Raw genomic sequence first — 72,089 nt, forward strand, 5'->3', positions numbered from 1 at the left:
CAGATTTAAAGACTTAAACTATCAGAGAAGTGATGAATGACTTACTTAAATTGTTAAATACTAACTGACCTGTTGTTCCAGCAAAAACAAACTTTATTAAACTTCAACTAAAGCCTCTGACCAGACTGAGAAACACTTTAACACCAGAGTAACGATTTAATAAATATCGTGTGGCTAAGGTTTAAATCTGCAGCTTCCGTCTCAAACCGCTGCTGCAGCCACGAGAGCGAGGCCGTCCTGCACACGCCCACAGCACCTATAGTTCCTCAAACATTTCTTGGAATCCGCGTGTTTTACTTGGCAGCCGTGTCACTCCACACGATCCTTGCCAAAGTAAGAGTGGAACTAATTTATTTGGGAGCATCTGTTGGCCTCCGCTGGACTGAAATGCAGCCGTGAACAGTGCAGAGCGGCGGAGAGGCAACGCGCTCTCTTCCTCCAGAGTGGAGCGACTGCCTGGATGTGGTCCAAGATCATTATCAATTACTATAATGTCTGAAGTGGCTGGAGTGAAGCTTTAAGAGGTGCCACAGAGTCATTTGGCATCTTCAGCGTTAATAGCAGCGTGTATCCTCCTCTCTGCTGGGAAACGCGCTCGTCAAAAGGTTTATTTTAGCAGCAATAAGTTGTTTGTTTGGTTGTGTTACAGCGGGAATCTCTTCTTCTGGTGTGTGACGCCTCCCACCAGCGAGAACCACATGCTAACCTCTACCCGGATCAGGTTCTGTCCTCTGGAGGGATTCAGACTGGATTTGAGGCTCTGCGATGCGATACAAGTTTGTGGTGGGACTGTATGTGTGTGTGTGTGTATGCATATGTCCATTAGTGTATTTACGTGTGCGAATGTGAGTTGGTAACTGAGGCCGAGTGTGTGTTTGTGTGTGAGATTTGTTCCAGTGGCTAAACACTGCTCCCATAGAGGTGTCTCCGAAGCTGCGCTGCTGATCCCCGGGCCAGACCACATGCTTCCTGAGGCCTGCGTGGATGAAAAATATCCCCGATACGCAAACACACACAGACACACACACATACACACAGACACACACACACACAGATCTGTGGAAAGCCCATTTGTCTGCCTGGAAAACCCTCGACTCCTGTGGGACTGGATTCCCTCAGAAAACACACTGCAGCTCTCACAGTGTGGGCAGTGTGTTACGTCTGCCCTGGATCAACCCGCTGAGGAAGAGGAGGAAGGACGGACAGCTTCTTCGTCCTTTAACTGCAAACAATGTCCGGAAGCGTGCCCCCCCACTCAACTGTAACCACATCCCACTTGTAGTAGAAGAAGAGCAGCGAAAGATTGGACAAGCAAGTTCCTGCGATCTACAAATCAAAGCGAACATGTCAGCAGAGCATTGTGCGTTTTTCCCTTTAGGCCCTAATATGTAAATAAAGATGGACGACACGAAGCGTCCGCAAAAGTGAAGCCAAAGCATCTTCATCGCCCCCTGGTGTCTGGCTGCAGGTCATAAACCCCCACAAGTGTTCGTATCTCTAATAAGTGTCATTTTCATTTATTTGACGCTATAAAAACGAGCTGAAACTTCATAACTGACAGCTGAGATTGACTTGTGATTGGTCGAGCATGGATATTGGCTGGACTTCGATACCGCAACGCAGACTATGGGATATTTTTGCTTCCTTTCTGGAGGACGCGTCGTCCATCTGTATTTACAGTCGACCCCCTCAAGCTTTCCAACATCCCTGACACTCGGTTTGACGCCTGAACGCATCTTTACAGCGATTATGGGGGAAGTTTGAGGTCAGAAAGGTGTTTGGTCGCGTGTCACTCAGAGAAAAGTGTGTGTTTATGTGTGTGTTTGTGTGTGTTTGTGTGAGGGGCGGATCAATCAGAGATGTCCGATTAAGAGGAAGACGGCAGGTTCCCATTTCCCTTCCGAACCAAAGGCAATCCTGCTCCATGTAGATTGGGTGTCATTCACCCAGGGGCTGCCACTGACTTGTGTACATGGACAAACACATTAACCGGCGGAGCCAGTTGCCGTAATGACAGTAATAGAGCCAGCCCGATGACAGACAACAGAATAGCACTCTGGCCGCGGCTGACAGTGAAGGAAATAAGGAAAAAGATTTGCAGCCGTTTTTTAAGGGTGTCTCTTTTCCCCCTCAGCTAAAGGTGCTCATTTGCCGAGGTGAAACGGTTGCGACACCGCGAGCAAGGGGGCAATTTCCCTCCCATCAAGTGTGCCTTTAATTTTCCTCCTCCCTCTTTTTACCCGTCTCTCAGGGCAGCTTGTGCGTGAAGGCTACAATTGATGTTAACATCTCACTTGATTGTACAATCTCGCGGCCGCCGGCCATCTCTCTGCCATTAAAAGTAATCCTTAAGCATAAACAGGGTTTGCTGGTCAAACTTTGTCGGGGGCTGAATGGAGGAAGAGACAACACGACAACAGACACACACAAATACTGTGAAACATTTTGAAGGGATTCAACACAAACACACACCTTTATAAACCAGGTGTGAAGGTCTGACCTCCACCTCTGCAGGGACTCACACCTCTGATCAACACATATCAATCAACACCACAGGTCGACAACACAAACTTTACTATTAAAGTCCCAACAGTTGTTTTGCACACTGTGTCTGTGGATTCACAGGATTCAGCTGCAGCTTCCTGTCGTCAGTCAGTCAGTCGTAAGTGTCTGTGGCGTCTGACGCAGCTTTGATTTCACCGCAGATCTGATCGGACATGACAGAGCGAGGGTGTTAATCAACATTCCTCCCAAATCTTTCTGTGTTCACGGATTATACCAGAATCAACACGTTCCTCTCTTCGCCCCGACAACAGCCACACGTGTGCAACGCAGCATCTGCATTTATGCAAACCTACAAATCCTCGGCAGCAGCGGGGGGTCCAAACCGAGGCCGATATTCCCCTTTGATTTCTTCCGAGGGAGGCCTGCTCGGATTTGACTCGACAAAGTGCGACTGGAGAGGCTAGTTGGGAGGAAGTGGGAGACGAGGCGGCGTTCTGCGTGTTGTAATATATCAGGAAGGATGTTTGCACGTGAGAGGCAGTAATCTCTGTCGCTCTCCTCGGTGTCTCTACCCTTATGTCTTTTTATCTCTTCCCCTGCTCAGATTCAACACGCAGCCCGGCAGGAGGAAAAACAAATATCAAAGCAGCACCGTTGACTAGTTATGCAAAATCAGCTGAGTATAGTATTTGTAAACCTGTGCGAGCTGTTCAAACAAAGCGTGATTATGTATCTCGCCTCCACGTTCTCCACTGTCCTCCTTTCCCCATTTTTCCAGGTGAGAAGATTATGTGGCTGGGTTGTGTCATTTTGCTCAAATTGCACACACCTGACATCCCGGGGAGCGTGTGGATGTGCAGCCGCCGCCGCCGTCGCGCTGCATGTTTGCATATCCGCCCGAGTTGTGTGAGAGCGTGTGGGCAACTGTGGGTGTGTTTGTTTTCGCGACCACTAACGGGAGCGCTGGCGGTGAAAGGTTGGCCCTCGGTGTCGGTGGACCTCTAATTTGTTCCGCCACGGCAGAAGTCAGCTAATGCAGCACACCTGCTATCCCTGTACCATCATTAGCCGGTGCAGAACGGCAAAAAGGTCAAACATAAACAGAGAGATCACAGAGCGGGAGAGGGAAACACAGACAGAATGAGAAAGAAGAAAAGAGAGTGTGTGTGTGTGTGTGTGCATGAGCGAGATAGCGGGAGAGAGATGAACACTAATGTGGGGATGATGAGTGGGTGTGGGCTGCCCAGGCATGGAGCGATGCATGATGGGAACACTTCACACACCCGGGGCGCCTGCCTCTGATCTTTGGCAAACAAGCCCCAACACGTAGGCATTATTGCCGCACAAGAGCGCGGCGGCGGCGGCTGCGGGAAAAAAAAAATAAAACACACCGACAAACTACTCACAAACAAACTGACTCGCCTGCATCACCTTGTGAGAACTGTGAGGAATCCTCCACCCTCATGTCGTCTATTCCCATTCATTCTGACAGAAAGTAAAGACGCAGCACTGACGGCCGAGTAAATAAAAAAAACACCTCATCCATCAGGGAAACCGTCCGCTTTGTAACCGCGTCCGAGAGAAGAAGGGGGGGGGGGAGGCTGTGAACTACATCTCCCTTCATTCCCTTCAAGGTCACGTGACGACAATCAACCGAGATGGGAATCCAAGCTCTTTGGTGAACAATCAAGAAAGTTTGAGAAATCTTAAATACGTTATTTATGTTGGCGTTCAATTAATGCAACTTTCACCCTCCTTTAAAATAAGATATATATTGCTAAGATTAAAGTTTGGATTTGTAACGTCTCCTTGTGTTGCAGTTCTTTCTTTATAATATTATAATTGATCGTCTACTATTCCTTTGAATCGGTCATATTTAATTTTCTTCTGTGGTCTTGAAACGTCTGAAATTCCACATGTTGAAACCTGCAGAAGTCCTGCTTCCTTCCCGACCTGAGTCACAACCATCCACCAAGTTTCATGGAAATCCTCTCAGCAGCTTTCTGCGTCGTCCTCCCGACAAACCAACAAACCCGGGGGTGAAATTGGAGCTAACAAACGTGGCTCAAGCGTTTTACTTGATCTGTGTATAAGTGAACGTTTCCAGATGCCAGTGGGTCACACGAGCGTCGTGCCGCTCTCACCCTGACCCGGCCGATGACACGGCATCATTATTCTGCCCTCGTTCATTTCCTCCAGGAGAGCAGAGGTCAGCCTCGGACCAGTCTGCTGCTAAACACCAGACACTTCCATGCTGGGACTGACTCTATCTGTAATTGTGTCTCTGTGCTCCAGTCAGTCTGTTACACGGGTTCACACACGCTTGCTGAAGGTTTTCAGCTACTTTCAAGGTCAGGCTGAGCTTCTAATCAGTGATGTTTGTCTCAGGAAGAAATTATTTTACTCACATCGAGTCCAACAATTAAATATTAAACATATCTCTGTTAAAATGTTAGTTTCCCTTCTTATTGACTTCAGTAGATGAAATGCACCGCAGCAGTTAGTATCAGGGGCTAATCACGTGGATTAGGAGTTCTCGCGTTAAAAGCCTCAGACTAATGAAGCTACAGCTCTTAATTGGAAAAAAAAACAAAAAACGAGGCTTGTTTTTATATGTAGATACAAGGTGTTAAACAAACTGAGTTACAACCACAAACATCAGAAGAAATGCACAGAAAACCCCAGAAAGTGCCGCGGCAGCTAATTGAAACGTATTCCCAATTAGACCTCACCGCAAACAGCCGTCTCCGGGCGTGTTTCTCCGTCTCTCCTGCAACCGGTTCCTCCGCGGCCGCCGAGCGCAGATCCCAGCGCTGCTTCCCTGTGGGAAGATTTAAGCTGTGGTGAGTTAATGTAGCTTAAACAACCAAACTAATTGTCCCTGTCTCTGTCATATCTGTGTGCTTGTTCACTCCTAAATACCACAGCCATTAATTACCTGACATCCAGGTACGTGGAGATGCTGCCACAGCTTTTTGTGGGTGCGCATGAGACAGCATCTATCACTTGTGTGTGTCCTACTCGTGTGTGTCTGTGTGTGTGTGTGTAGTCAGGGGAGAGTTTGTCCCTGGGTACTACACTATACATTAGAGAATATTGGGTCGTGCACGTAAATCTACTCATGGATCTGGTACTTTAAAGTCTGTAAGTTTCACCGTAAAAGACTCGGTATCAGGAAGAGAATAACGGAACTGGAACATCTTTAAAAACCATAGTTATTCAGTAACACTGTCATTTGTTGGACCAAACACTCATATAACATCTCTGTTTCCATTTTCTGTCGAGGAACAGGACTTTGAACCCCCCCCGTGTGAGGGTAAAATGGTTTTGTCCACTGGTCTGCGTTGACCCTGGCAGTCGGCCACTTATCGAAATGGGGGGCGAGAGGAATTTTTAAAAAAAGGGACCCGTGCCAAGTCCTCCAAAAAAAGTAAGCAACCACGGCGCAGCACTCGGAACAACAAAACAATGATTGCTCTCTTGTCCGTGTTGCCGGTGCGACGAGGCAGCGGTGCCAAGACTCTTGTGGAAAATTCAAATCAAGTGGGTGTTTGACAAGTAGCAACAAACACATTAACGCCAAGGTGGGAGAAATGGTAGCTGAGGGGCTGAGTGGCGGTCAGCGCGTTTAAACCTGTTTTTGTGCCATTGTGCTTTTGATCGGTCTGGAACGAGCTGGTAATTCCGCCTGTCTTTTCCATAAATATAGAGAAAAACTCACATAAAACATGGTGCAATTTGTTAATTTGACAACTTTATAAGCTGTTACCTGCAAAAAAGTCTAACTACCTGATAATTAGGCTGTCAGCAACACCGCAATTGTGTTGCTTCACCCGCGATAACAGAGACGTTCCAGCGGTTTGGTGATTTTAGAGGACGTGAAGGAGAGGCTGTCAGCACAGCAGTTATTTATTCATCTGGCCCGTCGTGTTGGACGAGGTTTCACTTCTCGTGTCCTCTGCACTCGCTCCTCTTCCAGGGAACAAGGAGCGCTAAGGGACGAGCTCAGAGAACGAGATCAAGGAGGAGAGCAGAGGGAGAAAAGCCCGGATTGATGGTGAGAGTGACAGAAAGAAAGCAGATGAGGGAGGTGAAGCAGAAGGAAGCAGGAGGCCGAGTCATGCTTCAGCCTCCAGCTCCTCCTCTCTACATCCAGGCCTCAAACCCTGCAGCCAGGAGGTGCCGGCACCTGCAAATTTGTATTCACCAACTGTATTTCTGAAGATCGTGTGATCATCAGACTTCCTCTGCACCTCCAGCCCCCCCCTCAACCTCCTCAGACGTTCTGCTCCCTTCTGGCCCCACCTTCAAATCTCTACATCCCCCCCCCCCCCCCGGCTCAGCCTCTCTCTGGGCTAGGGGCGACTCAGCAGGAGGGGTGGGTGGGTGCTGGAGCTGGGCAGGTATCTGCAGTGCAGCGTGGAGCTCGGGGCGGCTCTCCGGGGCGAAGAGCCGGCAGGGCTCTGATGAACTCAGGTGTCATCTTCAGCTTCCACCGCCCGGCAAAATGAAAGGACCGAGAAACAGAAAGAGAGAGAGAGAGGAAATGGAGGGAGGAAATGGAGGGAGGGAGAGAGAGGGGGTGGTTGAGTAAATAGGCGTGCGGTGTAAATCTTCACAGCGGCTACATGCAACCGTGGAGAAGGGAGGGTGACGAGTGGGTGATGGAGGACGGCAGGCAGGAGGAAGAAGGGAGAGGGAGAGCTGGTGCAGAATGGGAAGCGGATTTGCCTCACTCACTTAATGCACTGCTTATGACAGCTAAAGGGGAAAGTGCGCTGGAAATTGGTGAGGAGGAATTACCAATGTTATACCGCTTGCCATCTTACAAATGAATACCGTTTAGCCTCGGCATATAAACGAGTGGATTTTTGCTCTGAGAGGAAAAGAGAACGAGAAAGGGAGAAGTGGAATGAGAGAAAGAGGAAGGCAAAGTGGCGGCGCAAGCAATCAGTGGCCGGCATGTTTTGCGGAGGTGTGCGTGTGTGTGCGTTTGTGCACATGAAGGTGTGTTTGTGTGCGTGACTGCGGGCGTGAGTGGCTCAGTGTGAGGCTCTGTGCCGAGCCAGCCGCCTGAAATTATGCAAGCAAGTAACAATGAGCAAATTGAACCTCCGCACGCTGACACACAAACACACACGCACACACACAGCACAAGGTCAGGCTCAAAGACAAGGGAGTAGGGGCGTTTTAGCAGTGGGTGGGAGCGAAAAACAGATCATGATAAATTGGCTCACATTTTACAAAACGCTGCCCTTAATGCACCTCAGCTAGCCATGCCCGCTAGCCCGGCGCTGAGGCTGCGTTAATAGCAGTAGCTAGCCATTTGTGATATATGAAAACCAGGCTGTGGCACTAATTGCGCAATTACAAAGTGGAAGCGGCAGCGTGTTGTGGCAGCGTGGGGAGGAGAGACGGGGAAGAGAGGAGAGGAGTCGAGGATCGTGCACAATAACATCCCTCTCTCTTCATCCTCTCCCTCTTCCTTGTTAATCCTGCCTCCTCTCTCCGTCTCTCCTCCTTCCATCTCCCCTTCGCTGAGGCCTCTGGCCAACTGAGCTGCGCCCCTGGCATCCCTGCAGTTTACTGCGAGGCAGAGCGAGTGTGCCAGTTTCACTGAACCACAGGGAGCAGAGGAACTGGGAGTGAGCATGGTGGAAGTGAGGACGAGGGTGAGAGGAGAGGAGGGAGGGAGGGAGAGAAGGCAAAATTTGTCTTGCGCGTCGATGAAAGGACAATTTATTAGGAGCTGCTCAGGGAGACAGAATATTTTGCCCCAGTGCTTTACAGACTGTCTAGATGAGGAATGGGAGCATATTAGCGCAGTGCCGGGCCCGGGCCTGGGACGGGCTGGGGCAGCGGCAACCTGGCACCGCACCATCACCGTGTGCAAACAGCCCTGGGGGTCGGGGATCAGGGGCACGCCGGGGGGGGGGGGGGGGGGGGGGGGGGGGTGGGGGGGGGGGGGGTGGGGGGGTGTAATCCACATAACAAGGATCATCACATGATTCTGAATTTAAAGCTGTAAAAAGTTTATCTTCACCCCCGACATGATTTCAAACTTTACCATCCAAGCTACAGGTGAAACATCGGATTTAACAAAAACTTATTTGTATAACGGGTTAAAGTTCATACATTACAAGTTATATCAGTTAAAGCATCAGGATGAAAGTATTGGCTGAGACATGTTACTGCTGCTGCAAGTGGAGACGTTTGAACTACTTCCTCTGTAGTGTTCAATCTAAAGGTGTCAAATTTAAAGGTGTTAAATGTATAGGTGTTAAATATAAAGGTGTTAAATGCAGCAACACCAGGGAGGGAAAATCTGTTGGTGGATTTTCTCTAATCGTTGATTTTCGAACAGATACTGGATCAATTGAACTTTTTGACTCTTTACTAATGTGCTGTATTTTGAAAGTAACGAGCACCATAAGTTTTCAGATAAATCAAGTAGAGGAGAAAGTACAACGGAGTGGAAATATGTAGTAGCATATATGAAAAATACGTAAATACAAGCACAGTAATAGAGTAAATATACTTTCCACCACTGGTCTCAATCATCAACACAAAGCACTAACTAGTCCAAACATCAGAATAAAGTCTGTTTACATGAAGTATGTGTGTTTGCTCGCTCCTGCAGCGGCGTGTCAGGCGGGGGGGAGAGACAACACCTGTGCACGTCACGGTGGACACTCGTCCCCGGGTGGAAGCATTAGGATGCTGCTGGAAACACGAAGCGAGCAGGTGTCTTATCCTTCATTATCAGCGACCGTGCTCTCGTTGTTTCAGTGAAAACACAAAGAAACCAGTGTATTCGCCCGTTGGAAAAGCATTACAGGTACGAGGTAATACTGGAAAAGCATTTATACATTTATAGGACGGAGCATTGTGTCAAACAACAAAGTACCACATTGTGATTCCTTCCAAATAACGCGTTCCTTCCCACTTTTAAACGGAGATACGGATCTTTGCGGTGTGATGGAGGAGAAACAGACGAAGCAGGAACGCACCAAAGCAGGAAGGTTAAAACCATAATTGTTTTTTGGTTAATTTTTCCTGCTTCTTGAATAAATGTGGAACAAGTAAAAAACAGATGGTAACAGAAACAAAAGGATTCTCCTCTGTAACTCATCTCCCGGTCCCCTGGCGTCGACGTGCAGACGCCGGCCGTCCGCACGTCTCCGCCGCGACCAGCCGAGCACACTTCGTATTTATCTCCCTGTTCAGCTTTAGCTAGCACGGCTGGCGTGACCTCCGCTGGGCGCACATTAATTTCACCTCTCCGTTTCTGTGGCGTCGATTAATAAAAAGTGACGAGGTTTCCAGCAAATGAACACACGCTGATAAATGAGGGCCCGGCACCTAATTGCTTGGTAAATTAAGAGCTCACAATAGTGACGACGCCGTGTGCTGCTTTTAATATTTAAAAACTCATTAGGTGCGGGAGCGTCTCGCTCAGCTGGGCAGGGGACTCGTACCGACACCTTTAGGGGCCATTAACGGCCGTGTGACATGTCAGGGTCTCACGCTGGAGGCGGAGCAACTCGTCTGGTCACAGCTGCTTCAAGACGACTCTGACGTCCAGTTTGCTGCTTTCTGCGTTAACACATCTCCTCACACACCTACACACACACACAGGAATCCCACGCACACACATATATACACACACAAGCACTGTCTTACACACACTTCGATCCACACGTGCCTGTGAAGGATGTAAAACCACACACAGTGTTTGTTATTGTACCACAGAGATGTGTGTGTGCGTGTGTGTGTGAGCATACAAAACTACTCAAATATCATCACACTTGAAATCACATACAAAAACGCACATAAACCCACACAAACAATCTCTCATCACACATTCTCATGCAAAAAAACACACACACACACAGAGTTGTGTGTCTACATTTACAATACAAGATCCCTGGTATAACACACACATTATCTCTATAAACACACACACACACAAACACTTCTTGTACACGTAACAAACTGTAAAACACTAAAACACACAATAACTGCCTTATACACACTTAATGATCCACATCCCCTCATTCACTCATGCAAGCAGACACACACACACACACACACAAACAAATATCACTGCCTTATACACACTTGGGTTCATACATCACACCACAGATGTGTGAGAGTTGTGTGTGTGTGTGTGTGCGCGCCGAGCAGACACACAACTCAAATATCATCAAATCCCTCCTCACACAATCTAGTCCAACACACTCGCATGTTTCTACATTTACAATAATAAAATCCCTGGTATTACACACAAATTCTCTCCAAACACACACAAACACACACTTCTTTTACTCTGGCACATGTACCACATGCTGACACACTCAACACACACACACACACACACACACAACCCAAATGTCATGCACCATTTGGAATCTGGAGAGCAGAGACGAGCGAGCGCCGGCAAATATTGAAAGTATTTATTTCTCTCCACAGATGACGGGACGTAATCCTCCAAATATATTTAGTCGTGTTATGGATTTGTTGTCGCTTAATTTGCATGACAACACACCTTTCACGGGCGCACACAGCGGCAATTGCGGCGCTGATATGATCTTTATTATTATTGAGCCGTAATGTGGCGCTACACAGAGGAGGGGAAATTGAGCAAGTTAAGCCCGGAGTCGACGCCGACACTCGGCTCACGGTGATGGATCGTTTTCAGTAATTTCTCTTTATTATGATTGGCCAAGATCAATATTTTAACAGTTCGGTTACGGCCTTCAGTACAGTGCTTAATATGTATTATTCACGACCTTTATCAGCGTGGAGGGAGGCATGGGGGGGGGGGGGGGGGGCTGACATTTTTCAGACGGAGGCAGGGAGAGGGCCTGCTCTATCTGGGACGCGAACACGAACGTGTAATGGCCACAGATGAAAATGGGCTGTGGGGATGTGGACACGTGTGGCTGCAGGAGCACGTCCACGCGGTTAAAAGGTCGGGCCACAGAATGTGGCTCCCGGAGCATCGAACCTGCGGATGGTTTTCTCTTTGTCCGGGTTTGGGACGACTGCCACCGGGACCCCGACACAGCGAGGGGACTTAAAGTCGAGAAAAGTGATGTCTCTTTCCGTCAAGGAGAAAATACCTAAGAAAATAAAATCCTACAAAAGGTGTGTGTGTGTGTGTGTGAGACTTCTTATACCAATAACCACAGATTGTACAATAAAAATATGTAAATATAAAGATGGACGACATGCTGGACTCCCATGGGACACAGAGCAAACTTAAAAATCAAAGTACACTGCAAATACCTTTTTCTAAAGATGGTTTCTGTCATTTCAGGTGGTTTTATCTCCCTGACGTTTGCTCAAGTGTTCACGTGTTGGTTATAATTAGTTGTTTGATGATGTGAGAAGGGCTGAGACGTCATGATTGACATCGTGGCTCCATCCGCTGACTCTGACGTCATCGGCACAAGATGGCAGCTGTCGCATCCATGAATATGTTTTGTTAATTTCATGGAGAGACATTTGAAACAGCTAAAATCTCATTCTGGTTCCAGAGACTCTCTTCATACGACGAGAGCCACACGAGAATAAGTGATGTTTTCCAATATGTTGGAACTGATCCCTAAAAGTCACTTTTTGTGAGTTTCTCCTGACATTAATTTGTTAATCCTCTAATCCTCGCTGGTGTGTGTGGTTTCCAAAGATCTCACTGCAGACAAACCTGTAACATGGACGAACATATGTCACCTGGATAATGTTACGCTATCTTATCCTCGATTTCAAATTCTGGGTCAGGCCCAGAAAAAAAGAAACAGAGGGAGCAGGGTTCAGGAGGATGATACCGGGGGGGGGGGGGGGTGGGGCCTTCTTATTGTAGAGCCCGCATCAGATAAAACACGCCACACTCGCCGCGGTTTGTGAAGCCGTGAGAGAGGCGTCTGGGATTAAGAGCTGTGACATATTCATATCTGACCAGACTTAAAGCCGCTGCCACACGGGAGGGTCTGTCGCTATCAAAGCCGCGGGAAATCAGCCAGAGAGGAGAGGGAGCAGGGGGAGAGATAGGGATGAAGAGATACAGAGGTACAGTGAGGGAGAGGGAGAGTGCAGTCGGAGCGAGGGAGAGGATTTCTTACAAAGCTCCTCTAACCGTCTCTCAAAAGGAAAATCCTTTGTACCCCTCTCTTCCAAACCCGCCGCCCTCCCTCACCTCGGCCCCCTCGTATTTTAAGTCCCCGTGTGGAGCGAATGGGGAGCGAGCCCTGGAAAAGTTTGCGTCGGGAAGGCCGGGTCGCTGTGCAGCTGATTATATCAGTTTCAGCGGCGGACTGGTAATAGGCTCCTCTTCGAGCAGCCGCTAACCCCGGCTCTCCCCTGGCAGCCGCCGAGAGTGGAATTAATCAGGCCTACTGGGAGCCTCCTCCATCCCCTCTCCGCAGGCGAGCCACTCCGCAGTCATTTACCAGCCAATCCCACTGTCAACCCACTGTCATTCAGGCCCTTTTCATTACCCCCCCTCCCCCTCCCCGCTGCACACACAGCCTCACTCTTTCCGTCTCACTTTGGATCTGAAAAAATGGAAATGGGTGACAGATTAGCCTAATGCTGGGTACTTTTTATAGACGGCCTATTATGATCAGCATCCCTTTGTATCAGAAACACGGAGTCGGCGGCTGCACATCCACCAAAACACCAGGAAATGGACCAAACGCAACCGATACAGACATCGAGGAATGAGCCATTTTCCACAGACTTGACTTCTCTGTGTAATTAGGAACTTGTTAATGAGCCCATGTCATTCCCAGCCTGGGATTGAACATGTCGTCGGCCTAAATGTGACATTATATGGCCAACTTTGTTCATTGCCTTTAAAAACCTGGGGCCATAACCACCAATTACCGTGGCTAGGTGTCCCTGGGGTGCAGGGCGCTCATATCAGACCGGCCTCGCCCGCTAAGCCTGCTTAAGTGACCTATTTTGGGCTGGGAGGCAGTTTGTAAAACACCTCCAAGGTTAGATTATCCCGTGATGAAATACAAGGCTTCCCTGCCACAAATTACCCACAAATGAAGCGCCACCAGGTCACTCCTACACCGCGCTGATGGCCTCTCCTCTTTTTCCTCCTCCATCTCCTCCTCTCTCTCTCTCTCTCTCTCTCTCTCTCTCTCAACAAGGCAGAAAAATATTCATGAGTAAACAAAAGGAGTGATTTGAAAAATGGCTGGAGGAAAAAGAGATTAATAAAAAGCATGAATAGTGCATTATGGAAGAGCTGAGGAGCCCCGCCGTCTCATTGGGGTTAGAGGGAGATTGCATTTGGGCTTTATTAAGAGCGCTGCTGCCCCCGGTCGGAGTCCAGCCCCGGAGAGGAGGCGGCGCTCGGACGTCTGACTCACAGCTAAGACTAAATTCTACCGTTCTTAACGAGGAATTTAAAAAGTTTCTGCTTGTGCACCTCACGATGTTTTCTCAGATAAAGTTTGACATCTAGAAGAGGTCTCGTCTGCGACAACCACAAAACGAGGCTGTGTCGGGCGGCGGCAGACGAGAAGCAGACGCTGTGCGACCGTAGTCGGCGCAGAGCCGGACCCTCCTCTGAGACCAGACCAATTACGATAAGAGGCAGTTAACAGGAAGTGCTTGTTTGACATCCTGTCACGTTAACGAGGACAACCGTAATTGGACTTGTGTATTTAACAGTAGGAGTAAAACACAGCGAGTTGTCAGCACGTTTCCGAGAAGAGGAATTTCTTTGCTTCGTGTAAACATGAGGGCAAATATCAGGACTTTCAAGACCTTTCCACACGACAAATGGGGATTTAAAAGATCCTTAACCAAACAATAATCTCCTTTACAATAAAATAATTAAAATACCGAGTAAATCCCTGCACCGATTGTCCACAGACCATCTCAGCTGGGACATTCCTTCACTGCTTGTCAGCAGATTTCAGCCGCTCCAATCTCACAAACATAAACCCCGGCTGGCTGAACCTGGAGCCGGTAAGTCCAGTGTAACACTATGCAGGTGCAGGGCTCAAGGGGAGCTGCCCTATATGTCGGAGTTCCTGTTTGTTTGGGCTCGGCCCCCTCTTTCAAGCCCCCCCCCCCCCCCGGAGGAAGTGAGCTGGCCAAGGTTCTGCTCGGGATCAAACCTGGGCCTCGAGCTGGAGAAAGGAGAAAAAAAAGCAATGGCTGGTGTTTATTGTAGCTGTGGTTGCCTGGAAGTGACTGGCAGCGAGCACGCACGGTTTGTCAAAACGAACAGAGGCCAGAGGCACAACACAGACGAGCTCTTCATACGAGCGAGATGACTGGGACCACACTTACTGCAGCCGGAGAATTACACAAACACTATCAATGTCGGGGATGGATTCCCATACATGCGTGTATATCCAGAATCTATTAAAAATCCCATTCGGGGTTGACTCGGAATTAATTCTCCCGTATAAACTCGTGTCGACGTTTGAATGTGCATGAATGAGATAATGATGCGCAGCCTGTGTAAACACGGACGCTAAATATTTGAAAATGCAAGTCACTCATCGGTGGAATTATAGTGCTGAATTGTGCTTCTCTGCTGGCTTTGCGATAACCAGGACATTCTTTAACCTGAGCACCTCCAATTAGAGGATTGGAGAAAGAGGGGGGCACGGGGGACGGGGACGGGGGGGGTGGGGGGTGGAGAGGGAGGGCTGCGCGCTATTGCTTTGACCCGCCCGCTTTACTCGGAGGCGCACTCGAGAGGTAGAGATGTGGCGGCAGGATATCGCAGAGGAAAAACAGGCTCAGCCTCAGATGGCCAGGGGCTGCCTGTGCCGCTCTATCAATGTGAAACAGACGACTTCCCTGGGCAAAGAGGACGTTTCACTTTTTATAAGCCTCTCTTATTTATTTTTTTTCTGGGCTTACATTAATTTTGAAAACAGAGGCAGAGAAACGACGGCAAAGACACAGAGAGAGAGAGAGAGACACAGACAGAAAGGGAAGAGACAGGGAAGAGAGAGGGGGGGGGGGGGGGGGGAGATGAAAAGCGTCTTCAGGACGCCGGAAACATCTGGTTTCATATTCGGAGGCCGAAAAGGAAATTGCAAATAGACAAAACTCTTATGTTTTGATTTATTTTATTATGTGACGGCCGGGTGACGCCAGCCGTGCAGGAGAAGCCTCTGGTCGTAAAGACAATACAGGAGCGGAGCGACGTGACGGAGCATTAGGGACGTCTCCTTACTGTCCCCACGCTGAGTGATACCGCCTCCAATAACATCCATGACCAGCGTTCTGTTCTGAATTACACAAAACTGAAGGGCTATTGTTAATTGGATGAATGGACGAGTGGGGGGGGAATGGAAATGCAGACATGAGGAGGAGAAGAGAGGATGAAGGGAGAAGGAACGAGGTTAAGATACATGAGATAGAGGAGAAACATCTTTAAAGATATTTAATGAGGTTGCTTCACGTTTAGTCAGCAGACGAACACGGTTTCCACTCGGGCCGTAAACAGCCCGTGTTTTAATCAGATCTCACCAAGCGATTTCCATTTGGAAGTCAAACAACGCTGATACGTAACACATGAGTAGGAAGTTGATTTTATTTATCGTTTCTGTGTCTGAGGAAGAGCATTCGAAAGGTATCTGAGAGGAAAATTGGAAGAAACCCCTGTGCATCTTGTAGTGATTACACATTTATGGGCTTTTTTTTTGTATCTAATTCTGTGAGCTTGCAGCTGAAATGAAGTCTTTACATATACACTGCTGCAACAAGTGGGCACTGCCCAGCTGAGCTGCTTGGAAATCCAGCCCCAACGGCATGGCTATAACATGTGGTGGTATCTTGACCCTCAGAGCCATCCACTGTGGAGGAGGTGCAGTATATGTTTCATTGCCAAAACCTCCCAATGCAACTGTGCAAAGCTGCGGCTCCTAATATAGTGCTGAGGCGTGGGATAACCTATGAACTGGCCTCCAACCAAGAACACAAGTAGGTGGATTTGTGTCCGAAGAACACTCAGGTCACTCAAACGCGGAGCTGTCTCCGCCACAGAGATGAGATAAAGATCTCGGCAAGAAAAAGAAAATCTGTACATGTACATGTTATTCATTTAACTTGATTTGGCAGGCGCCGGAATGAGGCAGCGCAGAGATTGAAAGTTCAGCAGTTTGTGCAAAAGCAGAAGGAAGAAAAAAACCTGTGAAATCAGCACAGACGCCGCTTCCCAGCAAAACAGCACGTTGACCAGTGTGACCATTTGCTCACTAATGGGTGAGTGTAAGGAACTCTCCGCCAACATCATCAAAACATCAAGTATCTTTTCAAACTCCAGTTCTGCAGCGGCGGAGTTGGAGAAGCGTGTTGGTTCATCACCTTCCGAAAACACTCAAAACTGTGGGTTTATCATCCGCCTGCGTGTTTGTTCAGAAAGAAAATGACCAGTTCTAACATTTTCTGTTTCTGTTTACACGGCCAGTCACAAGCAGTTATTGTTCCACGCCGAACCGCTGCAGACGGACTTCATTACAACACAACAACGTCCACAAGGAAGCGTGTGATGTGGCAGGAAGACGAGCAGCGTCTGGCGCTTCTCCTGCTAACTCCTACTAACATGTCTCACAAAGACAGTTTTAAAGAAATGCTCGGCCCGACCACCTGACCCCCTCCTCAGTGGAATTAACAGGAGGCTGAGACCCCCCCCCCCCCCCCCCCCCCCCCCCCCCCCCAAAAGGGATCTGACATGTTGCTCAAGCCCACAACATGAAGAACGAGTGTTTTGTGCAAATGCAGCCCGAGCCGACAGATGGGAAGTGGCGAGCTGCGGTCGTCCACCGGGCCATTCTCGCCTGCCTCCCCGGTCGGGAGAGGAAAGATTTACAGCGGCAGCGTTGGGAGAAAAAAAAAAGGCGGCGTGTAACATCTGGAGACGTGTGACGCCGAGGCACGGTTGGCGGTGACAGTGGCTAATTTAAAGGTAGTAAAAGTGTTAGCGGAGACACGGGAGCGGGTGATGGACAGCTGGTTTCCCCCGGCTGACCAGCGCCGCGAAGACATTGCGGCGCAGGAAACAAGGCCCCGAACAGGCTGGAGGTCTCACCGGGGCCCGGACTATTCCCTGAAGTTTGAGATTCATTAGCCTGGAGAACGAGCGGCAGAGAAAAAGAGAGGTGGAAGGAGGGAGGCGAGACGAGACAAAGGAAAAGATAAAACAAGACAGGCAGTGAAAGGGAGAGGAGAGTGATTTAGAGAGAGAGGGAGAGGATCAATCAGGAGGCACAACAATAATGGGTGGTGGTGGTGGTGGTGGTGGGGGGGGGTGACACCCCAATCACAGAGAAAATCTCGCTGTAATTCTGTTTGCTTGCCTCACAATGTGAGCGTAATTGCCACGATCATTTACCGGCGATGACAAATCCAGCCCTGGATTATTGTTTTCCTCTGACTGATATGAACTATTCCATTTGTTCCACAATCTACAGAGTAGTGTGTGTGTGTTTCCTGCGCCACGCCCGCCGCCCGCCACACGCCGCACGCCTCCCTCTGCCTCGGCGGCATTCATTTCCACATGACCCCTTTCGAGGAGTCAAAAGACAGCTTGTGGCAGCCACCGGTCTGCGCCACGAAACACATGAATCTGGGATAACACACACACAAAGAGAGAAGAATCCCTTTTTGGCGTACCTGTCCAGAGAGCATGCATATGCATGAGCCCATATGGATGGTGGGAGGAGAGGAAGGCAGCTCGATCCCTGCAGCTGAAAACCAAATCGTGAGCTTGACCCATTTTATCTGAGAAATCCATCCATGCTAAGTGAATATACTCCCAGAGACGGGTTGTTTTTCAGCCACAAGTGCGCGTGTGTGTGTTTTTTTGCAACACTCCCAAAACACACCCTCGTTTGTTTCAGCCAAGAAGGGTAATGAGACGGGCCGCGGCAGCGATAGGTGTAATGTCACAGAGAGAGGTCTTTTCGGTGGGTGTTGTTTCATTGAGCGAGCTAATTGCTGAGGAGAATTAATTTGAAAAAAATGACTTGAGAATTGTACATTGATTACTGTAAATATTCCCCCGAGTTCGGCTCCACTAATTGAGGAGCCGGGTGCATCTTATTACGTGGGCTACTGTTTTAGCTGCAGCACATTCTTGCCAGCATTGATTTTTTTTGGGGGGTTTGCTTCTGCTTTGATGAAGTGTTTCACACTCACATCACCAAAATATATGAAATTATACAAAGTGCAATTAGTGATGTGAAAGTGATGGACTACATATGTCTTCCTTCTTTGGCCTGGGACCAAAATACACATGAGGAGGTCAGTTTAAGTGATTTTCCAATGAGGTTTGGTGTGAAACGCATCAACGAGTCCGGACCTCAACCCCCTTTAAGGCCTATTCACCATCTCACCATGTTCAGCAGCCACACATGACGTACTTGTGTCCATGTGGTACAAGAGGAGACAGTGAGAGGTGCAGGAAAAAGAAGCTGCATTAATGCAATACAGTAAAAAAATGAATTCAAAAAGAAGTAACACATGCACCAGCTCCCTCCTCCCGGTGAGAATAACAGAGGGAGATGGAGGAAGAGCCGGAGAGGAAGTGCGCTGAAGGAGGTGAGGTGAAAGAGCGAGAGAGACGACGGTGACGGATGCTACAGGGGAAAGAGGAGGAGAGGGTGAGGCAGAGAGTGACGGAGACTGAAGGTGAGGAAGAGGGTGAGATAAATGCCGACAGAGACAAGGATCAGCAGAGGAGGGAAGTAATCAGTTACATTTACTCTTCTTACTTAAGTACATCAGTAAATAAGTTTAAAATGATTAACAGTGGAAGCTGCAGCCGGGACTTGGACCTACAACAAAACAAGACCCTGACCCGAAGTGATGAGGAGGAGAAAAGACGTTTGTTGGTCCCACTTGTGGCCTGAGGTCAGGTCTCGAAAGACTTTTTAACGATGAGACCATGATCTTTATCTTGTGTAGAAACTTTTATATTCTTGTCCTGAACAAATGCAGCAATTCAGACCGAGCCGAAGCGATAACAAGCAGATGTGTGACGGTGATCAGTGTCCTGATTTATAAATGTACTTCATTAGTAGGCTGCATTCAGACGCAGCTGAATTACAGACTGGGAGATTGACAGTTAAAGAAGGAGAGAGAAGCATTTTAAATGTTTCCCTGCACCGGAAACATCCTGAACCGTGACCTCAAAACCGAGCTTTTCTGATTCCTGACAGCTACAACTTCTCTCTACTTCCCCCTCATTCTTTTCCTTCCTCTACCTTTCTTTCTCCTCTTTTTTTTCGTAGCCATGTCTCTCCCTCCTGATCCGACCGGGAGTGTATCTACCTATCCAGGCAGCGGTGCTGGAAGGGTCCCCCAGGGCTGTACTCCTTTGCTCCCGGCTGTTTGATGTTGAGCCGGCGCGGATGAACCTCAGCCCCCGCCCAGAGTTCGCTCCCCATCATCAAACACCACGGCTGGGTGCCGGGCCAAGGCTGTGGCCCTAATCAAACACAGCGCCTCGGCGGACCCCCTCGTACACTCCAAATGGGAGAAAAAGACTAATTATCGAGGCAACCTTCAGAATCACTCAGCGGCGTCTAACATTGACACAAACTCCTGCTTCTTACCATTTAGGTGAGGTGAGCGTGTGATGGGTTCTGTAGCAGGGTTGAGTGTCGGTGCTGGAGGAGACGGAGATTACAGGCGGAGAGGAGAATCCCCCACTGACGCTCGGGGAAAGAACTTCACACACGAGCAGAGATGTTGTCATTAGTTCTGTAGCCTATCTGCAAAACTGCCTTTTGGAACATTTCATATTCACGTTGGAGGAAAGTTGGATGTTGTTATTAGGACGGAAAAAAAAAAGAGAGAAAGGCAGAAAAAGGGAAAGGCAGAGAGAGGCCGCCGCCGTCGTCCTTGGAGAGAAGGCGAGCGCTCGATTTTCTGTTTGCTGCCATTTGTCTTGTGCTGCTAAGAGAGATCAACAGTCCTCGGCACACAGATCAATATTCTCTTAACCCGCACCTAATCTGGCGAGAGTTTCCTCCAATTTCACCTTCCCTGCCGCCGCCTCCTTCTTCCCCCCCCCGCCCTCCACTTTTATTTTCCCTCTCCTCTCGTTTTCAGCAATCATTTTTGGGCGTCGGCGTGACAGCCATTTTTCATGCTCCTGGTCCGAGCAGGTGACATAGAGGGGAATGATGTTTGCTGACGCGGACGGAGGATGTGTGTGTGTGTGTTAGTGTGTGTTAGTGTGTGTGTGTGTGTGTGTGTGTGTGCAGGACGGAGGGTGATGGATACGACGCGCTGGCGGGACGGTGTAGCTGCCGTCAGACGCCCCCCTGACGCCGGAGAGATAGACTAGCTGCCTAATCGGCTGCATGACATCGCAAATTCAGCTTCTGTCCCTTCCCCTCGCCCCCCCCCCCCCCCCCCACACACCTCCTCTCCCCCCTCGACTCCCAGCATGCCGTTGGAGCCGTTGTCAGGGTTGTCCTGTCAACTAAATGGAGCGCTGTCAACGGGTCCCGACGCGGTGACGGTTATGGGAGGAGAGAAGTGGAAAGTGTTTGTACAGGTTCTTATTGTTTTCAAGGGAATTATTCATTAATGTTTGTTTGTGCATTAAATAAATTCGCCTTTACGTTAAAGCACGATTCTCCCTCAACCTGTTTTCTGTTTTATCTTTCCTCGATGTAGACTTTTGAATCTCCTTATCGTCTGATCACTCCGTCCTCCTTTGTGATCAGACGATAAGGAGAACGCGTATATATATCTGCATTTTCTCCACGCCTGAAGAAGTTGAAGCAGCGCTGGACATCCTCTCCGCCCCTTCGACAAGTCCGGGAGTGATTGGCAGGCCCGCGAGAACAGAGCCTCTCTCTCATGGCCCGAAGTGGAGGGCTTCTTCCACGGACGTACGTCAGCCCCCTGGACAGACAAAGCCCGCTAGTGTGCGTCGCCTGTGCTCAGAGGAGGCGGCTGCCACACACAGACACAGTAACAGTAGGACAGCAGGTTCAGTTTCCACGCAGGCACACGGGCAACTGGAAAGAACGCACAACATCTGAGCACGTACGCGAAAACAAAGATGCTCATGTGTGCTCAAGGAGATGTGTCGCACACTCGTACGCAAAACACACACATAACATGTGCAAGGAGGGGTACACACACACACACATATACACAATAGCTGCTTTCTTTGACTGGCTGGCATAACAACATAAGCCAGTCCTCATGCTGGTCTTGTTGGCCCCACACGCTCCAGACATGCGCTGTTCACAGGATTATGTCACACATGAGATGTTTATAGACATGTGTGTGTGTGTGTTAGTGTGTGTGTGTTAGTGTGTACCCCTAAATCTAACCATTGTCCTCCTCCCCCCAAAAAATGTACAAGATCTGGGAGCTATGACAACATCTGACAACATCTGACAGGGCAAGACACACAAGCAGCCGCGCGGTCAGGGGGGTTGTAAACAAGCCGACGAGTTCAGGATTATCTGAACCACTTTATTTGGAGGTGCTGCCCAAGGTGAGAGCAGCGACTGGCTGTAAACTCTGAATGATGCTCCTCCAGCTTTCTTAGAGAAGGAAACAGGACAAAATATGTCTCCAGCTTCATGAGGACATTTATGTTTTCTCCAATAAACAGCCTAATACTGATGGCAAAGATATAACAGGTAGAAAATCCACCTTTTAAAACATTCTGCATTCTCACAATGGGAAGTTATTGTATGAAATCCAAGGCAGGGATCCAAAAGAAACCATTCATGAACAATACTGGAGTCCTAATTAAAGAAAACAACACAGGTATGAATCCGTCTGCAGATGGTAGAATTACCATTCTGGCACAAGCTCCACAGCAGGTTCTGAGCCCCGGCGCGGGCCGTCCCGACGACAGCCGCTCGGCGTTTCAACGTCTGCGGCTCGCGCACACTGCGCCGTCTGAATGGATGCTACTGTACTGTCTGGAGTGGGCCTGCATCCCAGTTGGCAGAATGACTATTCCAGACTGTGGGCCGGCGGTGAAGGAGCATACAAATGAAAATAGCAGCGGAGAAAAAGCGCTCGTCTCTCTCTCTCTCTCTCTCAAGCCAAGCATCTGCTAAGCATTTTAATGGGGATCAATGGAAGGGCAGGGACAGGAGATCGAGGGGTTGATTGGCTCGCCGGCCCGGCGCTCACACGGCCGCCGCTCTCTCCATACTGCCTGCACTGCTGTTTACAGCCAACACAAGCTGCTGCGCCCTGCCCGCACTCTGCACCAGCTGATGTGTATATCTGTGCTCCCTGTTTTATACTGGAGGGATTCATACATCTGTGTGTGTGTGTGTGTGTGCATGACTCATCAAGAGGTGCTCAGGTTACAATACACTATAAACACAAAGAGCAAGACAGCAACAAATATAAAACACCTCCATACATATCACTCACATTACAGCTATAAAGCACCACTGAGGCACGGACTGCACCTTTAACACGTACGCTGAAGCTAACAATCTCACACCAATAGAATAAAACCAGACTTATATGGATTCTTGGGGCCGATGCCGACACAGTTATTAGGAAATAAAACGTTTCTGATACTCATAACTCAGCGGATATACAGTATATATATATATATTTATCATTATCAAACCCAAATCTACGTGTCAACCCGTACACGCCCACTTGTTCACTTGGTATATCGGTCAGATTCCAGTCTTCTTAACCTCTCACATCGCTTTACACTACAAGTCACATTCACCCGTTCACACGCACACGTCCACGCATCCCTTCATCAGCAGCTCCTTTCTCCATCCATTACCATGCACATACTGTCGGCGCAGCTGTCAGCGGCAGTTTGGGTTCAGCACGTTTCCCAAGGACACTTCAGAATGTGGAGTGGAGCTGAAGGTGCCGGGGATCGAATCACCGACCTTCTGGTCCTGAGCCACGTTCGAACCCTCGCGACGAGAAACACTTCATCAGACATCGCTGATATAAGGGGAGAACAAACTCTTTCTATTCCGCTCTGAAACACAGTTTATGTGTGTGTGTGTGTAATTATACATCAGCTTTAACAGCACAGTAAATACATTTACTGTGCGTGTTATACGGGCCTGTGTTTTATTGTGTACACTACACCAACAAGTGTGTGTAATCATGCATCTGTGTGTGCATATCAAATACAGTGTGTAACGTACGATGACTGTATCTCTTCTGTGTGTCTGCATCTGCTCTGTATCAGTGTGTGTGTTGTTTAATTGCATGTCGCACGTGTGCCCTTTTTCCTCACACACACACACACACACACGCACACACACACACACACACACACACACATTCATCAGTGCGTATGCAGCAGCAGCAGCAGCAGCAGCACAGAAACAGTTAAAGAGCTGCTTCCTGGCGTGCCAAATGAATCAGATTAATATTATCCAAAGCGAATGTCATCATTGCCACTTCTCCACTCTTCCTCCACCTCTCTATATCACCCTCCTCCTCCCTCCTTCCACCTCCCACTTCCCTCACCTCCTCTCCCTCCCTCTCTCCTCGCTGCGTTCGGGTTTCCGAGTCCTGGGCGGTAATGAGGGAGCGTTATGCAGTGCCATAAACGGAGGGGCTCACTGTCAGTATGCATAAAGGATGAGACAGAGAAGATGGCGCTGGGGTCAGAGGGGGGAGAGAGGGAGAGAGGGAGAGAGAGAGGAGGACAGGGTGGAGAGAGAGAGAGAGAGAGAGAGAGTGTGTGTGTGTGAAACCTGTTCTCTTGTCACATTCACACACACCCTGAGTGAGTGAGTGAGTGAGCACTCAATGGCGAGGCGGAGAGAGAGAGACAGGCTGGTGGCAAACAGACTCCCCTCTGTGCCTGTCTCACAGGTGCAAGGCAGCGTGTGCAGCGCCCCCTACGCTCTGCCTGGGGGAAGTGGTTGAAGACGAGAGGAAAACCCCCTCAGAGGGGGAACTTGTGCAGAAGTCACCATCGGTCTTATTCCTTTGAATCCGCACATAATGACCAAGGTCTTGATTTACCTCCACTGCAGCAGGTACAGGTTTAAAGAAAGGCTTTTATTTCTAATTATAAAATATAATATGAGTCATATTTAAACTCGCTCTGCCAGGGGAGTAGAAAGATCAAGATCACCTGATCAACAAGTGATTCAACTGGTCTAAAGTAACATAAATAGAAAACTATCAAACACGTGTCCTCTTCCTCAGCAGATGATAATAAAGACAAATCATTCTGCTGCTGAAAACACTGGATCAATCAATAGGAAAGTACAGGAGGTGATGATGTCACCAGGTCCTCATGTGCAGTGAAAGCCTCCCACAGACACCTGTTACAAAACCTCATACATCTGATGGTCTAATAGTAGAACAGTGAAAATCAGTTGCAACTGAAAGATAAAGAAAATTATATCTAATATAGCTAAATTAATTTGAGACATGAAATCGTAGTTTTGATTTAGCAGCATCGACTGCTAATCGATGTCTGTCTAGAAGAAATCCAGCTCTCACACGCACACACGCACGCACACACACACACACACACACACACACACACACACACACACACACACAACAGAAAACACACCTTTAAAAAGCCTCCGATATCATTAGCTGTCATGTCTCACGGTGGGTAACAACAGTGCATAGGGATACACAGCTCACTGCCGAGAGGATGTATGTCTGTGTGTGTGTGTGTGTGTGTGTGTGTGAGTGAGCGTGCACACACAAACAAGGATGCATGGTGAGTGTGTGAGTGGATTACACCGGGTTCACAGTGTGTATGGGGGAAAGCGTGGCAGCAACTTGGCTCCATAATGGGATTTCTCAGTACTCACACACACACAGACACACACAGACACACACACACACACAGACACTGATCTCACCCCAAACAAGCAGGTTAGCAGTAACAAAGCACAGCACACATCCTATCTTAGCAGTGAGAGGTAAGCTGCAGCCGAGCCGCAGCTCAGTTAAAGACACATATCCGCTCACCTCTCCTCCTCACAAAAGCCAGCGAGGAAGGATGGAGCGAGGGAGAGGGAGAGGGAACGTGTGCAGGGATCAGCTACATTAGGCAGGGATAAGGAACGCTGCACTAAAGCTGCATGAGGACGAGGAGAAGCTACTGTACTGCAACCACTTAGAAAACGCACGAGGGTGTCAAATCCACTCGTGGAGGAGAAATAAAATGCAACATTTGAATAGTGAAGTCGTTACGTGAAGGTTTCTGGTGTATTTGTGGGGGTCAAAGGTCATTTAGGAAGCAATGGCATCTCGTTCCTTGGATAAGGTCTATTTAAACTACGGAGGTGGATGGAGGACGTATGTGTAACGAGACCGTCGCCAAGTGAACATATTTGACCTCCATTGTTAAACATACTGTATAATTCATCCCGGAGTTGTAACAATCCAATTAGTGATTAGTGAGGTTTAACACTGCGTTTCTCACCGAGCCTGCTGCTTTTTATTCAGAGGAGGCTTTTACTTTGGAAATTAATATTCCACCAAGACGTCTTTTACTTTCACAATCATTTTTGCTCCATTTGCTCCGGTGGAACAGGGCCCTCTTTCTCTTCTTTGTGCCATAAAGCAATCCGACGCTCGTTCGCTGCCAAAACCAACTTTAAGAAAGCGAGTTTTTCACGGTCGAGGAGGGAAGAAGCGACTAAATCTTTTCAACGAGGACGTCACTTGTCTGCATATGTTGAGATCCCCCCTCGTGCAAATGTGCAGGAATGCGGGTGAACACAAGGATGTTATATTAATGGAAGGAATGAAGGCGTCGGAGCGAGCGCCATCGCTGGAATATTCTGCAGCGAGGACTCGCTAACCACAGGCCATCTAGGGACAGTGTGTGGTGCTCGCTGTGTTTATCAAGCGTTAAAAACCACATCATTAGCCTCCCAGGTGTGGAGGAGAGCCAGGTGCGTCCCTGCCTCTTTGTCCTCTACGTCCGTCCCTCCGCGCCTCGCCGTCTCTCAGCGTACATCAAGCACCTGGAGGGAATTCAGCCAAACTATCTCTGTGAAAGTCCAAACATTACACTCAGAGGGCGAAACCCCAAAACAAACACCTGAGCACGATGGGAAAACATGTTTTGGGCTCGGTGTGATTCCACCTGAAAACAGAAAAACCTTCGGCCCTGCAAATTTCCTCCTGAGCGTCTCCCCATCAGATGTTGCCGAGCAGGAAGCACTGAGAGCAGACGCGGCGTTGAAGAGCCGGTGTCAGAACTCAGAGTCTCTATCTTCTCCTCTGCTCATCCCTCCCTGCCTCCCACTCTTAACTAATAACTCAAACAGCTCTGGTTTGCTTCTATTTTACTTTTCCTCTCCTCCCACGGAGACGAGGAAAAGTAAGCAAGGAAATTCTCCGTGCTCAGCAGCGAGCGGGGAAGACAACTGTCCCCCTTATCCTTGGGGCTGACGCGGGCCAAATAAAATAGCGAGCGCTGCACCAGGAAACGGCCAAACACACATGAATCTGAGGTTGGCAGCGAGGGAGGATTTCTCCACGCAGCCCTGCATGACTATAGAGGCCTTGTTGTATAGAGAGGGACATCAACCCAATGGGTTTACCAGCAATCAGAATCAGGGAGCGTCACGAAAGTTTCATCCCCGTCAGTCAATCTACTCTGGACGTTCCTGCAGACAGAGTGCGTCATCTGAAGAAGACAAGGACAAAGAGGAAGAAGGAGGAGAAGAAGGAGAAGAAGAAGAAGAAGAAGAAGAAGAAGAAGAAGAAGAAAGTGAAGAGCTCAGTGTATCTGGGGTCAGCGCTGTGGAAGAATCACGCCCCACAGACGCTACAAGTCAAACTATTGTTTGTTAATCGAGTTCCCTGAGCTGATGGGAACAGGAAGTACACATCACATTTCCCTGGATATTTCTGTGGCATGTGGACCCCCCCCCCCCCCCGGCGTCCAGACCACCTTCGTTCCCACCCGTCTCTCTCACCTTCCCTCACCTCAGTGAAGCAGACAGAGAGGCAGCCTCTGTCCACCGTCGCTCTGTTTGCTCAGGCGACCGCGGCCGAGCGGAGCCAAAGATTACTGCAGCCACCGTGGAAATGCTAGAAGTGGGTGGCAATCGCTGGGGAGCGGAGGTTAGGGAGGACAGAAAATAGTTACTGGACGCATGTGAGCGCCATAAACGAACCACTGTGCCGCCTCTGGCACTGAATGTTCCCATCGGGTTTAATGTGTGTTCCAGTCCAACAGATTGTGTAGACTGTGTTTCTATCTCTCAACCGAGCACGTTTGAAAATGACTCTATGGAACTACTATTGGTGTTTTTTGGTTTAAAGGGAGGATTGTGGGGATTAATATTCTCGATATACATTAAACATTCAAACTTTTCTTGTGCTGAAAGTATTTTTCTTTTCCAGCTTTAATATTCAATCAAGAAAAACATTTTTCAACGTTTGCATCTTTGACTCCACCATCTTTAACTTCCCGAGGGGGGAGGAGCTTGTGTTATTTTCTGTCTTTTCTTGCAAATTATTTTAAATTAAGTTTTGCGAATAAACTTAAAAGGTGTTTTCTGAGCTGAGAGTATGAACCGAGCTCCTGTCGTCATCACCTATGTCTGACGTGTTGGGGGGGGGGGGGGTAGTCGTCTCTCTGTTTGAATGAAGCACTTCATGTGGTTGCCATGGTAACATCATGATGGTATCACTCCCAGCATCAGCACCGTGGTCCGAAGAACCTTTCCCACTAAACGGAGAAGTCAGACGGTGCAGAAACAAACAAGGTCGGTGTGACAGTGCCCGAGCGGAGTGCCTTGTACCGTGAGCAGCGCCCTGGTTGCGAGTTCGACGCTCCGTGAGGCTCTCAGGTCACGAGAGGTGCTCGTCTGTGCCGTGGAACAGTTGGGGGAGTGTGGGGAGTGACTGCCGCATTAGTTAGTGGAATTATGTGGATCACGACTGCAACAGCTAGAGGTGCAAACGCTCACCGGCAGGATTAGATAATGCTATTATCAGTGTGATAGAAAGAGGCATTAGCATGGATAATTCCACGGATCCAGCAGCAGAGAATCGCCATAAAATCATTGCATTATAGCCGAAGAGATGAGATCCAGATATACGGCGGAATCAAAAACCCGACGGTAAATCTTTGAATTATAAGTCATCACGTTTTTGTGTCTTGTTGGGTAAACAGGTATTTAACAAGGGATGATCAAACACGTCTTTTCTCTCAGCTGAGAAAAAATAAAACACAGCGGCGGCTCAGAGCGACACCCTCCTCATCCGCGCCTGCATTTCCCATTAAACCACAACATCGCCCTTTGTTGTTTCAATCCTCGAGTAACAGATGGAATACAAAAGACATCTCGGAGATGCTTCTTTTTCTCTCTGGGTCTTAGAACGTGATGCATCGGTCACACAACTCAGATCGTGAGGGCGCACAATAAACCCGCCGTCCTCCTGGAACACTTCCTGCTTCTTCACCATTCACATCTGGAACATCGACTGACTTGTTTCTCTTTGCCAACGACCTGTGACAAACCAATAGATCATAATACCACAAAAAACAAGAATTTAACAAAGGAAAAGTTTGATGTATTTGACGTGACGCCCAGGGACAGAGATAATATATTTAAAATGAAAACGAAGGTCTCCTTAAACTGGTGCTCCTGCAGGATGTGATGGTTTTATCTGACCATCGTGTAGAAAGAAATATGACACGAGTAACATTCACTGAGGACACCGACGTTCGCTTCAGGTCTGAAAAGTTTGAAAGTCCCTCTGAAATAAAAGAGCAGCATCATTTCACTCGACGACTCGATTCAGAAACACGGCGGCCGTGATGCACAGGATGAAAAAATTAAATTCATATGAACAGGTGGTCAGGATATTTCCCTGTTTTTACATCTCCACATGTTCACACCTGCAAACTGCTGCAAAGGTGGAATGGTAACCACACACACACACACACACACACACACACAGCAGCTGCCATAGCACACATGGTAAGTAGATGTGCCTGGGTATAAATAGCACGCCACTATTTTGTCTTTACATATTTAGCTGCTGGATATTTTAATGCAAATTAATGTGGTGGGATTGGAGAAGGGGTGTTTTTGTTGACTGGAATTAGTGTTGTGAGCGAGCTTTCTTCTCCATTCTTTCCCTTTCTTTTCTCCGCTCTCCAAATTACAGCTATTAAGACACGACTGGTGTGAGCCAAACACGGCGCTCCACTTAATGTGATTTCCCCCGCGCCGAGAAAGGAATAAGAGGCAATGATTCATGGGAGCCCCACAAAAAGCTGGAGAGACGGGAAGATGTCCACCTCCGACATGTGCTGAACACAAACACGGGGCCTGTTTGAGTGTGTAATTGTGTGTGTGTGTGTGTGTGCGATTATTGCACGCTTTTGTGTTGAGTTATTTGTGTGCGAATGAGCTTAAAATGAACATTATGATTTATGACATTCTGTATTTAAGTACGGCTAGTCCGCACTTTAGCACAGCGCTAATCTAATGAATTGACTGCCTCAGAAGGAAACATGCAAATGCCCACTGCCTATTTCCAGAAACCAGGCTCGGGAGCCAGCAACTGTGGTCCCTCATCTTGATGTCGCTTTATAGTGTTTCTGCAAAAAGGATCTCGCTTGCAACCTCCCCCCCCCCCCCGCCTGCGCACAACTGAGGAGTAATGTGACAGCAGCACGCCGGCTTTTCTTCAGTGTCTACCATGCCAGCTTTCAACACCCGCCATTGGCAGAATTGGGTTTGACAGCCCGAGTTGAGGCCTGGCGATTGGCCGGGCTCCAGGGACGCGGTGCGGGAGGAGACGTGCACACACCGGGCGGAGCGTCCGGGAACAGGACAACAAAGCAGGCGCCGCTGAGAAACTCAAGCGGGGATGCGGTCAAACTCTTCGCAAGCCCTAGGTCTCATTTCATCACGTACAGATTAACAGCCATGTTGAGAAACCCTGCGATAAAGCAGAAGGGGGGGCGAGGAGGCCATCTGAGGGTGTCCGGCGCTGAGAAGTGAACGTGTGAGTGCCGACAGCAACACAGACCCTTTGCAGAGACACTTAACACCAGAGCCAGGACACAGAAGACCGGAGATACTGTGGAGCAACCGGCAGAGAAAGGCCTTCACTCCACAGCTCGGTCTGATGGGAACGATACTGAGGGGGAAACAAACACTCGTATTAAAAAAAATGAGCTGTAATCAGGGTGAAAGTGTCCACACTCACAAACCATGAAGGGTTTAATCCCCAACCTGAGCCCGACTTGGTGCAGCTTCACCATCTGAGTCCCAGGGCTGAGTGAACTGCCCCGGTTGATGAGGGCTTCGTGCAGCCTGCGGCGCTAGCAGGACGGCCGTGACAAATGACAGTTCATGGAGGTGGGGTCCCTGGGCAGAGCTTGGCCTGGCCTCTGGTGCTGCACCGGGGCTGGAGCCTGCAGGACAGAGGGCCCATGCAGGGAGGCACCGAGAGAGAGAGAGAGAGCGCGGGGCAGGGAGGACTCACTCACTCCACTAATGGGTCCCAAGACAACCAGGCTTGACCTCGCAGCCCCGGTGCATTCATTACCAGCTGGTTAGCAGCTAGTGCTAGCTCCGGCTATTTAACTGCAGTTAGAGGTTAAAGCTCGTTTAACAGGGCCACAGAAACGCCCCTGTTGGCCGTTGAGCGAACGATCGTTATGGTGCTGGAGTTTGATTTAAATTCTTTAAAATACCAGAATCGCTGACCGATCCTGTCTCATTACGCCTCCTCTCATCCGAGTGAAGCGAACGTGCAGTCCCGGCTCTGCAGATCACAAGAGTCCTCGTCTCCTGCGTGCGCACACCTCGGCTGAAATAACCTCCTGGAAGTCTCCTCATCTCTATGCAGCTATCATTTTCGCTCCAAAGATGTCCGCCCGCCCTGCAGCAGCAACCCACAGCGCCTGTGAACTCTGCATACATTATCTCTCCTCCCTCCGTAGGGCGCTGTGCTTTATGCGGGAAACTGGCCCCATTTATCAGCATCCTCTGTATCCCCCCACTGCCTGGCAAGGCACCTGCTGCTAGTCTAACTACAGCCTGGCCGCGGCCTTATCGCTGCAGCAGATCACAAGGCGCAGGGATGTAGATTGGCTAAAACCTTCAGCTGAAACAAACAAACAAACGCAGAGAGCTGGTCTTTATTTTCCTCTCTGCGTTGCAGCCATCAGATTTGCCCACATCTGAAGGTGAATAGAAGAAAGCAAGTTTAAGGAATGGATTACGGGCGGCTTTTGAAAACAGCGTTAACTGGGGCACGGGCGTCTGGCACGCTCCCCCCTCTGTGCCGGGCCTAATGATTTCTAATGCTGCTAAATATCGCGGCGCAGTGAAAGCCCCGCTTTTCACTGGGGACGCGGCCGCAAATCTCCCATCGCATGTTCCCTTTGTTGATTTTTGTGAGACAACAACACGGCAACGCTTATCTCCATTACAGACCAGCACCACGGGGGAGCTTTCCCAAAGCCTTTCACCCAACGCCTTATTAGCAGCTATTCCCTTCTGTCTCTCTCATCCTCCAACTGGGAGCAGATACAGGGAGAGAGGCAGCATTATCCCCGCGTCTCCTCTTCCGATTCACCACAAACGCCTCCCTATGTCTATTCACACACCACTGGGCCTGGATGGCCTCGCTTCCTCGCCTGCTCTCCCTCCCCGTCGCTCACGGTCTTATCCCTGAATCGCACTAAGAAGAAAAACAAGAGGCATTTCCAGTTATTTATAAGCTGGTGCAAAAAGAGCTGGCTGTTAATTTCAGAGTCTGTTAGAAGATCAGCTTCTTTTGTCCTCGTTTGTTTTGTGGAAAACAAAAAAAAAAAGGGGGGATAATGCCGTCGACGCTGATAGCTTCATATTAGTGATATAGTACTGATGTAAAGTGGTAAATGAACGTGGAAGGTTAGGTTTGCTGCTACAGCTTAAGAGATAAATGCTGTGTACGGGATAATCTACAAAGGGGAAAGCATGCGTTTCCTATTTAAGGGGGAAACTCAGAGTTAATTCTAATGCAAGGAAGTTCCTCAAGGGGCTGAACTTCTCCTCTTTTCTGCTCCATCATTCCTCCTCGTGCATTCTTCTGTCTGTGTGTGTGACTCATGCTCTCGGTTGCAGCAGTGACGATAAGAATCTGTGTTTTTTTTTCTCTGGGTCCCCCCCCCCCCCCCCAGAAGTCCCCCTGCCTGCAGCCCTCAGCTGGTCCCCCCTGTTTGTTTAGCGTGTGTTTATTTGTTTCTCTGTAGTCCTGGGATTAATTATCATAACCATATGCCTGGCTAATACGTCTCTCTCCGAGCCAATAGTGGGGCAGCCTGCTACTTCTCCATTTTAATTACAGCTAACATCGTTAGCCTGATTTCGTTTTTGCACTTTCCAGCTTATTTCTGAATTCATAATTCAAAATAATCAGAACATGAATAATTAACTCCTGAAAAGTAACTTGCGACAGTCGAGCGCACGAGGACGATTGTTCACACGTCTGACGGGAGAACAGCGGCAACATTCCTGAAACCTCTGACGTGCAACTTTACTCAAACTATTAATTTATTAACTTTCACACTGAAGGAGAATAAACAACTTCCCTCAGGTGGGGGGGGTGTTGATGACGCTGCACTGCGGCCCCTTGAGGGACCGTCTGCGGTGAAGGTGAAGCTTAATGCATCTGGGAAAGAAGCGGTGTCATGGGTTCAGTGTCGGCTCATATTTTACCAGCTTGGCTCGCGGCCAGACAAGTTTTGTCTGGGTGTGGTGGAGGGGCGGGCGGCGGGGGGGGGGGAGGGAGGATAATGACTGCTGAGTCAATCAGCACGAGGCTGGACGCTGTTAGGTCAAAGTCACGGCACGGGGAGAACATAAAGGAGAGGCGGGGGCTGCCATGTTGCCACGGCTCGGCTCACTGACGTAATGACATGACGCTATTAGGTGTTGCGTTGTTTGTGATGACACCGAACAAACAGGCTCAGGCGCCGCGATGATTCCACTGAGCTGACGGCGATGCCAGTAAACACGCGGGGCTTCGCTGTGGCCTGGATTTCCTGCGCGGCGTTTAGGATTAACCACGCCGCTCCGTTTCCCAGGTAATGACACGCTCGCTCCCTCCGTCTTCACCGGGCCTTTATTTCAATAAGAAATCATCCATTATTTAGCTCCCAACCTCTCGGCCACCCCGCCGCCCCCCCCCCCCCCCCCGATCCGCCAGCCTCCCCTCGGATCGGGGCACCCCGCTGATTCTCACTTCAAGGACGAACGTGGCGGAGAGGAGAGGAGTCGACCCAGCCACCAGACGAGCTCTCAGAAGAGAGGGAGGGAGACAAAGTGAGGAGAGAAAGAGCACAGGCGGCCGAACGCACACACACACACACACATACACAGACACACACACACACACACATAGCTCTCAGAAGAAATGCGAAATATGTGTGACCCAAATATACATTGCTTTGTACTCTGGTTCAAAGTTTCCTGTCCTCTCTACCAAACATTCAAGGAGAAGGGGAAGGAAGAAAAAAAAAAAACACAACAATGAATAAATCATACGGAAACTGAAACCTAGTGTAGTTCTGTTCCTGAAGAGAGCGAGAGACAAAGACGCGGAGAGAGCAGCGGAGAGAGCGAGAGACTGAAAGAGAGTTGAAAGTGAAGACGCAGAGAGCAAACACCTCTTTGGTCTTTTGATGGCGCTCTCTTATGAAACATGGTATTTCTTGATTCGCTCTTAAATCCGTCATCAGTCAAGCTAATAATTCGACGTAAGTGCCGCTGTGAGGCAGGAGATCACACGCCCCAGACGCCGTCCCCCGTGAACGCTCAAATTACAGGAGCCAAGCAGTTGGAGAGACTATTAACCAACTTCAGCTTTTTGATTCAAATCCTTATTGGCTGCAGCGTCTCGAAGTAACAGACGAGTTTTTTGAATGAGAAGAAAAGAAAAAGTTGCTAAAGACAAGATTGTGTGGTTGTCCAATATAAATTACATGCTGTTAAATACTCTTCATCCATATGAACATGATGCGAGCTCCTGTTTGGTCTCCACCAGTTCTAATATTAGAGATTATCAGAAACTTCTTGTGACAATGAACCTCAACAGTAAATTTCAGGGTGTAAAAATCAAGAGTCTGGTTTAAAATAAAAAGATTCACAACCCCATCAGTGAACTTCACCAGGGTCGCATCCTAAATGTGTTTAATGGTAGCGATGCCTCTGAAGCCAAAGGAAACATTTATAGATATAAGCGAATGCTCCGCTGCCGTCTACACACACTCTTCTTCGTCTTCTTCTGGGATTTGCACCTGTCACTGCAGCAGCCACACGACAATGTTCACCAGGTGTGGTGGCGCCTGATGCTCCCTTTGCTTCCCCACACGCATGTGAGGAGGCAGATCCCCATCTCCAGCCTCACGCGTCCAACGCTGACTCCAGATGAAGGCTATCATCAGAGCCCACGGCGGGCTGCGACACCGAGAGTCACCGCCCTGTCTATCACACGTGAAAGCTGCTAATGATGATGTTTTTCTTCAAGTGCACAAACATCAAGTCCGGTGAGATTTACGTGTGTGCTTGACAGAAACGTCTTCCTGCATTACACTCTTGCGACGGGAAGTTGTAATAATTTCCCTTGAAAACTGGGGCTAGACACGCGCCTCCTAATGATGGAATCTTTTGATGTTTAAATTAGGATATCACACGCGAGGAGCTATCCTCCCAGGGCCGCACCTTCTTATGACAAGATTAGCAGCAAAGCAAAGCCATTACTGTGGTTTATTTCTGCCCCAGCCAACTCCCAGACACAGGCACAGAGGTAGGCAGCCATCCAGAGAGAGAGAGAGAGAGAGAGAGATGCTGGAGAAGGGGGGAGGGAGGTGTAGTGAAAAGAAAAACAGGAAAAAGAAGCGATACGGCGAAGCGGAGCTGAGACGAGAAGTAGAAGAGGGAGAAACTAATGGGGTACACACTGTTTATAGATCCCATCCAAACCACTTATTTATAGATAAACCTGTACTTCATATTTCTGTCAGCCTGTCACAATGTCAGCCGTGTCAACTTTTACATATTTAGCTGTCTGTGCTGTCAACACACTGTACGGCGATAAGAAGTAATAATACTGTAATACTGACAGGCTCTGCGGCGGACTGGTGGCAACACTCTGACTGACTTGGCTGAGTGTCCCACGAGAGCCCGGTTAACTTGTGTCTTCACAAAGACAGAGAGCTGGGAAGTGAAGCTGACTGACAATCATCACTTTATATAGAAAAACAAATAGGAAGTCTGCAGCATGGAGGAGTTATATTAGTGAGAATGTCGGAGTTGGGATTTGACAACTGTTAAATATCTACGTGGATACGCAGCACCAGAACCAGGTAGGTTACGGTGTCAGGGTTTTGTGGACGAGAGAATTCACAGATACGATATTATCCCGATATATATATATATATATATATATAGATGTGTGACTGTGAATTAAACTTTAAGCTGCTCTACTGACACGACACAGCCCTTTGTAATTGTTGATCCTAGTTTATTTAACTTGTTGTGTTTTGATTGTCCAGAAAAGGTTCTACATAAATGTTGTGTTCATTCCACGTCATAAATAAAACCATATTATAAAATTTGACGTCTTGTAAAAACTCATTACATTCTATCACACATCACTCACACACTTCCTGGCTGTCAGGGGAAATCTGGGCTTCGCTTTCTTTGCCTGAGGACACTTCAACATGGAGCCTGGAAGAGGCCCGGGATCGAACCACCGGCCCTCTGGTAAATGGACAACCCTCAAAAAGTTTAGAAAACTTTTGCAAAGACCTTTAAGTTATGCAGAAGAGAACACTGCAGGAACCTGGAGGAGGGGCCGACCCATATGCGATGATGTCACACGTCACTAACCGCTACACCGGGAGCTGGGTTACACAAAAACTACACAATCTCAACACAACAACCTGCAAAACCGTCTGTATCACACTGAACAGCCTGCAGCTTTATAAACTCGCCACGCGTTGTTGACCACCTGCTTAAACCACAGCTAATATCTACACAAACACTGTACGTGTGCACGAGTGCATGCAAACACACACACACACACACATAGACCAGGGTTGGTGCTCTTTGAATTTTCCCCCGGCTGAGCAGAGGACATTACCTGAGCTTTCATGATGGAGAGCGGCTGTCAGGTGGGTAAAGCACTGAGAGCTCTCCAGCACTCCACTGCCTTCCCTCTGCTCGCTCGCTGCGTTTCAGGCAGCCGTTAGGACAATAAAGAGAGGGCCGGCGATGGCGGGTCCCCTCTGAGGCCCTTTTCATGCTCTCAGGTTGAGTCACAAGGGCCCACTTCATCGCCGTTATCCAGGGATGGGAAATACATAGCTTCTCTTTAAAACTCTGACCCGGCCTTTTAGTCCGGTGCGCTGGGGGCCGATTATCCTCACTCACCCTTTTAAAGAAGTCATATGAACACACACACACACTCACATGCACAGACGCACTCACATAGATATAAGCACATGAGAGAATGAGAGAGAGGCACACACACACACGCATACAGTAGGAACATTCACAGAGGCTGCAGAGCCGACTCAGGGACAGATCTATATTTAAGAGGGAAGCACGCCGAGCGTTTAACCTTGAAGTCGGGGTGACTTTGAGTGAGTCACAGAGGTGTGGGAGTTTGTGGATGTGGGTAAGCTCTCTCTCTGTCTGCTGCACTTTCTCATGTGCTCGGAAAGTGAGTTAGCCGGTCAGTCGGTGTGCCGAGAACTGAGAGCTCGCTTTGCCGGGGCTCCTCTTTGAACGTGACCTTGGACTTGAGGTAAACCGCTGAATGTTTTAACATGCGCTCAAAGTTTCACGCTCCGCTGTGCGCCGCGAAGCCCGGGCTCATATCTCATCCCAGCCAGGGACTACCCGCTGCTCAGCCGGTCCTCTCAAGGCCTGAACTCGCCTGTGACAGGTGAAGCCGACTGTTGGAATTCGAAATCCGAGCGGAGATAAACAAACAAGCGACTCATCAAAGTGGGGTTTCTGTGTGTGTGTGTGCGTTTCCCGGACGCCCCCAGCTATGTTTACTCATTAGCTCGCCGCGTCCACTACCTTGCTAGATGAAAGATGAAGCCAAGGACTGATAATGAAAGACAATGCAGTTAACGGCAACAAGCAGCGCTCACAAAGCCCCAGTGGGAGCCTCTGGTCCACGTAGCAGGACCGGGAGGGAGCTGCTCTGTGGTTTTAATAAAACACAATTAATCAGACTTTCAGCTGGGAGTTGGTGGGCGGGTCGCAGGAAACAAACTGGGATTCATCCATTCAAGTTAGGAACGACTGTAACGTGAGCAGAAACATTTGCAATATAGAGAAATAAAGATTATACAGTTTATTTAGCTTAACTGCAGAAAGAACCAGGCGTAGATTATCATATTTAACTGTGTGATCGAATTTCACATTAAAAGTCTTCAAGACGCTCAAATATAATAAACCTTGCGTCCTGGAAGGCTTTTAGTGTGAAAGAGCGCAAGCAGCCAAACACTGGAGCTATTTGTCTCGTTATTTGAGACCGCTGTTGTTTCAATGCTGCATTTTAATTTCAATACTGCCTTTTATTTAGAGTATATGTGCTGCATGCTTGGGCAAGAAGATTTTAGCATCTGCTGTGCACAGAAATACTGAAGCTACTTTGTTTACAAGCACATTTTATTCGCAGGGTGACAGAACAGAGCCGAACACAATTCCTCCCGTGTAGAGCCGCGCTGCTGGCTCGCTTCTGTCTCTGTTACTGAGTCCGCAGCTATGCCAAGCGTTTGTACACTCCTCTGTTGTTTGGGTGTGCAGCACTAGGTAGCATTAGCGTCACCCCAGCAGCCGAGCTGAGGATAAAGCGTGTGTTTCAAGTGGAGGGATGCCAGTCAGCCAAGAATCCCTCTTTTCCCTGCAGCATCTCCGGCATCTAATCCATGACCACAGACATCCCCCTCATTACCACCAAATTACATGCAAATTTCCCCAAATAAATGAGTTTTAAGTACTTGACAACCTGTCAGCCTCGGAATATTGAAACGTCCTGACGGCTAGATAAACAATCAACAATAATCACTCTATGCAAATTTGATATTTCCTGCACAATTACGAGAGGAGAAAACAGGCACTATAAATAACTGGACACACAAAGGCATCTGGCATTTGTTCAGGTTCTGAACAGATACAGATGCAAATGAAAGATCCTTTAGGATGTAATTGATTCAAACGTCGCCGCCGCTCCTCTGCCGCCTCGTATTGTTCTTCTTCTTTTTTTTTCCTGGCACTTGTTTTTTTCCCCTCTCCCTCTCTCTTTATCTCTTTCAATATACACAGATAATGGCTGATGTAAATGACTTGAACGAGAGAAAGGGAAGAGGGAGACGGACGTGAATCACCCTTTGGTCTACCTCTTGTTTTGTCTTTTCATGCTGCCGCTGCTTTACAGGAGGGATGCGTGCAGAATAACGTGCTCTTAGAAGGTGGATTGGAGACGACTGTGGAGCTCTGTCCGTTACTTGTGAAGGAGATTACTGCGCGCCTCAATCCCTCCCTCCCTCCCACCCGCTCCTCCGCAACACCCAGAGATTAAGGCTGACAAGAACATATCAAGTCATTCCAGGACAAGCAGATCTCTCACTCTCATCTCTCTTCCCCTGCTTCTTTCTGCTGAAAACACTTCTCTTACTCAGGCCAGCTCTTGCCTCTGCTGGTACCTCGCCCCCCTCTCCTCTCCGTTTGTCCGTCTTCTGTCCACACTGACAGGGCCGGTGAGGTTTGTCTTCAAGGCGTGATGTGTGATGAGGCCGACCCCGGTGACCACCAGCCTGCCGGATCAGGACATCCATTAGCGAGGGCTCATGATTTCATCCGCGGCCAACGTTGACGTGTCCCGCTGGGCTTCTCTATCACCGACTCGCTCGCTGTTCTCTGGTCTGCAGGTTCATGTTTTTATCACCGTGTCAGGAGGAGGAACAGTCGACTGCAGGAGACACTGTCACAGCTGACATCCAGAATCAAGAGGGGGGGGATATAGATATAAATTGTGACTTGGCAGGGGACCACGGTCGTACTAAGTGACGGGACGTTGTGAGAAGAGATGAGAAGTTATTGTTTAGGCCAGAGAATTAAAAGAGGCCGTAAATCACAGTAGCATAGAGAAATAACTTCCTGCCACTTTCTCTACGGTCACGTGATACGTTTCAAACCAGCAGCGTCCCAGTCTCTTGTTAATCTGGAGCTTCTCAGCTCTCGTGCTCCATCCACAGTCGGTAATCCAGCCCAGAGAAGCAGCGGCGGTTACCTGATCACCTCAAAGAGCCACAGCACTCAGATCATTTTCTCCTCCATCAGGTTGACGGTGTCCTCAGCTGTGAGACGAGGGAGACGTGAGGTGAAGTGCTGGGACTGATGGGAGCTTTCAAAGTGCTGTGGTGGACACCTGGGCTTTGCAGGGGGAGGGGGGGGGGGGAGGCGGAGGGTGGTGACGAGCGGCGCCGTTATCAATCACAGGGCTGCTCTATTAATTTCATCAAGGCCCCGGTGCCTGCTGACATTAAATGACACGCTGGTTGGTCCGATGGCGTCCCTGAGGTGGCAACATGGCCGGCCGCCGCTTTTGAAATGCAAATCAGGCTTTAACCTTAAACAGAGCCGCTCGGCCAAAATTATCTTTCTGCCTTCGAGTCAGGTGCTCCCCTCCCTCCTTTCTCTTTTACTCCCCCCCCCCCCACCTATCCCTCTAGTCCCCCTCTTTCCCTCCCCCCGTCTCCCTCCACCAGCTTGACCCCTGGGGTAGCGGAGATGGAGAGAGCATCTTAAGAAGAAGCGACAGATAAAGGCAAAGGTGGAGCAGGGCAGCGGAGGAAGAGAGGGGGGGGGAGACGGCAGTGCTGACACCAGCATTCTGTCCTGATGAAGGGGCAGAGGAGCGCCACCGCCAAGCCCCGGGATGAAGACGTCTCAAGGACACGGAAACGTGGGGAGGAGGGTGGGGAGCGGCGAGGGGGATGACCACACACACAACCCGCCTCCTTCTGTGTCGGATCACCGAAACTTCACAATAAGATGATGTCAGGTAATCCCTTCACAATAAAAGGCCCCTCAGATTGTGATCCAGGGTTCATTCCGGCCTCCGGTTCAAAAAAATGAAACCCTTCAGAGGAGCCGTGCAGCCCGAGCTGTCAATATTGTGAAGCGTGGGCCCGGACGAGGAAGGATTGGTTACCGATACGCGAGGAGCTGCCATTGTTCCTGGAAAGGTTTTTTCCTGCTCTTTCTTCTTTATCTGAGCAGACTGAACGCATTAATTTTAATTGAGACATCAGACGAGAGTGAAGCAGAGAGCGCTGCCTGGACAGGCGGCAGATACATGACGGAGAGGGAGAGAAATATTCAGACGGTGACTTTCAAAAAAAAAAAGGAAAAAGCAATGGAAGAGGGAGAGAGGAAACTGGGGGGGGGGTGAAGAAACGAGGTCCCCGCGGCAACACAAACAAACATATCATAAACACATGAGAGCTATCTCTCTCTTTATCTTTCTGCCTCTCCTTGCCTCCTCTACTTCTCTCTCATTTCCATTCCTCCGTGTCCCCCTCTCCTCTCTCGTGCCTCCTGTCTTTAAAGAACAAAGTGACGCTGAGCAAACTCCTCCAGCGCAGATTCTCCACGCGGCGCTTCAATCTCAACACAACGATACGTTCACTGTAAACACCATTTTGTACAGTCGATGCACATCAACGTCCATATGACTCAGCAACTGCTGCAGCGGTTGTGGGACTTGATTTGTCGCCGCAGCGTAAAATACAATTGCTGTAATGTGCATTAAAGACAAACTCAAGACGCCTGACACCATAAAAAACAACCTCATCGGGTCACTTGATCTACAACTGGATTATTCCAACCTGTTTTCAAGTCAAATCTTAGAATTCCATGTTTTTAAATCATCTCATTTTGATGCTAATGAAAGCAACACACACTAATATCAAGAGGAAACTATTAGAAAAGTTTATTTCTATCATTTTTGGTGGAATTAATGCTGCAGCGCTGGCAGATTTATTCCCTCGGTTGATTAAAAGTAAAGTTAGAAGTTTTAAATAATAGTAAAACATCTGACCCTCGTGTTCGGGGCGCCATGATCGACATGATGAATTTAATAAAAGAGAAAGTTTTTGCTAAATATGCAGCAAGTGGGTGAAAGAGAACTGAACCATTTGAATATGTTACCAAAGTGATATACATCCAACAGTGAGGACGCACTATAAGAACCACTCTGGTACAGGAAGTACACGATCCAGTCATTTCCTCCATTGACGTTTCAGAAAATCTAAACCAGGCCGCAAATAAAACAAGTTTTTTTTTTTTTAAGACAGTTTATATAAAACACATCTTCATCTCAATTTAGAGAATGAATGGGATTTATACTCCTGGGGCCAAACTGTGGAGCTCTCGAGGTTCGGATCAACTTTTTGGAACGATATTCAGGTTTGGGTTTCGTTCAGCCACATCGGCACTGCACGTTCCTGTGTGTGTCTGTGTGTGTCTGTGTGTGTGTGTGTGTGTGTGTGTGTGTGTGTGATAGAAAGGGTGGAGTGTGTAATAGATCGCTGTCTGCTTGCTTCAAGACAAGCAGATATCTATAATAAATGTTTGTCTGCTTCCATCCATGTAAAGAGTGCATGTGCATACAATCAGTAGAGCTAAACATGCATGCTACTGTGTGTGTCTGTGTGTGTGTGTGTGTGTGTGTGTGTGTGTGTGTGTGTGTGTGTGTCTGTGTCTGTCTGTGTGTTCATGAGCCACAGAAATGAGGAGCTAAGCCCGGGATGTTAAGCACGGGGAGACACCTGGCACAGAAACCTAAGTGCTTCCACCAAGTATCATCAACCCAAGATTAAAAGCGTCGAGGGGGAATAGCGGGAGGAGGGGGAGGAGGGGGGGATGCAGAGTGAGGAGGAGAGAGGGGGAGGGAAGTGATCACGGATATGACAAGATGGGGGAAGACAAAAAAAAAAAAATATCAAGAGAGGATGAGGAGAGGGGAGGGGGGAGGGAGAAGTATCTGAAGGCAACAGCGTAACAGGAATATGCAGTTATACAGTTTGTGGTGTACAGTTATTAACACACACACACACGCACACACACACACACACACACACACACACACACACAGATGCAGTGTATAGCAAACACACAGGTATGAAGCAACCCTCTTCTCTGCCTGACAGATAATAACAGGATGTTATTTCCCTTCACCAGACAACATGATGATTGGTGACATATGGACTGAGCACAGAGGAGGAGGAGGGGGAGGGTAACTGAATATCACTGTTGTCAAAGTAAAAAATATTAAATATTTCTCTTGTCTTCTCACACTGGGCACGTTTGAATCATCTCAACGTAAAAAAAAACACAACAGTCGCCATAATTGTTGTGACTAAGTTTTACCCCCCCCACCTTAAAAAACCGCAGATCCTGATTACCAGACAATCTTTCCTCAGATGTCTCCGTCTGGAGACCGGTCTGTGAAGGGCCTTGCTGATTACTGTACACAAATACCAGGCTAATATCCTCCATCGATGGCAAACAACAGGATGTGTGCACCGCAATCTGCTGCCCGGCTCCGCCAGTGTGTGTGTGTGTGTGTGTGTGTGTGTGTGAGCGGCCTGGTGCTCCGGCTCGTCTTCAGAAATCTGTGTTTTGATTGCAGAAAGTAACTGCGTGTACGCCTCTTTAGAAGGACGCCGATGCTCTCCCCTCCCTATTTGCTGCCACTCCTGCGAATGGTTATTATTATCGTCATCAGTGGAGAACGGCGAAATCAGGGCCCTGACAAGCAATCTCTTCTCTGAGTCAGGCGCTCGCTCCACTGCAAGAAGTGTCCGTCGCCGCGAGTGCTGCGGTCCTGCATTGGACAGCGCGGTTATGTTTTATCTTCAAAACAAAGAAAGGAGCCCTCAGGCTGAGAAAATGTCACCTTTTAGAATCCCTTACGCTTAGAGATGAGAAGAAGCTAAATATGTTTGGTGCTGAAAAGCGTTTTAAAGATATTAATGCAGCTGAAATCTTTAAAAACATCTTTATTTCAATAACAAAAAGGACAAATTTGAATCTGCAGTGGCAGCAGGTGAAGTTATCATCTGCACGTCTCCCTCGATGAAGGAAAATTCAGATTTAAAGACCGAACATGTGACCGAACCGCTTTTTTAACGACGGGCATTTTTTGCAGAGTATCCCCCTCTCGCTCCCTCTCCACCCAGTCAGTGCACTTGTGTGCATCCTACAGTCGTATTGACAAGAGGAGGCTTACAACTGGCACACACAAGCCCCACTACAGGCTTAATAGTGTTTCAAGTGTTTTCTTCTGGACTCGTGTCGAATCTCCCGGCGGGAATAACTGGCTGGTGTCAACATGAAGCGGCTGAAGGAGGGGCGATGGCAGCCGGTTGTAATCCGCATGCAACCGGCCGCAGATAACAGCAGAGAAGAATCCGTAGATCTGCTCAAATTAGCGTTTCTTTAGTTTTCTTGTACAAACGCTCGTCTGACTGAGGTCAGGGCTTTCAGACGGCGGCGAGGGGAAACGGCGACGACGACGGCGCCGCTGCTGTTGATGATCAGGAGAAATTGATACAGTATTCTTCTATTCAAGGAGGAAATTAAACGGCAAATTAAATGACCCTCGGGTCCAGAATAACTCCATTCAGAGGCCAGCGAGTCGTGATTGCAGATATTTCTGTCGGGCAATGAGTCAGGTAGAGAGTGCGCCTGTCTTCAGGAGCGAGCAGAAGAGCAGTCGAGCTCTTTCTGTGGCTTAGCGCCGGTAATCCAACCCACAATTCTCCTCTCGTTCTGAACCCAGAGAGAGGATGAAAGATTTAGACTTTCACCCTTGGTGTCTGAAGTCTCGCTCTTTCTGTCTTTTCTCTTTTTTAACTCCTCTCCTGCTCGTGTCCATCTCGGCTCGAGTCTCCATCTCTGTTTGTGTCTTGTTATCCTTCAGCCCGAGACTCAGAGCAGGAAAAAGATCTGGTGCTGATTATTTCACGTGCTGATTTCATCTTTGTGGGTTTTCTCACCTAAACTAATAGAGAATAGAATAACTTCACAATAAACCTCAATAAACCTTTCTACAATCATATCGTCTGAGAGTCAGTGGCCTGGGCCCTGGATATTTCTGCTGCCCTTCTTTCCTAAGTGAATATCGTATTATTTATATATTTTTTGCACGTGTATCTGTAATTTCATATTCTTTCCATCCATTATCAGTGGAGCGTATCCTTCATGAGGGTCGTGTGGGGTCAGCTGGAGCCAACACCAGCTAAGACGAGAACTAGTTAGAGGTGTGGGACAGAAACCTGCTTTCAACCAAACTGCTCAAACCTCTAAAATATAATATTGTGTTAACTACTATCACGATTTATCACATTTAAGTTACATCATAGAGAAGCAGAGGCTGTAACACTGATAATAAAACTCATTTAGTCCTCTCCACTTCCTCCTCTCACGATCTGATGCTCCTCACTCATTTGGCAGCTCGCGTTGCCCCTGGACCGGCATCTGAAGGCTTTGATCCAGTCGGCAGACGCCGGGCGAGCACCGTGGTAACCTGTGTTAGAGAAGTCTGTGGGCTGCCCTCTCCACAGCCCCTCTCTCTCTCTCTCTCTCTCTCTCTCTCCCCATCCTTTTGTGTCTGTCCGTCTCCCTCTGCCAGCTAATGAGCCATGCAGGACTGCCATCATTCTGTGTAGTCATGTAGAGAGTCGGCGCGAGCAGAGAAAAGAGGAGCAGAAGAAGAGCTGGAGAGAGAAAATGGGTGAGAGAGGAGAGTGGGGACATGTTTTCCCTCACCCCCTCCCTAATCAGGACCGTCTTCCATTCCAAACACCACACGGCAATTAGACCTGACAGTACTCCGACTCCCACAATCCCACCAGGACTACACGTTCAAACACTCAAATAAACACGAGGGGGGGGGGGGGGGAAATGCCTGAAAACCGGCACAACTTCAAGAAAACAGAGCTCCCGATACGGAAAAAAAAGCAAACACCGAGGTAAAGAATCTCCAAACTGAGAAGAGAGCGGATGAGGAGATGAAGAGAGAGCGATGAAAACAATAAAAAAATCTCGACGTCCCATCGCGCACAGGCCAGATGTTTTGAGGGAAAGTGGTCATGACTGTGTGGGGTGTGCACGAGCCGTCTGCGTTCCCCAGAGGACGCCTTTGGAATAGGGGGATGATAACAGATACAGTGGAGCTGGCGTGCATGAACAGTGAGCTAATTGAGATAATTAGTTTGTTACCTCGCTCGTTATTGCATTTTAATGTGGTTTCCAAATGATGACGAGGGGAGGAGTGTGATGCTGGATGTATGTTTTCACGTGCGCGCGGCGTCGGCGTCCGTCCTCGTGGGCCGATGCTTTCAGACGGGTGTTATTTTAGGCAATTAGCTGACACTGGGATTCACAGCGTCTCGCACTGAGCGATTAGGTTAAGAGTCACAGGAACGTATTTTCATAAGCAGCTATTACAGAAATAGAAAATGCTCACAGTATTAAATATCATTAATCTGTGGGTGTGCTGAACGCATTCCAAGAGTTATTTCGTGAAGTGATTTGCCTTTTCTCTGCCAAACTCTCCTCGTCCCGGTGAAATGCATCTACTTCTGTGTCAGTTAATGATTTTCTACAGTTTCCAGCTCTTGTCTTTCAACAGCGTCCAGAGAAGGGACGTGCACTTGTTGCATTCAGCTGGGGGTTAAATGGGTAGGCAGGGTGGAAAGAGGTTTTTTTTGTACAGCCGCCGTTTCGTTTCAGCTGAACTGAATTAGAATACATCAGCAGCTGCGTCTCCTCGGCTGCGGATGAACGTCTTCACGACTGTTAAACATCAGTGTCTTAAAGGAATGGTTTTGAAACAAGGGTTAGGTTAGCGAAACCTGATATTTTGTAACTATTTATGTGTTTGATAGTTGAAAAATTACTCCAGGAAATATCTCTACAGCTGCTTTCAGACCTGCACATAAGAACACAAACGTCTGAGGTAGTTGCTCCGCACATTTCCTGTAACGTCCTGCCAGCACCTTAGTAACACGCCCATGTGCCTCCACGTGAGAAGCGAGCGAGTGGGCGTGACAAACGTGAAACTGGAATAATACACAAATATCCCACATTTTCCTGTTCCCTCCAAAACACATGAACGTGCACTGACCGTGACTCGCTCGCTGACTCCTGGCTATCGTCTCTGCCTCGGCCGTGTCGGTCTCACCAGGTGAAGACTCCGCTCATGAGGTACAGGTACATCAATTTCCTTTCAATCTGTGTTGATAGCAGTCCTGCAGGGGGGCGGGGGGGATTTAAACTAATAGATAAAAAGTCGTTACATTTAAGGTGGATTGTTCCTTTAAAAGATAAATATCGATTGCAGAAGTCAACAGGAATATGTTTTGGCTTTGTGTTGCCTTGCGACCCATATGTGTGGTGGAAAAGCTGCATGTCTGAAATACAGAGAGAGGAGTCTGTGTCCAGCTGATGATAGGGACGCTTTGTGAGTCTGTGTGTGTGTGTGTGTGTGTGTGTGTGTGTGTGTGTGTGTGTGAGTGTGTGTGTGTCACCACTGAAGCTCTCTCCCTATCTCCCCCTCTTGAAGAAGCCATTTCAACCACACACATCAATAGCCAACTCTCTGGAGCAAAGCACAGCAATAATTCCAGATAAATCATTCCCTCACGGAGCCACTTGCTGCGTTCAAACACACCCGTGACCTTCAGCTCTGCCTCTTTCTACATCATATAGCCCGGGAATATAAAAGCTTATTAGCTCAGAACATTGTTGATACGTTTGTTCGAAGGCAATGCACTAATGAGGCGTTGCAGGATGCGGGCAGCCGCCAACTATCCTTTTGGAGATATTTCTCCTCCGCCAGAGGAGCATAATACACTGCTAATGGCATCTCCTTCACAAATGGGCAAATAAAAAGAGAGATGAAGTACAATTTCTGCTTTACCATATCAAAGGAAGTGGCGTCCACAGATTGTGCGGCTGTCTGCTGGCGTGTTGATGGGCGAGCAGGAGGGTGGACTTCTATAGACTCGTGATGGACGTGGGGAGACGAGTGCAGGAGCTGCCAGAGACAAGAGAGAGAGAGAGAGAGAGTCGCAGGGTGGACACACACAGACACACAAATAAAAAACGAAATTAAAAAAGTAGAAGCTCGACCAAGAGATGAAGTGACAGTGTGATAAATGCATGTTAGGCACGGAAAGACTCACATTTCATATGAAATAACGTAATGTTCTTCATCTACACGTCCTTTCAGTCGTATTTACTGCAGCAGATACTTACACACATGCACAGTGTGTGTTCAGCAGCAGCAGCTCCACTGCAGCAGGACACGAAGAAGAAGCAGATTCTACATCAGCTGTAAAAAGACTTAAATTAGGATTTCTCAACATTTAATATGTAGTAAAAAGTGTAAATATCTTCTAGTTTCACTTTTATTTATCTTTTCTGGTGAAATATAAGACACTGACTTTTCTTTTTGTTTCCAGTGACTCACACTCCACTTCCTCGTTAACCACAGCTGCTGTGATTGGCCAGAACCAACTCATCTGGATTCACGGGGGGTCAATTTGAATTATTACTATAAAGGAACAATTATTACTATAAAGGGTAAAGAACAATTTAAAGACTAAAATGAGAAACTTTCTGTGTGTAATGATTAAATATCTGTTTTTAATGTACATTTCAAAGTGTTCCCCTCATTTATATATGAGAAATTAAATTCTCTAGAGTCGGACTTGGTCCTTGATGGTTTTTAAAATCTCATGCATGCAGTCCCCCCCCCCCCTCAAGGTTGAGGTTAACACTCTGCTCCATATAATCTCCTTTATGTGCAGATGACAGTTTGGTCAAACTGGTCCAAACTGGGATGGAGCGAAGGTCCAGACTCTGACACACGATCTCCCACGTCGCACATCCCTGTGATGGAGGACAGAGCGGAGCTATGCTAATCAACATTTTACCTATTTGTCAGGAGACAGTGGGGAGAGCAGAGCAACACCAGAGGTAATTCTCTTCTCTCCTCGGTGCTGCGGCTGATTACTGGGTTTCCACTTTTTTAATTTGACTCAAAACTCTCCCATCATCCCCGACATATGGAGCGGTGGCATCGCTGGCAATCAACAGCACAACAGCAATCACTGTGTCATCGCACCATCCTCTTCCTGTCAGAGCCACCCGCTCGTACGACTTATTTTAGCTGAAAGCCCCCAGAGGACGGCAGCCTTCGCCTCTCCGAGCGCAGAGACGGCGGGAGACTCTCACTCAAGGGCCGCCTCCGATGGGGAAACAGTTTCGACTTTGTTCTGGCAGCGAGCGCTCTGCGGGGAGAGACGTCTGAAAGGCCCACATAATTAGAGGAGGGAGTGAGAGAGGAAGACAAACCCTGGTTTTAGATGTGAACTCAAAATAAGTAAATCAACTCGGGCTCGGACTCCAGTATCACTTTGAGAACGTCACATATCGATGGAGGAGCCCTGGAAACATGCTGCTGGATGAAAGTCGTCAGGAATGAGATGAGGACACGGGTGGAAAGGACATGTGCACTTCCTAAACTTCTCCTTTCCCAAATGGTTTGCACAGTCTCATCGGATATAAGACGGAAAAACCAGCGTTCATCAATACGTTTATACCACAAGCCACATTTAACTGGATGCATGTATGTATATGATCTCACATGCAGGATATAGGACGAGAAAAGAGGGATTTTTACCTTAAAATCCGAATCAATTTCATTTTAAATGAATATTATGGCAGATATTTAATAAGAATACGTAGTAATACTCACACTTCAGGGAGATAACCTGCAGTTTAGCCCAAACTGTGAGGTTCAAATTCCCTCAGTGACATTCTTCTCCATCCCACCTCCAATCTTCAGCTGAATACACCCACTCTCTCTCTCACACACACTCTCACACACACACACACACTCACATGCACACACACACACACACACACACACTCACATGCACATACCTTGTATTGTGTTCAGCTATGCTCAATTATTAATGGATAAACAAAGAGCCGTGAACTGTGATGGGCTGTCGGCAGATATTTTCCCCTCTCATATCTCGGAGGCCCAGGGAACGTACACGAGAGCTGGCACTGTAAAGAGGGAGGAGAAGCTTAAGGTCAAACTCACTCACGGCTCGGGAAGCTCCAATACACACACACACAGACACACACACAAGCAGATGTGCATGCATGTATTCACGCAGCTGATACAAACAAACAGAAGATCTGCAAGGAGAACAGAGAGTCTAAAAATGTCAGGGGGAGCTGCATGTGTGTGTGTGTGTGTGTGTCTCAGGGAGAAGTGGAGCAGATAGCTCATTTCCTCTGCTGAGACGGTTAGCTGCCTTCTCTCTCAGGAGGTTGGCTAGCCATGTGAGGAGTGTGTGTGTGTGTGTGTCTGTGTGTGTGTGTGTGTGTGTGTGTGTGTGTAACAGACAACACACTCTCCTGGGTGAGTGGGGATGATGTAAGGGCAGTTCATTGACTTCATGCAGCAGCAACAACGATTCTTCACAGGTAAAAACCAGCAGCTATAATAATAAATAAATCAATGACAAATAGAAATACTGCACCATCGATGATGCAAACACCCCCCCCCCCTGCAGTGTTTTCTATTGTGGTTGTCTGGGTCATTTACTGGAGACGCTGATATCATCTCTGCATTAACTGGGAAGTGACTCAAATGAGCCATGAGGTCGTTTTGTGCTTGGTGATCGAGCGACGGTGTGACTCACCCGTCCGTCTCTCAGCGTGAGCGTCCGCTTACTGACGTCCACATCAGACGTGTGTGTGGTGACAGTCAAATCATTTGCTGTAATTATGATAATGTCGTTGTAATGGTGTATTTGTGCAGGTGCCGGCTCAGGTCCTTTATTTTCCTGTAGATATGAATGTACTTGTTGCAGCGGAGACGCATTGATAAATCCACAAGATCCAGATTATTATTTATTTGGATCTGCAGTAAATTACACTCCCTCACAGACATCGGTCCTGTAAACAGACCTGATTTATGCCAGATTCCCTGGGGAATTGGTGAATGAGCTCTTTCTCGGCCCAGGTTGCGTCCTTTAACCGAGTTTCGTGGAAATCCATTCAGTGCTGATGAACAAACAAACCCACGGGGTGGAAACATAACCTCCTCTGTGGACGTGATAAATTAAACAACTCATATACATAATGTATTTTAACGCCCAGCGTGGACGCACAACTTGTCTCAAGCTCGCCAACCAACGGGAGATGCACACACACACACGCACAGTATGTGTATCACATGCACACATAAAGAAAAACACTCCAGTAAGTTCCCCTCAGCTGTGCACACACAAATCCATCACACTGTGGCGTACATCTCCGACTTGTTAAGGTACCATTTGTCAGCTGCTCCTGGAGTGGCTGTGTGACTCCACCACTAATTGCCACTGGTGCTAAATTTAGTCGAGGAGATATGAGTCCTTTTGATCAGAAGCGCTGAATCTAAGGAGGGAAAAAAAAAGGAAAAAGATGGTGCTCAGCCTCGCAGGCAAGTTTACCCGCCTCTCCCTGCGCTCTCCCCCATCCTGCAGTCACTGGGGAATAGGTGAACTATTCCATATGTCAGCCTTGTCAATCAGCGGCAGAAATATGGGAAGTGCTCCCTCTCTCCCCCGTCTTCCTCCCTCGCTCTCCCGCCAAAGGATCCTGGGTGGATGTTGTTCGTCTCTGAGAATTCTGCCGGTGCTCCGGCGCGTGTTTATTTATTTCCATGTCATCATGGGTGGTTTGGAACCTCAAGACAAGAAGGGAATATTAATCAAAACAATCTTGGGCTCTGAATTTTAATTGTAACGTTAATCAATCATTGTAAATGAGACGAGGGCTCGGGGGGGGGGTTTTAAGTAAACTTGTCAGATTTGGAAGATGCAGTAAAGTGTGAGTGGGACGATAGGAAAAAGGTCTTTTAAATATAATTCTCATGAATCCTGAGTTGTTAAAACAAACCACTTTTAAGATTGTTTTTCGCACATTAAATACACAATTACTGACAATAGAACTCCACTAGATGCAGATACGTCATCGTCTCATCACCGTCCATTTTACCAGCTTATCAAACTGTCTGTTTTCTGAGTGACAGCACACGGCGTCCGTCCATCAAGGTCACGTGGCCTCAACTTTATCTTTGGCAAAAAGCTCCGTCCACGCGCCGAGCGACCAATAAATATCCTGGTTTGATCTGTTCTGGTGACGTGATTCCATCCGGCCGGCTCTTATTTTAATTAATACATTTTTTCATAACCCGAGCCGATGGCTAAATAAAGGGCTTTGTGGGGGGGGGGATCGATCTCCTTGGGAAGAACGTCCGTAAAGGACACAAATCAAACTAAAAGCACCGTATAAACAACACACATAAAGGCCAAGGTTGGACAGTGGATGCTCAGCGTTCAAACCCCTCACTGCTGCGGCTGATTATTTTCTATTTCTGTTTGTTAAAATGCTTTCTTCTCCTTCTGGGGAAAAGTAGAGACCCCTCGTCAAGAGGCTGGATCTACAAATGCTCGGTTTAGACACCCGCCATAGGTGCGAGGTTGAGTTCGGAGATGAAGTGTTGATGTGGAGCAGATAACGTTAAAAAACCTTGTTCCTGCAAATAATCACAGAACAGTAAAACACAGCAGAAGGTGAAGGTGCCTGAAACACTACGATGCTGACTTTGCTCGTCATTCTGTGTAACACCTGACGTCCTGTCCCTGGAGTAAATCTTTGAGGTGACCAGTGTCGTTACAGAGAACTGCGAACTGTCAGCAGCCCCCCCCCCCCCCCCTTGTTAGCACCTCGTCTAATTCATTAGGACGAACGCACAATAGCCGGGACTATCAGACACGTCAGCGCACTGCTTGTCAACAAGTAGCAACGAGCTCTGGAAAATCCACATTATCCTTTCACACACACACTATTAATACATGAGAATTAAGGAGGAAGTGGCTGATGCATCATAAGAAAAGGAGATTCCTGAAGATAGAAACATCAGGTGGAATCTTTACAGTAAATCAAACACAGCGTGAGTTACTTATTGCAGCGTGTAAATCGTGCTGCAGCTCTCCTGTGCAGCAGTTTCTACTCTGGCAGAGCGAAGATCTGGATGTTGTGACACAGTTGGGAAAACATCCACCGCTCGAGAAACATCAGCGGAGTCAGGATGGTTTACATTTGGTCGGCGGAATAAATTCGTGGGTTTGCAAATGTTTAACAGCCCAGATCCCCGCGTCGAAATCCACCGGCAGGATTTACTCCGTGAGCGAATCTGTCTCGGCTGCATTGATTCTATTGAAAAGTCCCGATAACAATGTTGTTAAACACCGAACACGACAATCTACACATTTACTGACGTCATCTGTCACAACATCCAGTGAAACAAGGGGAACGCAACTAATTGAATCCAGAAATGCATACTGGCATATCACCAGCAGCTGTGTTTGGTGTTTTCTTTCAAAGCCCCACAGTCCACACACACACAGACACACACAGACACACACACACACAGACACACACCCGCAAACTGAGCAGAAGAGGAGAGAGGGATGAGACATTGAGAGCGATGATATCACAAATCACAGGGACAATCAAGACTGTGTCATCTCCGAGCCGCCGCACGGACTTCACAATGAACAGGCTGTTAGCAGCAACAAGAAGGGATGATGGAAATCATTTCCTGAAGGATCTCCTGTTGTACGCTATGAGACAGTCACTCCACGCACGGCGCACACATCCATCCCGTGTGCAACTTCAACAAAACGCTGCGTGTTGATGACACGTTACAACGAGCACATGATGTCTGTCAGCGACGGAGGTTTGCAGAGAAAAGCTTTCATTGTGCAGAACAAGACATGGAAACTAAACAAGATATCTTACTTTCATTAATTGGTTTAGCGTGAAAGTGCTGCCACCTTTTCTTTTCTTTTACGTTTCCAGTCTATGTGACAAAACTTGCGCGGTAGAGATAAAGTTTTGCATCACAGAGACTTCACACGACTGAAACTGAGTGTCTGGCTGAATAAAGTGTAGAATATGTTCGGCACTTCAAATGAAGTGTCCGGCTTTGAACCTATGGTTTGCATGTGTGTGTCTGTGTGTCTTTACGTCTCCCTCTTTGAGACAGAAAGACAAAGAGAAAACAGGGCGCCTGTGTGTGAAAGGGTTTCTGCATTAACCTTGCTGCTGGCTGCGACCCCAGCCCTCACACACACACACACACATGCACTCAGGCACTGGTTCGTCCTGGGCCACCACCGCTGCCCTCTTCCTCTCCCTCGCTGTGTGCGTGTAAAAGCTGCACTTAACCTCGTCCCTGCCGCCGCCGCCGCCGCCCACCCCAGGCCCCACTGACAGCTCCCAGGCAGACCGCCTTCAAAGGTGCAGCGCTTCAAACAGACGCAGCCACAAACACATCGCAGCGCTTCATCTTTTTTAACCTTTATTTATACGGAGAAAGTCAAACTGAACTTTCCCGAGCAAAGCTCACGCCCGCAAGCTTCCCCCGCTCCGACCACAACTTCTACACGCCTTGCTCAGAGATATCTCAGCAGGGTTTGAACCAACAACCTTCCAGTCCCAAAGACTCGCGTGCATCACAAGCTGTTCGCTGCACCAGAACAGCAGTGACTCATATAACAAGACAAGGAAGGAAAACCAACGAGCTATGAAACACGCACAGCCGGGCGCGCTCGCTGAAACGTATACAAACATGAGTCTGATTATCCTCGGAGGACACAACTCGGATGATTTCATCCCTCGCTGGGAGAGAAGTGGGGCAGAGGGAGAGCAAATAAACCAAAGAGGAGTATGCAGGAGTCAATATATGTAGGGGAAGTGCAGTGGGGCCAAATGCATCTAAACAGGAGAAACAAGAGGTCTGCTTTAAGTTTAAAACGTCTCTCAAGAATATTGTTTTTAGCCGCACAGGTAGAAAAAAGCTACCAAATGTTAGCCACGAGTTACTCAGCATTTGGCAGTTGGTGGAGACCAAAGTAGGAGCAAGAACAGAGTCAATATTCTTGAGCATTTAGATATTAAGTGACTCTGAATTCACGCTAAACGCCAACAGGTCAAAAAACCTCAACAGATACTAAAGAAAGAGAGAAGACATGACGCAGACGCCTCCTAACTGCACCGGCCGGGGGTTGAACACACAACATCGGATGGATAGAACAGGGATATTTTCAGGACTCGCACCTCTCCACAGGAACACAGTTAGTTACTGTATATCACTGCAGTGGGAGTGATGTAACACTTTGAGGGACCCAGAAATCCTTCACTGATGAAACCCTTTGAGAAGCCGAGAAATCCTCTGTTGACTTCTATCGCGCCTGTGGATCTACCTGGCTGTCTGTTCCCATCAGCAGGAGCCCGGCAGACTCGACTGCAGGTGGGGGTAGGGGGGGTGGGTGGGGGGGGGGGGGGGGGGTTCGGAGCTAACACGTGTCGGCCTAGTTCTCCCGGTTTTCCATGAAATAAGTGACACCAGCCCCGGCCAGTTGGAGAAGCTGGTCCAGGCTGCAAAGAAAGATCTCCCTGACGTGTCACAGAAAATGTTTAACTGTGAGTGAAGGAAACATTGTCTGCCACTGGTGTGTGTGTGTGTGTGTGTGTGTCTGTGTGTGTGTTATCTGTGCATCTCACACACTCTGGACTACCGGTGGAGGCCTCTGGGGCGCACACTATCAGGGGGGATGTGGGTATGTTACTGCCACTCCGGGGCCCTGAAACCACAGACTGGAATCAGACAGGGAGCAAGTGTACAGAGGCCCCTCATCCTCATCAACACAACATGCCTCCGCCAGACAGAACAAATTACTGCCCCCCCACCCCCCCCCACAAGCTCGCATTACCTCTCCACCACACTGTAGCGTCTGCACACACTCCCAGCCCAATGGTACTTGTGTTGTGGGAGACGTGGGGGGGGGGGAGGGGGAAGCGAGGGGCCTGATTACTCATTTGGTCCTATTTGTTTTCATCTGACTGCCGCACTTTATCATACAATCTGAGTCCCAGGCTCTCGCCACCTTCCTACCCCACGAAACCCCTCGAACAGAATCACAGCGATTCATCTGCTTCAGTCTGATGGATGGACGCCCGCCGCTTCTACTCCGCCTCTGGTTTCAGGAGAGGAAACTCCCCTGGTCAACACAGAGTGGGCTTTGAGAGCCGCTGCTCACTGTTGTGGTTCTGGACAAGGTTTGCACAGTTTACGCAGAAGGAAAAAAACTTCACCGGCAGCTGTGATATAAGAGAGTACAGAGCAATAATTTATCCTAATTGGAGAAAGTGGAGAGTTTGTAAACCAGCTAAACCAGTAAGTTTCAATGGAATATTTGAAACTTTGACTTCATCCTGGTGCTATTAAAAAAGGCCATCACCAAAATCGGGATTTTAAAGCTTGTGTCTGTCAAGTTATTCAATATTTTACTTGATTACAGGAAAGATTGTAAATAAATATAATAAAATTGTGTGTTAATCCATTACGCAGATGTCAGGGAAAATGAAAGTAATTAGAAAATAATAGAAAATATCAAAACAATATATTTTAGTGGTGCTACATGAAATATCAGGATGTTAAAACAGTCACTATGGTTCTTCCACAAGGGAAAATAAATATCTGTGCAAAGTGATATGTTATCCATCTAATATTTATCTATAATTGTCAGTAAAAAGCCAGAATGTCAGTGTTAACGTGTCAGGATTCATCTCTTGTGGACCCATAATGTCTGTTTTATGCCAATCCACCAATCAGACTGTGAGATATTTCCTCTCAGGACCAAAGAGTTGGATCCAGAACCAAGTGACCGACTGACCAACAGGAGCCGACGTCCCCTGAGCCGTTAGCGCCGCTGAACGATCGCCGGCACCTGTGATACGATAAAATACAGAAAATTATTAATCTTTAATTGGAAAAACGGAGCCGTAAAGTAGGACAACTGAGGCGTGTTTTGTTGTTGACATGTTTTTCTGTTGCTTCAATCAGACGCTGATATCAGTTAAAAATATGTGTATTGAAAGGAAAAAAATGTTTTGTCTTTTTAAAGATGAATTGAATAAATCGCTGTTGTTTTTTTTTTTTGTATAAATGGTATAATCAACAGAAAAGATTGCTATGTGTTTTAAAAACAGCAGATAACAAAGTGAGAATTTCAAAGTGCTGCTTCTGTTGCATTTTGAAGTATCAGGCGCTGGTTCATTTGCAGTTAATTACATTTCCACCCAATGAATCTGATACAGCAACTGTTTCCTTCCATCCGCTGCTCTCACATCTTCGTCTTTTTGATGGTCGGCCGGTGTTAAAAATACATCTCCCTCTAACAAAATAACACCTTCTTGAATCTCCGGTCCAAACAGCAGCTGCAGCAGCAGCAGCGCTGAAGTAACGTACATGTGTACGGCAGATTGTCCTCGTGCCAGGTGCCAAGCAATGTTCATTAAACGTGACAAACGCCGGATGTATAAAGGAGTCACTGCAAGCAACATGTGTTACCGTGAGGGACATGTGGGACGTGGATGGTGGAAGACGGACTTGTGAAAATGCAGAAGCTTCTGTGTCTGTCTGCACACACACACACACACTCGGGAAGATGCAGATGTGAAGTGTTTCTCCAGCTCATGAAGAAGAACATTACGAGTTGTGTGGGAGGAACTGGTCATTTCGAACATGTCCCCAGCAGATTGAGTGGATTCTGCTTCGATAGGACGGGAGGGAAAAGTTTCGTTTGTGACTCAAGTCAGGATAAATCATTTTATCAGCTTTACCAGCATCGTCTCTTTCAGGGGTCGTTATTCGATTTTTAAACATCCGCCCCGGCCAACGAGACTCTGCTTTACTCTGAAGAGATGCAACCGATGAGAGGAAGGTTTCTTCATTTCATAATCAGTGAAAAGGGAGAAACAGGAACTTCATCAGTGAAAAAGGCTGCAGGTTGTTTCAAGTGGTTAAATCCGGCTGCGCTCGCCGGCAGGTAAAGTGAAGGACTTGATGCATTACCGTGTTAATCTAATAAGTTTGAATATGAGTCCGGTGTGTTTTCAAAGTGAGCTCTCCATCCAATTTGTATTGCACACGCGTAACACAGTCATTCATCTTTTAATTACATATCATTACTAAGTCATTCTGATACCAATGGATTACCCACTGCAGAGTGTAACTAATTGCTAGACACACTTGGTACAAGTTAATCAAGAGTTCCCCCCCACCCCCCCGAGGAATCGCTGTAGTGTAATCTAATATACAGGAATGTTCTATTCTGGAGTCGGCCACTTCCTCCTGCCTCCTCCTCCTCCTCTCCGCCACATGTAATATTCATGACAATGAGTTCTCCTCTAAAACCCTCTCCTCTCCTCACCAGGTGGGAAAGCAAGCATGCATCTCCTGACAAAACCTCAGCCACTCTCCGTGCTTTTTATAGACTCTCCCTCTCAGTCTCTCCGAGCGGTTAAGCTGTCCCTGGGTTCCTCTTAGCTATTGTAATCCATACACAATACCCACACATTTAATGGGTGAGACGCCTGCAATAAAGCAGAGGGTGCATTTCGCAGGGAGCAATTTAGCCTTCAAACAATATGCCAAGGTTTGCTTCCTTGGGACAATGCTGCTGTTGGGTTTTTCCTCTCTCTCCCTTGTTGCGACGCTGAATACGAGATAGAGTCATTACAGTTTGGACTTGATGACGGCGAAGTGGAAAAGAGCGGATCTCTACCAAACTTTGCATGGAGTCTTTGTGAAGGTGAGCGCATGTGGCGTCGAGTGGAAGGAGTGTTGTGGATTGCAGCGCGGCGACGGGACCACAGAGTCCGGGCCGCTATCGCACATCTCCGAACTGCTCTCGGGATAAACGCGAAACCCACCTGGGCTAAAGGAGAGGCCACCGCGGGCTTTGTCCAGCGCTCTCCCTCTCCACCACGGGGACATACAATACCGTCCTCGCGCTAACCTGTGGGGACAATGGACAATAAAAAGCAATCATTCTCACTTCACCGGCACAATTACTGTACAACTTAGCTCCCCCGATTCCCCACTGTCAGGAGAAAGTGAGAGCAGAGGAGCCATTTAAAAAAGAGGAGTGAGGAGTCTTTTCTTTTGATGCGAACATGCCTTTCACTTGTCTGCTGTCTCTGCTCTTCCCTCCATTTCCCTTGGTGATAAGACACACAAGGCTGAGCGCACTGGCACAGTGCATGCTGGGATAATGTGGCAGCGTGCTGCTAAGCACTTCCTGTCCACAGCTCGTGCAGGGGGTTATAGCCGCTGTGTTTTCCTACAACTGGCACATTCACTCTTTTCAGAAAAAGCGAGTGGAGATAAAAAGTGGTCCATTTAGAAGAATGTGGCATCCTGAGATCCTGGCACGGCTGCCAGGACTTCATTAAGATCAGGAGGATATCAGTATCTCAGCCTGTCATTAATAATGACAAGGCCCACCACTAAATACATGTCCGCCGTTAATTATCAGAGGTCATGTCTGTTAAATATCAGATTCCTCCCTCTAAATAGTGGGCAGTTCTCCCTTGCAGTCTCATCTGTCACTGTAAATGTCATCACTTTATTCTCTCGTTGGCGACCGTGACAGGCCCCACTTTGAGCCCTGCTTTATCTCCTCTGCCTCCCATTCTCCGCCGCGACAAAGATTCCCCTTTCTCTCTCCTTTTCTTCTTCTGCTCCTCTCCCCCGCCGCCACTCACCGCTGTATCCGCTTTCCACACGTGGCAAATGATTGCCTGGGTAAAGGTATTTTCTGTTTCAATCTTACATTTTCCCAAGGGAGAACAAAAAAGGGGGACAAGCTTTCTGCAGCTGGTTTCACTGAGAAAATTGTTCAGAATTGCCTCATTCCAGGGCAGATTAGCAAATACATACAATCCTGGGCTAAGTGCTATTGTGCACCACAATTTGGCCATTATACTTTGTCTTTTCCATTTAGAGAACCCCTACCCAATTAAAGTAATACAGCCCTTCCAATACCTGCTCCCAATTAAATCTGGGCGGTATTACCTGCCTTGATAGAGCCGGCCGTGGCTCCTCAACACTCACTTGCATTCATTAGGTCTATTCAACGTGACGGAGCTGATGACAACGATTCAAGTTGCTCTCCCTCCGATCCCTCCCCCTCTCCTCTCTTGTTCTCCCCCTCTCTCGGCCCGGGCTCTCACTTTCTTTCTCTTATATGTTTTTGTCCCGGCCTTTCTCTCTGTCACTCCTCTCAGGAGCAGAAATGCCTGCCGCTCTCTTGGAGGACTCGGAATTGGCCGGGGAATAGAGGGGAGGGAGGGTCGGTCTTTTTTACCTCCTCTCCCCCGGTTTTTCTTTCTTCGACATTTTCTCGCCTGCCCCTGGTTTTGTTTCCCAGGTAGCTGGGATCTTTTTTCTTCCACCTCATTGTGCCTTTTTCAAATCCTTCGTCCATGCTGCTTGGTTGGCACCGTTTTAAAGCCCCGGCATCACAAAGAAAGGACTTGTCCAGGCCACTGACTCGATTGACAATTTCAGAGTGTTAAAAAAATCCACAAAAGCGGGAGCTTGGGGTGCTGCTGAGGTTTTTTTTTTTTGGGGGGGGGTGGGGGGGCGGTGGAGGGGCATCAATATGACACGTCTGCTGTCTGAACCAATAACCACCAGGTGTTTGTGGCCTTTCAGCAGAGATCCGACATATCCCACTGTTCCAATTCAAATCCCAGGTCATGCAAAAAAAAAAAACCCCTCAGTACTCACAGCGTCACGTTTCATAAAGCTGCAGATATAATGAGACGAGCCAACAGAGGAAATCTGCTGACTGCAGCTGGATTTAAAAGCCGGGACAGAGCCGCCTTCAAATCTTCATGTATCCTGGATTTAGCGTGATAAATAATCCTGAGAAAAATATGGAAACAGCAAGAAGGTCCATATGATTTCTGTTAATGAATACGAGGATAAAAGGAAGTGAAGAAATGCAGATGTGATGTTTTCCTCTGTAGGTGAATGCACCGAGCTGCGGTCCCAGTGGGAAATGTGGAACATCCACAACTCAATATCTAATGTCTGATTTAGAAGATCACATAAAAGAATTAATGTTACGACCCCAGTTCAGCAGAGGTAAGGGGAGCTACATAAAACCAGTTAAAATAAGTTATTTACTTTGAGGTGGTCTAACAAATAGATGCACACAAACACACGAGGAAGTAAAAGAGGGGAACAGGGTGAGAAGAATCCGATAGAACAAGAGGAAAACACATTTCAACGAGAAGTGAATATTGAGCTGCAGCAGTTGCTTGTACGATAAACGTCTCCTGCTAAAATCACCTCCACTGGTTTACAAGCTTCCACCTCCTGGATAAATCCTCCCGCTGCTACTGGTTTTACTCTCAGTGACATTTGGAGATAATGTAGGTAAATATAAAGGCAGGAGGAGGAGGAGGAGGAGAAGGAGGAGGAGGTGGGGTCTCCTGCTTGAGAGTGAGAGTGACATTCTCAGGACCCCCTCCCTCCGTGAAGGGAAACCTCTGGGTCCTGCTCAGTCGACAGAGGGAACGATATCAACTTTCTCTTCTCAGTCCGCCGGAGGATTGAATGAACGTTAACACAATAAGGACCTAAGATCTCCTACGTAATGTACTTAAGACTTTTTAAAATTAATATTACGTCTACTGCAAAGTTCAATACTCACTTTACAAGTTGTAAATTCATATTTTCTTACGATACACAAAATGTGCACTCATCTCCTGCGTGGTGCCGCAGCCTACTTTACATTTCTGTGCGAGTCCTTGATGGAAATTCAATTAACAACATGGTGATAAACAAATAAAAGGTAGTTACATCGTATTTCATCATCATTTACAGTAACAAACGCCCCCTGGAGCTCCATTTACACTTTGATTATTAGTTAAGTAGAAAATACATTTACTACCTTTACTCTAACCGAGGCCCTTTTTCTTTTTAGTTAGGCAAATGTGCAGCAGCAGCAGCAGCAGCCAATCAGATTCAGGTGAAGTGGGTCTGTGTGTTCCGACCTTGGGAGCCACGGCAACCCGGGGATCACGCTCCCCTTTGATACGCCAAATCAAAGATGCCGCTGCAGCAACCGAAGGCTGTTTTGTTGCTTTAGTACTTGTTGTTTTTGCCGTGTCCATGTTAAAGGGGAAATTGGCCGTGACTTTCGTTCACGGCGCTCGGATGAAAGAGAAGAGCAACGTTCACCCTCTCTCACTTTGGGGGTCGATTTTAAACTGGAATTCTGCGAAGGTTGCTTCAGTGTACGTCGGGAGAAATAATGAGTCGCTGGGAAAAGTATAGAAATAATGAGTAAATACAATATCCTGCTCCGTTTGGTCTGCGGTACCGCTGCTCCGGCGCTCGCTGGACTCGGAAGACACATGTATGTGTGCAACCACTTAGTAAAAACTGAGCGTAAGGAGAGGAAGCCGGATGGGAGAGGAAGATAAAGGATGGCTAAATCCAGACCACATGGCCACATGGCGGTAGGAGGCGAGTCACCAGGGGCTACTTCCAGTCACGGTAGCTTTATGAAACCGGGATGAGAGCAGGAAGCACGAAGGATGAAGATGCACACTGTTTATATCAGGAGACGAGATCATTGTTATTGACAGAGCCACTGGGAGAGTTCAGAGCTGATTCGGTTCCAGCTTGTATTTATTTCAGCTTTCTAAATATGAGGTGATCTACACACGTAAATCCTTCCCCTCAGGTTTCTCTCTCACCTTGCAGCCACACCGCCGCCCCCTCCTCAGCAGATGTTAGTGACGAGCTGGAATTAGCGAGGACACTAACCCCGGCCAGCTTTTAATTAATTTTACACAGACAGTAGTGCAATGACCCCGTGAAACAGGACGATGCACACCCGACTAATCAGCCTGAACCCCGTGACATCACTCCTGGACCTGCTAAGCCAGCCAAAACAGGGGGAGCCCGGCTAGTTTACTGTGGATACAAAGCGCCAATTTATCACTATAAGCAAATGCTAACCTAGGAGCGTTGCCCCCGGCAGAATTAATTGGCCCTCTCCCTGTCTGTGAAGTGTCTGGCCTTGTTTAAAAAGACAGGCTGCCCCAGAGACCCCCGCTCTCAACGCGCTGCTCTGAGGAGCTCCGCCACCATTGGCTGATTGATAGCCATGGAAACCCCTGCTCTGCATAACCAGGAAGTGCTCGTTCGTGAAAGCGATTGGTCGCTCAGACCTGAGGCGAGCGGATGTTGTGGAGAAGTTGCTGAGCACAATGCCGGAGCGGATTTCTGCCCCTGAATCCTCCTGCCTCAAATAAAAAGTGAAATCCGCCGAGCAGACTTCACACAAGCAGATATTGTGACGATAACGCCGTGACACGCCACTTCCTCGCGGCCAGAGCAAGCCGGCCGTGCAGTGAGTGCCACGTTTAATGGAGTTCCTGGTCACTGCGTCAGTGCTTTTCCTGCCAAAAGCGGCATCCACACGACATGCTCCAGGGTGCACAGCCCCACAGCGGGAACAACCGGGCTTCACTGTTTCTCCAGGAGGGATCAGGAGTCTTTCACGTGTCCTGCACGCCGCCGCTGCAGCAGCTGATAGATTGGGTGGAGGGCAGAACAGAAAAAAAAGAAAAGTGATTAACTATGCTAGCAGCTCTTTCAACCCACTCTACTGTGACTAAGAAAGTGTGGGGACATTGTAAGAGTAACTTTCTAGTACATTAGTCGCTGGAGATTGAAGGCTCTTACTGTAGGGAGAAAAGGGGGAGACAACAGGGGGCTCTCCCCCTCGTCTTCCTCTCCCCACCACCCACTCCTCCTTTATCTGGACTCTCTCGTTCAGTTGAGAGAGTGCAGCCCTATCTCGCCGGCCCATCCGAGGTGTCCCCTTTCCCTGGCTCCTGTACTTGGGGGAATAATTAATCGGGCTAACAGGTAAGAGATACCGAGACGTGGCATAAGAGCAGCTTTCAGAGCTTTGTGTGTGTGGGGTTTCCGCACTGAAATGGATCCGCTCGCCACTCAGGGCCCTTTTCACCGGAGGAGCCGTTGAGGAGGGGAGGCAGCTGTGAGCGGATCTCACTGGACAGCTATAGCAATGCCTCCCTCGCCCCCCCCCACCCACCCACCCACTCCCCTTCACCTCTCTCTCGCCCTCTCCAACCTCTCCTCCCTTCATCCCCCCTCAAACCCCACATCCTTTATTTTTGTTCCTCCCTCCTTCTGGTCTCTGAGAAATGAGGCTCATGCACGCACAGAGGCAGCTCGGGGCGACACAGCAAACTGGAGGGCCCTTGGACACTTACCCTGATCTGTCCTCCGCCATCATCACTAACACCTTTCACTCCGGCGACCGAGCGCCACACACCTGCACTCACGTACTATTTGCTGAAAGCCTTCAGGGATTTGATTTGCTCCTGTTTTTGAATTGAATCTCAAAGTAAGGTGCTGTCCTATCAAACAAAGCCGTTCTAAATAAAAAAAAGACCTGGATGTGACAGTGCGGTTTGTAAAGCAGCATGTTTCTGAAGGATTGTTTCCTGGAGGAGGCTTCAGCTTCTTCCTGTGGGTGTCAGGTGATTGACAGCGAGCAGCAACGTAAAGCAATACTTGTGAAAACATCCAAGCCGAGAAAAAAAACTGAAACTTAAAAAAAAAAAAAAAAGGCAAACTGAGGATTTGTGGCCACGAAACAGTGAATAACAGTGAGACAAGTGGAATTAATTTATCGTTGACCCTCGGGAATCGAAAAAACGGAGGAGATGAATTTTTAGATACGAGTTACATCTGGTGTCCAACATGACGTTTGTTTCATAACGCGAGAAGCAACAGAAAGACTGTTTCCCCCTGTTCCCTCTTTCCTGTGAACTGAGCGGCAGAGTTAAAACTTCACAGGCCTTCTGGGCGTCACACCCTGGAAATAGGGCTGTGAACTTAAACTCGGAGAAAATGAAAATGAGCTAAGTGATATCGATTTTTTTTTTTTTTTTTTTTTAGAACCGCCAACGCATCGCTTAGAGGTGAACACACGGCTCGACTCAGGAGAGGCTCGGTATCTGCTTGGAGCTTTGTCAACTGACAGTCAACTGTTATTTACCAAATCACATGTATGGGAATAAAATGTGACGTCCATTGAGAAAATATAACACCCCCACTCTCAGAAAATAAGCCTGGGGGGGGGGAAACACCCTGGGTGCTAGGTGTAATTTAAGATTCGGATTTAGAACAAACACTTCTTGCTTATTTATGGCTCGTGAACGCTCACTCACACAAACTGAAACATATAGTTATCATTTGCTTTAGTGGCGAGTCAGTAAAATGTGATTCTAACTCCATGTAAACTGAACATACTCCGCCCTCCCTCCCTCCCTCACCTTCCTCCCCCACTCTCCCTCCTGTGGCCTTCTAAAGGTCTGAGGTGTAAAAGTACAGTAGGACGCCTTCCCCCTGCCTGTCAGCTCCAAAATACAGTATCGTGCTCCCCGCGGAGCCAACAGCCGGACACAGGAAAGGCCGGAGCGCCGTCGCCGAGCTGCCCCCCCCCCCCCCTCAGGCCACCGGAGGGGGAGGTCTGGCCGGGGGAACGCTTGATGTACGACCAAAAACCAATGGGATCGATAGGAGCCCCAGCAGCGAGCCTCCCCTCCCCTCACTCCCGTCCTCCTCCGCTCTCACATCCTCCCTCTGTCGCTCTCCTTCTCCTGCTCTCCATTACTTTTCCTTTTGTCTTACCTCCCCCTGCTGGCGGCCTCTCTCTTTCCTCCTCCCTCAGAAGACTCTCACAGGCCGGCTCCAGCACTGCAGCTCCAGAGCAGCTTAACATAAGGAAAGAGAAAGAAAAAAAAAACGCAGGGTGATGCTGTAATGCAGATTTGCATTTCACCAAGTGCTGTGTCATGAGTTTGGGGGAAATGCAGAAATCCCTCGGCGGCGGCGCAATTACCATTATTTTTTCATTTTACACAGCAAAAAGAGCATCAAATGCTACTTATCCGTCTGCACATGTGAGTGTTGAGCGAGTGGCACTAACTCTGCCACCGGGGCCATAAACACGGCCACTCACTCTGCCATAATTACTTCAGATTAAAGCCTCCACCAAATGGCACGTGTTAACAATTAATCAATGATATTGATAACACCTCATCACAGATTAAATCCATCTTGTAATGTCAGCGCTGATGCTTAATCATCCGACTCGGGTTCATCAACAACAGTGATTGACAAGCAGGAGACGAAGGAGGGGAATAATTAAGGAATACAGATATTCCTGTAGCGGTTGTTAGTGATCGCCTTCATCAACGGAATATGACGCCGGCTTCCGTGGTTGAAAAGGCGACTGCTGACAAATTCAATTATTGAAAGAAGACAGGCTAATGGTCCGTGGTAATGATTCATTTCACCAGTATTTTTGCTGTATGTTGTAATGAAAGCTTACATTGTCACTGGTGGCGAAGGGAGCGGATGCTTTGGACCAATTACGATTCTGTCACTGAGGGTGCGTGTTGCAATAACCCCCCCCTCTTCCTCCCCACAGCCCCGAGACGAGACAGTCTACAGGCAGAACATGTGTACGTGCACAATAACCACAAACACACATTATTTTTCCCCCTCTGCGCCGCCACAAAGACAAGAGGTCCTCTGTGTTATTCTTTATTCCTTTTTGCCGGGGACAGGATACGCGGGTGCAGCCGCAGCCTCTGCCCCACCACGCTCCACCGTCCCCGGGCATGAGAGGCAGAGGCAGGGGCCTGGAGGAGCGTGGAGGTCTCGGCGGGGTCTCGGGAGGTAGGGGGTTGTGTTGGCGGCGGTGGCGGTGGCGGTGGCGGCGGAGGCTTACACACATCTGCAGCCCAGAGAAAGAGACGGGCTCAAAGGCTCGGGGAGAATGAGAAGGGGGTTGAAGGGGTCAGTGACAAGTGGCACACACAGGGTGGGTGTGTGGGTGAAGTGGGGTGGAACAAGTGCTATAGAGGGGCCAGAGATTGTGTTTTTCCCATGGTCCACTACACCCCCCCCCCCCCCCCCCCCCCCCCCCCCCCCCACCCCGAAGTCTCCCTTATGGACCCCACCACCCTAACCCTGCAGAACCAGCCCCCCCCCCCAGCTCCTCGCTCTCACTCACTCTCGCTGCCCTGTCAAGAAAGGAGCGGCCAGGCTCAGTTTCACTCCACAGGGCCAGTGTGTTTTCAATGAATTGATACAGATGAAGAAGTTCAACACAATGGATGGATTACCTCAGCCAAAATAGACTGACCCCCCCCCCCCACACCACCTCCACCACCACCACAGCACCCCTCATAACCCCACCCGCCCACCTCGCTTATTCACACACACACACTCTGACACAGATTCAGGCCCAAATGTAAAATGCTTGTAGTCGAACACACACACACACACACACACACACACACACACACACACACACACACACACACACACACACACACACACACGTAAACACACACTGCAACTTATAATTTAAATATGCAAAATGTGATATTGTAAAATCCGACTTCTGTAAAATGCGTTGGTCTCAAAATCTGCATGTTTAAACTCATCTTTAATTCATCTTTAACATCCTGTGTTTTGTGAAATCACCTGCAAACACTTTGAATTGTTTGTATTAATACATTATAATTGAATAATGGATGATTTTGGATTAAACTCTTTCTATCGACAGGAAAAAACCAAGACAGGAAAGTCTCCTTCAATTCAATCAATCAGTAAATATCAGTTCTGTAAATACGCCTGATTTGTTTCATCTAGATCCTGAAATTATTCTCTGGTAAATAAGTGAAAATGTCAAAGAACGTCTTATATCACAATAAGACACTTGATTCGTCTCTTTGTTTGAATCTACAACTAAATTTAATGAGTTCTTTCTTGACCGTTTGTCGCATCACTCGTGAAAACGTAACCTCCACGGCTGAGATGATAAAAAGTTTACTATTTTTGTTCGTGTGAATATGAAATATTGGGACTTTAAAATGATTTGAAGAGTCAGAATTGTGATGCTTTTGTTCCTTTAGTCATTAAACATCATATTGCGCTGCTAAAACTAGTTAAAATAAAAAAAACGCTGCCATGTTGTGCTGAAGACCACCTGAGTCAATCATGAAGTTTTCAATCACTCAAATAACAAATTAAAACCTCACAAACCTAAAATGACAGAAACCATCTCCTGACAAAAAAAAATCATTTCATATTAGGCTTCATTTTCGGGGGAGTTGTCATGTCGTCCATCTTTATATCCACACAATAAACACATGGCGCCCGTGCTGTTTGATTGACGGATGATCCCTGCGAAGTGCAGAGCGGCACAGCGACGCCACGGACGTGTCGCCGGCATCAAAAGGAACCAATAGCAGCGTGTGAAACCTCCTGTGAGTGTAGAGCCCGGGAGCCGCCCACCGCCCCTGCGGCTGTGGCAGTAGGTGGCTGCGTCCTTAGCTGTCCAGGCTAATGGCTACGAATGGGCCTTAATGCACGCTCCTCCCGATAAATCACATGCACAGCGCCCTGCTTAGACATTCAGCAGCTTGGCCGTCCACTCACTCCGAGATTAATGAGCACACACCCATTTACCTTGCACCGCTGGACGGCAGGATACACAGAGACGCACGCACAGCGACTCGCGGATTCAAATGACGACGCTTTTCCACAGGACAGATTAAAACCTTTCTATCCTTCTGGGGACGTTTAGTTCACGCTCAGACGCAGGTCAAGGTCAAGGTCACACACACACACTTTCTGTGGTGTTTCTGTCAAACACAGGGAGATAAATAATAACAGGAAGCTGGATGTTTAACAGGCTACATGCACGAGACACAACTCTTTCTTCAGCCCACTTTGAGTGAAGTTGCTGCCTCGCTGTGTCGTCTGATCTTTCATTTTGTCTTATTACAATAAGACAACGTTTCAGGAAGCCAATGGGCCGAGCGCCTTCTCCAAATGTTTATTTGAGCAAGAAATAATGCACTTAACTAACCATGTCTCTGGCGTTATCGTCGTCGCCCAGGCTATTTACAAACTCTATCTATTAATCATTTTTGAGCATGTACAGCAATTAAATTAGGCTGGGTCACACTCCAGCAATAATACGATTTTAATTGTGCGGGGCAAGGATCTAATTCAACTATCTCTGGATCGCTTGTCGGGGGCCAAACAGTCGTCGGGAGCAGAGGAGAAGAAAGAGAGGGGGAGATTTCAAAGAGAAAGAAGTGTAAGTTTCAATTGATGTGATAATGAACAGAAAGGGGGAGCGATAGAAGCTGAAAATCAAAATAATAGACAGTCTGTCTTCTCAATTATGCAACCGGGTGTTCGACAAGCAGCTACAACCGAGCCACACATCTGGATCTGCCTCGCCCCCCCCCCCTCCCCTCCCCTCAACCCCTGACAGTAACGTTTCAATACAACTCATCTCCAATCATCTTCAAATGCAGCCCTGCGATCCCGGGTCGAACCCGTCTGTCCACACCCGACGAGCAGAACAAACACTCCCCAGTTTAGGAAAGCTAAAGTGTGCAAAGGAGAAATAAACATAAAAATGGAGCCGAGCAAAAACCCCCGGCTGCTGCGGAGCAATATGAATGTTTACTTGTTGAATCTTTTATCAGTTTTGTTTTTATCTCTCCGCTCCCTCTCTCGGTGTTATCTATGCAGCAGGTAGCGGGCGATGCATTGGGGCTGCGTGGAGCTGATTAGAACAGTGATAGATGGGAGGGCGGATGACCTTAGCTTCAGACTAAACACAAGGTTGGACATTTGTCTCCTCGCCGCATTTGCATGCTTTCCGCCTGTTTATGGCAATTTGTCACCATACTGGCTTTGCCATTGAGAAGACACGGGTTGAAAAAAGAGAAAGGCGTAGATTCCCAGGAATAGAAATTCAAAGCAGGTTATGATGAAGCACTTTCATTCACATGAATCCACAAAGTGCAGAAACTCACACTCTGAGTTCTGCTGGGGCCGTCCCTCCTCTGTTAGTCAGACCCTAGATCATGGAAGTGTAATCGAAGGTACACGTGTGCAGGAATTCATCTTAGCAGCGAATATAAAAATAAAAACATGTTATGCACTTATTATTTGGAGGTCAGCTTCCTCCTCGAAACCTCCAACCTCCCACTCTCTGCCGCCGCCGCCGCCTCCTCCCACACACACACACACACACACATCATAAACACGTGGGCCCGCACACACACAACGGGACACGAGCTGATGAATGGCCTGTCATGCTGTTTGGTGATCAGTGAATTATTTACACTCATATGCCTTTAATAATTCAGGGGCCCAGTCTTAACAAATTACTGCACCACTCCCCAAACCAACAGAGTTCACTCAGCCAGAGCGCCACACGCAGCCCCGTTCATCCAGCATCCAACACGCCCTTGGAAGATGACAGTGACGTTTCTGCAAGGCGCCAAATCTACGGCGTAATTCGATCTTTTTTCAAAATGGGGGGGGCACGTCTCGGCCAATCAGACTTAAAGAAGACGTTAAAACGTTGATCCTGATTCTCAAGGTATCGATTAGAGTAGTTCAGCTTCATTAATAAATTAATTCAATTGCAATGATGTGCGTTTTTAAGTTTTAAGCTTATGATTTAAATTAAAGGATAAATCTCACAAAGCAAATCAAAAACGCGCGGTCCCCATCAACACATGAAAGGAACCACCCACAATGCATCAGCACATGGCTCCCAGTATGAGCATCCTGCCAGTCACACAGGGCAAACTGGTCATGTATACATACAATGACAGATTAGGTCCTTATACGTGCCTTCTCAGATTTCCCAGTCATCAGCTGACGCACACAGACACACACACACACACGGACAAAGGCGACGCAGACACAGATAGAAACAGACACGCACAAACACACACAGAGGCCCCACCAGACACTTCCAGGTCCCTAACGAGGTCGCTAATTAACTCTCCCACTTGCGCTCGCTCGTTCTCATCCGAGGTGCACATTGCTTTTTTGACAGGAGAAAATTGCCGGGCAATTAAATCATCTGAAGACGAACACTCCAGCAGCTGGTATTAACAGCTAAATGTTACATCCATTTTCAGAAATGTGATTGTGGAGGAACTGTACAGTGAGGAGCTGACGGCTTTAGTGCTTCATTAGAACCCACAGCACGCCGTCAGCGGGGCTGTACTGTACCAACGCAGCCGGGTACGATGATGCAGCACGTGCTTAGCACAGAGCGGCCACTCATGCAGAGGAACCACATCGTTTCGTTGTAGAACATCGTGTGTCCGAGTTAAAACATGGTATTTAAACATCTGGACGGGATCTGACAACACGTTTGACTGTGGAGCTGCTCAATCATCTGCAATGTCTCAGGAAATAAGCATCATAGTCGAGATCGTTTTGTGTTAATGCATCCGGGGGTTTCTGTGGAAATCTTGCGTACAAACAAACAAACGGAGGAGGTGATCAAATTAGCTGAGGAACATGTTTCCTTCCGGAGTCGTTGGAGACCAAAGCGGAGCTAAAAGAACACGAGTGAACATGTGTCTGCTGCCGGAGACGCTGCCACCTTATAAAGTTGTTACTGTGCTCAAGGAGGAAAGTGACATTCCTGGTATTTCTTTTTCTTTACAAATCTTAATCCATCAAATGTTCGATTGTCCATCAACTCATTGATTGATATACTTGTCAATTTATTTCATGTTTGTATAATTATGGACAGAAAAGCAATTTGAGCTGCTTTAAGCCAATTAATTATTTGAAAATAATATTTGACCGAGGCCTGAGCGCACACACTCACAGACACACACACATTCATATTGTGTTTCAGGCTCCACTTCATCTCCCTGCAGCCTCCCGGTCCCCCGGCCTCTTCTCAAACTGATTTTTGTCTCCTATTTTGTTAACCTCGCTCGCAATTAACCCCACGCTGTGCGCCAGCCACACATGGGCCAATGGAGGCTGCCTACAGTACGTGAGAGCGCCCGGCCCCGTGTGTGAATCGCCGCATTGTGTCATCTGTCCTGCAAAAAAAAAAAAAAAGAGTGGGGAGAGAGGAGAATGAGACGCAGAGAGGGAGAAAGAGTGCTGTTTTTCGGGGGTCCACCATTCTTAGCGGGGTACCCCCGGGGGCGATGACAGCAGCGTTAGGGTGGAGGGTTTGTTTCTGTGTGTGTGTGTGTGTGTGTGTGCGGGGAGGGGGGCGGGGGTCCATCCTGACAGGTTCTTTTGTATTGCAGAGGTGGGGTGGGGGGGGTGTCAGAGTAGAGGGGGAGGCGGCGAGGTGGGGGTGCACGTAGGTGAGGGCCGGTTTTTGTGGTGCCATCAGGAGCGTCTGAGATGGCGTGAGTCACCGCCGACGGGGGGTCATTGTACCCACTCCATTCTGTCTCCACACTCTGCTACTGCTCAATGGACGGATTAAAGAATACGCCTGAGTCTTAATCTTTGAACTGCACAGACACAGATGCACAAACACACACACACACACACACACACACACACACACAGACACACACACACAGCTGAATTAAGTGTGTCAGGGCTGGGTCCCACGCAGCTTGTGTGTGTGTGTGTGTTTGGCTAAACGTTCAAATCGGAGG

At 48.1% G+C, this 72,089-nt stretch overlaps 1 long non-coding RNA gene across 1 annotated transcript; it reads right to left on the reverse strand.

The window, feature by feature from the left end:
* Positions 1-5,236: 5,236 nt before the first annotated feature.
* On the reverse strand, positions 5,237-51,242 carry LOC117775117. Its single transcript, XR_004616185.1, has 6 exons — positions 50,559-51,242; positions 49,518-49,646; positions 48,014-48,091; positions 47,753-47,901; positions 47,488-47,604; positions 5,237-5,326 (listed from the first exon to the last, which is right to left on the reverse strand). It is a non-coding gene; the product is annotated as an uncharacterized LOC117775117 (long non-coding RNA).
* Between the last annotated feature and the right edge of the window lie 20,847 nt (positions 51,243-72,089).

This window comes from Hippoglossus hippoglossus, chromosome 2 (genome assembly GCF_009819705.1).
Source record: "Hippoglossus hippoglossus isolate fHipHip1 chromosome 2, fHipHip1.pri, whole genome shotgun sequence".
Taxonomy (NCBI): domain Eukaryota; kingdom Metazoa; phylum Chordata; class Actinopteri; order Pleuronectiformes; family Pleuronectidae; genus Hippoglossus; species Hippoglossus hippoglossus.